This window comes from Seriola aureovittata, chromosome 12, assembly GCF_021018895.1.
Source record: "Seriola aureovittata isolate HTS-2021-v1 ecotype China chromosome 12, ASM2101889v1, whole genome shotgun sequence".
In the NCBI taxonomy this organism is placed as follows: Eukaryota; Metazoa; Chordata; class Actinopteri; order Carangiformes; family Carangidae; genus Seriola; species Seriola aureovittata.
The window spans coordinates 24,642,528-24,714,339 of NC_079375.1; the positions used below are offsets into that span (position 1 = coordinate 24,642,528).

At 39.3% G+C, this 71,812-nt stretch overlaps 5 protein-coding genes across 7 annotated transcripts in view; 3 read left to right on the forward strand and 2 right to left on the reverse strand.

Annotated features, from left to right (window-relative positions):
- Window positions 1-418, reverse strand: part of LOC130178862 (solute carrier family 12 member 7-like) — a 22,036-nt gene extending 21,618 nt beyond the window's left edge. The window contains exon 1 of one of the 2 annotated variants that reach the window (XM_056391418.1): window positions 1-418. This exon is cut by the window's left edge and continues 1,090 nt beyond it. The gene's annotated coding sequence lies outside the window, so the exon portion shown is untranslated. The other variant, XM_056391419.1, reaches the window with a different exon arrangement.
- Window positions 419-9,114: 8,696 nt separating this feature from the next.
- On the reverse strand, window positions 9,115-24,592 carry LOC130178348 (cysteine-rich secretory protein LCCL domain-containing 1-like). 2 transcript variants are annotated; one of them, XM_056390462.1, is made up of 15 exons: window positions 24,044-24,592; window positions 19,592-19,903; window positions 14,957-15,075; window positions 13,881-14,013; window positions 13,603-13,718; window positions 13,298-13,398; window positions 12,951-13,118; window positions 12,772-12,832; window positions 12,540-12,606; window positions 12,254-12,384; window positions 12,098-12,141; window positions 11,916-11,988; window positions 11,447-11,516; window positions 10,773-10,906; window positions 9,115-10,596 (listed from the first exon to the last, which is right to left on the reverse strand). In XM_056390462.1, the coding sequence occupies exons 2-15, from the start codon at window positions 19,856-19,858 to the stop codon at window positions 10,545-10,547; spliced, it is 1,536 nt and encodes a 511-aa protein (XP_056246437.1). In that variant the 5' UTR covers window positions 19,859-19,903; window positions 24,044-24,592; the 3' UTR covers window positions 9,115-10,544. The 2 variants fall into 2 exon arrangements, with proteins under 2 accessions (XP_056246437.1, XP_056246436.1); XM_056390461.1 differs by lacking the exon at window positions 24,044-24,592 and adding an exon at window positions 20,621-20,875.
- Window positions 24,593-25,172: 580 nt separating this feature from the next.
- On the forward strand, window positions 25,173-34,660 carry LOC130178560 (neuropilin and tolloid-like protein 1). The gene is made up of 10 exons (XM_056390904.1): window positions 25,173-25,356; window positions 26,037-26,102; window positions 26,988-27,122; window positions 27,215-27,463; window positions 30,656-30,697; window positions 30,828-30,955; window positions 31,386-31,614; window positions 31,821-31,934; window positions 32,044-32,188; window positions 33,278-34,660. Exons 1-10 carry the CDS (start codon window positions 25,329-25,331, stop codon window positions 33,813-33,815), a joined length of 1,674 nt encoding a protein of 557 aa, XP_056246879.1. The 5' UTR covers window positions 25,173-25,328; the 3' UTR covers window positions 33,816-34,660.
- Window positions 34,661-34,813: 153 nt separating this feature from the next.
- On the forward strand, window positions 34,814-37,031 carry atpsckmt (fATP synthase c subunit lysine N-methyltransferase). Its single transcript, XM_056390905.1, has 4 exons — window positions 34,814-35,223; window positions 35,715-35,852; window positions 36,022-36,072; window positions 36,223-37,031. Exons 1-4 carry the CDS (start codon window positions 34,954-34,956, stop codon window positions 36,442-36,444), a joined length of 681 nt encoding a protein of 226 aa, XP_056246880.1. The 5' UTR covers window positions 34,814-34,953; the 3' UTR covers window positions 36,445-37,031.
- Window positions 37,032-37,073: 42 nt separating this feature from the next.
- On the forward strand, window positions 37,074-55,706 carry LOC130178559 (E3 ubiquitin-protein ligase MARCHF6-like). Its single transcript, XM_056390903.1, has 26 exons — window positions 37,074-37,322; window positions 39,333-39,432; window positions 39,879-39,952; window positions 40,052-40,195; window positions 40,889-40,961; window positions 41,230-41,410; window positions 42,117-42,357; window positions 42,812-42,873; window positions 43,144-43,176; window positions 43,608-43,659; window positions 43,867-43,925; window positions 44,010-44,090; window positions 44,379-44,447; window positions 44,610-44,684; window positions 44,912-45,046; window positions 45,150-45,269; window positions 45,983-46,083; window positions 46,282-46,419; window positions 46,653-46,848; window positions 46,948-47,017; window positions 47,110-47,291; window positions 47,398-47,532; window positions 48,075-48,164; window positions 48,407-48,539; window positions 49,601-49,736; window positions 50,879-55,706. The coding sequence occupies exons 1-26, from the start codon at window positions 37,304-37,306 to the stop codon at window positions 50,961-50,963; spliced, it is 2,784 nt and encodes a 927-aa protein (XP_056246878.1). The 5' UTR covers window positions 37,074-37,303; the 3' UTR covers window positions 50,964-55,706.
- The last annotated feature ends 16,106 nt before the right edge of the window (window positions 55,707-71,812 follow it).

A 71,812-nucleotide genomic window follows, 5' to 3' on the forward strand; every position in this document is an offset into this window, starting at 1 on the left:
ATGATCATGCAAGGGGGAGTTCAGACATTTATCTTGATGAACTGGAAGCTTCCTTTAGAGAGGATACACAGCAGTGCAAGTAGTAGAGAAATGATGAATGTGTATTATTGAGTGTCGTCGTCAGTTAGCATTTGTTTCCTGTAGCATTTCTGTGTCACTCTTTAATATAGTGGTGTAGTGATATATAATATGACTGGACGCTGTTTGAGAATGCATTTTCTTTGTTTTTAGGATGTAACTTTAATGCAATAGAAAAGCACAGTGAAGCTTTATTTTCTTGCATCTTTCTTCTTTAGTTTAAGCTGCTTCACAGAATTGGGATATTACAGCAAATTGGTTTTCAATATGCAGCCCTGGACTCTGTAGTGAGTTTATTCAATGTAACAGATGCTTGACATAATAAAATGATTATACCTGAAGGTACCAGAAAGTATCAACAAGTGACTTTTCGGCTGCAACTTTTCTTCTCAGTGGTTAAACCTTAGTCTGATGCCATGTGTTCAAAATGATGTTATTTATTCTGCAGCCGAGACATCAATCCCCAAAAAGCAGCTCCCTGTTAAACAAATACATCATCCTCTAACCTGGCGAGCTTTTCTTGGCTTTGTTTATCTTTGCTCAATCTGCTTTTGTTAGCTTTGATTATATTTACACAGAATGGCTTTGCTAAACCATTGTCTTAGTTTAGTTTATATTATCTTACCTTAACTTGATTTAGATTATCTTCCTTTATATTACTGTATAATATAATATAATAGAAATACCCCAAATTAAATTATTTGATTATCACAAATATCTGAAGGCAATTAATGAGGGCAATTGCATGAGGCATTACCATGAATTTCTGTTTTCAAAGGGAATTTCAAAATCATGATTTGTCTTTTTTTTTTTTGGGGGGGGGGGGGTGTTAGTGAGAACTCCTGTGTCTAAACTATATGTGTGTGTGTAAAGGTGTATGCGCTCGCTTACAACACAGTAGCTTCCTTTATACGAGAATTTTGAAAAAGTGAAATGTAGTAAACGATCTCCATCTTTGAAACACAGGCTGCCCAGATGTTGTTGGCCAGATGTTGTTTTAAAAAGACTGAGTATTGTATTCATTCCCAGGCCTATATTTCAAAGCTGCTGAGCCTTGTAATAGTTTCCTATGGAACATAACATGCCATTAAAAGTAGAAATTGATAAATAGGACTGTCAGCTGGAACAGTAGTGAGAGAAAACATGGCTCATGTTTAACCTGCAGACGTTCATGATATCAGACAATCTCCCAGCCACAAAAGCCACAAAAAGAAAACTGCTGTTTGCTCAGCTTTGTTTAGGAAGTGGAGAATAATGAAGCTGTAGATATTATTTTTCCTTCTCTTTTCTTCTCACCAGCTTTGCTTTTTAACACAGAAAAAGAGCTTAAGGTTTTCACTCTTGCTAGCTTCACTTCAAGCTATTTATTTTTTCATATTTTGTGTGTGAGTGGCTCATCTTGTTATGGAGCTTAATGTGATCCAGACTTTTTAGGTTTTTAAAGAAATGATAAATGTTTTTGTTTTTTTTGTTCTCACACAGACAGTGTGGTCTGGTCGTGTAATTCCAGCAGAGGGTGCTGCAGGCTAAATATTTAAGCAACCAGCGGGGGACGAGTGCTCATAACTTTCAGCAGTGGTTCACAGCAAGGGTTAATAATGAGCAGAAGTACATATATGAGTAGGCTATAGACTTGTAACAACAACACTGTTTCCTTCATTAGTCCATACTTTGTGCTGGCCCTGACCTCTGACCTCACTATGAAATGCATGCATGCACGCTTGCTTATAGAAATCCTAGATGCCAAACCTCCACCGCCACGATGCATAAAAATGCCAAACATTTCCTCAGCGTATCGTTTGGTGTGATATCACTTGGCCCGTGACTGAACTACCACAGCTTCTCCTTCCTGGACAAAACTGCCATTTTATCCTCCTCAGATGGCTTAAGTGTGAATGTTGGGGAAAAAAAGTCAAAGCGAGAGAGGTAGAGGTGAAATCAAATCCCTTCAGCAAACAGCAAAAAGGTCAGTGCTGACGCAGACCCGGGAACAGGCTGCCCTCCCTCAAGACTATATTCTTAAGTGGCTAGATTCTATTTGTAGCATTTTCACCTGTTTACTGACTCCCCCTCTCGAAACCAGGTAGCTACGCAAACATACTGGAGGGTTTGGCCGACCTCTCATGTCATCACACGGGGGATAAATTTCAACTGCCTGCACTGTGCTGTCAGACCAAAAAAAAAAAAAAAAAAACGCAATATCTGGGCTGAGGGACTCATGTTTATCAGGGCCGGGGTGCGCTTTTTGTTCAGTCAGTTCACTGGCTTCAATTTCCTCATTTCAGAAATAATCTGATATGTGAATGCAACGTCAATGAAGTGCAGCGCTCTGCTAGATAAAGTGAGACTGCAGGTTTTTTTGTTGAGATTGCACAGCATAACTTAGAGGCTATTAAAACAAGTGTCTGCCTCCACATGCTGCTAGAAACAGCTTCAGCGCTCCTTGGCTTTTATTCCGCAAGTCTCTGAACTCTGCTGGTACGGCGGCTGAGAGAGCTCAACGCACTGCAGCTTAAGAAAACACATGCAAATAGACGAAACACAAACAACTTCAGGAAAACATCTCCATCAATTTGACGACACATGCTGCATTTACCTCACGACACAATGGAAGTGTTTCCGGGGGGACACTAAAAAGCGACGAACCCGGCTGCGACAAAGCTTTTAACTTCACCAGTCATAAATTAGCAGATGAAAAACAAATACTTCATCACTTTGATTTAGATAGTGATAGTAAGAGAGACTGAGAGAGGAAAGTCAGGGAGAGAGGGGCCACAGGTGGAGAACAACCCTGTTTCTATCGCTTCTTTTCTTCTGCTGTAGTTAGCATGCTAACCAGCTAGCCGCGGCCCGGCCCAGTTGGCTTGTCTTGTCACTTTATGATACCGTGTCACCGCAGCGTCCAGGCTGACCCGAAGACAGCACTACTCAGAGGACGTATTATAACCAATCGCTGAAGCTCTAGTCTAAGAAAAGCTGTTAATGCTAACGCTGGCTATGTAGCAATAGCAAAACTTACAAATAGCTCCTTTCACTGACACGCTGGAGAACAATTTGACTCATGCAGCCGTCTTATGTGAAAATGCTCGTGCTAAAGCAGCAGATGGTTCAAGTGCAAGAGATACTGAAAAGAGAGAAAAACTTTAAACATAAAAATCTTTCTGTCCGTGTCCAGCGGCGAAAGCTTCTTGCATTAGTTTCCTCACTGAACCTCTTTATGAGAGCATTTTTAAATATGCAGTATTTGTGAACAGTGCTGTGAAAACACCACTGTGGGCGTATAATCCTTATTTTAAAATTTTTAGCTTTTCATTTAATTATAAATTGGGTATTTTGGTCAAGTAGCACACTGTATAGCACTGAAGATCATATACAGTGCTTACATTGTCCCCATCCCTCATCTTTTTTTAGGGACATGCCCACTCTACATGCAGCAATGCCCAGAACACCCAGTAGTATTTTCATTTCTTTTCATATCCCACTTTCTCAGACTCTCTTGCCCTTTTCACGCGAGCTACACACACACACACGCACTCTCATGAAAACTGGATGTTGTTACACTATAGTGAAAAAAACAAAACAAAACAAAAACAAATTAATGAATTCCATGAATATTGAGATGGAAAATAGTGTCTTATCGTCAGGAGTGTGTACTCAGCCTGCCGTAAGCGACAGCAGGGCACCAGGCGAGCGTGGCCGGCAGTCAGACAACTATTTTTGGTGCAAGCGGAAAATTTGGACGGGGATCCTATGGTGGTGGTGGTGGGGGGGGGGGCAACAGTAGCCTAGAGGATCAGGGGGTAAGAAGAAAGTCTGTGAATCTTGTGAGACTGTGGGGAACAGTGACCCTCTGCCACACTCTGCTGGCACTGGAGGGCTGCATGCGGGCTACCAACAAAACAGGAGCGGAGGGGGAGAGGTGCCAAGGCCATAATTTGAGTTCGGGATCAGTGTGTGTGAGTGTGTGTTTTTGGTGGGTGGGAGGCGTGGAGCTCTGGTGAAGCCAAAATTCACCATCCTCAAAATGTTTTCAAGCTGCAAAAAAAAAGTTAGGCTTTAAATGTTGTATTCAATGAGTGGGGGGGGGGGGTTAGGGTGCATGTTGATGTTGATGTTTTAAGTCAGCTTTTTGAAATGAAACAGATTGGACAGACCACTCCTCTGGTATCTTACTGTCACTGAGAGGAGGAGAAAAGACAGAGGAGAAAGGTTGCTGGCAAAGTGAATGAAAGATGGAGGCAGAGGAAGTCTGTGGCTGGAAGACGGTACAATATATAAGGACTGTAAGACTCACGACCGGGGGCCGAAAAGACAGGAGGGGCAGGAGAAGCTTCTTTGAGCCGTCACCCTGCACGGGTCACAGGCCTATAGAAAGTGTTTGCTTAGAGTGGAAGCAGTGTGAATGAGTGAGTTATCTGTCTCGGATATATTTCTGTCACCTGTGAGTCCCGCGCTCGCTTTCTGGCAGAGTGGGCGCAGCGTTGGCAGTAACCTTGTTTGCTACTGGAACCTCCTGTAGGTGCAAAAACGAAAACACCTCTGGTGTTTTGGATACTAATTTAACTAAAGTAAGTATTTTTTTTTTTTAAAGTGCATAATCACAGGTGGCTCAAAATACTTTACACAGATGTAGATAATACAGTGGCAAAGGTCAAATATAACATATAGCAGAAAATAACCTGATTAAAGACCCTCCAATGAAAATCAAGTGTTTAACCTTGTTAACATCCGTGTGATGTTTTTTGTATAATACTATAATCATCAACGAGTGTTTCCACCTTGAACCGCAGTGAATCACTGACTCTTAAAAACAGATTCAGGGTTTCATACGTCACGAACCTAAAGAACAAATCCTGTCAACTTTTAGGGATGGAGGGCGGGGCTAAATAAACCTGAAACCTTGTCAGTGCAGAGAGCGAGAGTTAGCATTAGCACAACCTGCTAACACAGTGTCAGCCGCTGCCAGTTACAAGCTAACAAACAGCGTAAAGAAATAACTACGTTTACACGTTCTGAAATGTTTTTCTAGCAGCTGATTTCGGTCACAATAAACTCCTGAGTCTGAGTCTCTGATGTTTCCTCCTCTGACTGTCTTCATACTCTCGTCTCTTCCACCCGTCAACCTGGAGCAAACAGCAGGGGTCTCAAAACATGTGGTTTTTACATTTCAATTAAAAAAAAACTTTTGTATGGATTAAGAAAACGAGATATAATGTGTTTGTGTTTTTCAACCTCCATGTTGTAATTATGACGGAATAAAACAAGTATGGACGCCTGACATCAGCCAAAGACCGTCATTCATTGTAATTAAACCCACACACAGACCTGATTTTCTCATGTATATTCCTTTTAATATGTACGTATGGTATATATGGTAACAACCTTTAATTTGGTTTGTGAATAAGAGTCTTAAATAGTGTCTTTCTTCACATGGTCTGAATAAACTGGTGACTTTTTAAAACCTATATTTAGTAAAACAAACAGACTGAGTAATTCCACATAATTCTATTAGGTCACATTGACCTTGGATTAAACCAAATATGATTCTGTGACTTTGAGAAGCTTCTGTGTTGTGTCATGAGAAAGTCGAGCGAAACGGTCCGCAGATATAAATACCCCTCAACCGACAGAAAACCCAGCAATGGGGAGATGATTACCGTGTTTCGCCACCCCAAAACGCAGCTGCTAACTATGTTAAAATAATAACGACGTCTAAATGTATGAGTGGCGGAGGGCTGAGAGGAGGAAGTCCAACCACACACTCAGACACCAGCACACACACACACACACACACACACACGCCATACAGAGACATTATTTCTCATCCTGTCTGCAGTGATTGTTAGCCCACATGCACGGTGTGTGTCCGCCCGGGAGTTAACCGCCTGAGGGAGCCGGCTATAAAGCACGGAGAGTGATTGCATGATTTATATATAGAAAAAAAAAGTGCCTCACTTCTACACATCCCTGACACATGCACGACTACACACTGTGGAGGTGTGTGCATACACAAACACACATATGCACGCACACCTGTGTGTTTCAGGCACGGCCAGCTGCGTCCGAATTTCAAACATATCTCAAAAAGCCTCATAATTGCTACGTTCATTTGACGTTTCTGTATTTTTCTGACCAACACACACAATCAAAAAGGTTTTATCGCTAAAACTGGCAACACAGCAGTGTGTTGTTAGACTTACACAAATACCAGCCGCGACTATTTATTCATCGGCTATGAAAAGACTCATACTTTCCTTTACGGCTAAATGTTATGGATTAAGTGTTCTGGGCCTGTAACTAGTTTTATTTAAAGGACCATGAGATGACAGTTATGACTGTAAGTGCAAAATATAGAAGCAAAGTAGGGTGACTCAGTTTAGTTTGGTTTGAGAGCGAAACCTTTTCGGAGGCTTTTTTGGCCCTGATGCAAATTCACTGAGGCATCCGATGTATGCAGCGGCTTGCTGAGAAGTGTGGCTCACGGAGGGGGAGAGCGCGTCCTTCAACTCGGCGGGGGCCCTCTCAAAGATGCCAGGTTATACTGTGCCGAGTTCAACACATCAAGGTCAAGGAGCCAAGTTCCCCTCCTTGTCGGGGGGGCGCTGAATTCCTAGCAGTGCACCTGGGCCACTTTAAATACTGCATACTCCGCCATGTTTCGCAGAGCGCAGCGAGACATTTTGGTTGTTATGCGTTGGTTGATAATGTTTGTCTTGTATTGATCGCCCAATCCTTCAGTCTCTTGTCCGGGATCCGGGGGCGAGTATAATTCTCTGACTAGCGAGTTAGGAGAGTTAACTAGAGTTTCCTCCTGTTTGTCTGTGCATTTCCAAGTTGCCTAATTTCTTTTGTTTGAGGTTTGACTCGAGCTTTTTTTTTTAATAACATCATATCTTCCATAAGAGCAGTGGATGGAAACACACACTATCAGAAATATGTTTAATTTCTTTCGGATGGAAACCTGGTTACTGACAAAATGTTCTGTGTTCGACGGTCCTCTTCAGAAACAGACTATTTGCTTCTGTGCTCAAGACTGAACTTTCAGGTTTTTCCTCTCTGTGATTGTATTTGCATCATTTCATGCAAATTACAAAAAAAACCAAACATATTGTCTCACTCACCTAGTTGGGTTTTTATTGACCAGGTGTCTTGGCTCCGCCCAGTCACAATGAAGGTGAATAGAACTTTGTTTGTGGTCCTCGCTGTAAACAGTCCTTATAGGGACATTTTTAAAGTTGTAACGAGAATCCATCTAAGAATGAATCCAGCACACAAACGCTCGTAAAACCGTTTTATTTTTGAACAGATTAAACAAACGTGATGTAACTTGGCAGTAAGTGAACTTTAGAGGTGCTGGTCGAGTCGATTTTCATTTATTTAGTTATTTTTATACCGGAGCAACACTAGTTATTTCCCCCTCTACTTAAGTAAATCGAACAATCTCCCGGCTCCAAATTTGTATTTAATTGACAGATATTAGAGCGGTATCCATTTCTAATCTAACGCTCAGCAAGAAAGCGATTTAACACACATCTTCAAACACTTAATTATTTCTTTAGGTGAGAAACTACATTTGTGAAAACCCATGCTAAAGCCTCAGCTTCACTGTGAAGCCTGTTTCTCTGCTGCAGTGGACGGCTCGGCGAAGTGGGTGGCTATTTGTCTGACAAGATGGCGTTATGACTGACGGACTGAGCGTCATGCTGATGGAGCGTTGCCTGCCTCCACTTAATGTTTGGATACCACTGCTGTTTGACTGGCTGTTTTTCTGACTGACAGGCTGGTTTAACTGACCAGGAGGAGTTCACGGGAGTCCCGTGCCAATGGCCGCCTCTGCAACAAGGTCGTGTGAATTTTGACAGCGCTGCGATGCTCGCCTCTTTTCTCTGGGAGACCTGGCCCAAACCCAGTGAGCATATATAATGTTGGCTCATAGCTGCTTTATGTGAGATACATTCAGGAAAAAGAGGGTAACCTATCTCCTGTGACCATTGGACGGGGCCGTTCACCAATATTGGCATTTTTCAGTTGATTTTGTTGTTGATGTTTCTGTGTTCTGTCAAATATATGTCAAAACTCAAGTATTATTAATATGTTCACAATTTTTGTGTACTTCTCCGTTTAATAGGGCTAATTGTAAGTTTTCTTACCGGGAGCTTGTGGTGGTGATTGTCACGTGACAAGAGCTTCGGCCATTGTTGCGTTTACAAGACAAGAGGTTGTAATACGTCTTCAGGGCAGATCGGAGGCTACAGTGAGTCGCTATCAGAAAGTCTTGAGCTTTTGCAATAAAAGAGGTTACAATACGTCCTCTGAGCAGCGCTGCTTCTCCAGGGCAGACTGGACACCTCAGTGACTCGGTATCGGAAAGTGACAAGACAGACAGACGCGATCTTGGTGAGTAAAGGAATGAAGTTCGATGCTGAATTTGCAGCGTTTCTTCTCGACTCATTAAGTAGCTATGTAGCGATAGCAACACTTACAAAAACCTCCTTTAAAGGTTCTGCAAAGTAAAAGTGAGTGTGTCTCTGTGTGTCTGTCTTATGTTAACGTGTGCCTCCATGTACACCTTCCTATGTGTGTGTGTGTGTGTGTGTGTGTGTGTGTGTGTGACTGGTGGGGACTGGGGCTGGCGCCTCAACACATCTGTGCCCGTCCAGAGGAAGGAGCGGAAATGCATCCTGGGAAGCTGAGAGATTGAGATAAACAAAACACAAAGTTGGTCTTTGTTTATCCAGCCAGTGGCGCAGCGAGTGGGTCTGAGCCTTTTAAAAAGCAGGACTCACAGAACGGAGATTAAACTTGGTTTGCTCTTAAAAAAAAAAGAAAAAGGGGGATGTGATATAAGAGATGACAGGATCATGCTGTAACACCTTGAAGTATCACGTTGATTCATACAGTGTGCGGTAAAATATTGCTATTGCTCAGACTTCTTTATTCTCAGATTGCAAAATGTTCTGATCCTTGAGCTGAGTTTTTATTTTTGGGCATCAAATCGTACGTTGGATTGACAACTATTCATAAACATGAATAGTTTCTGTGTTAAGTTCAGTTGGTAAACTGTAATGACGTCTACTGTTTTGGCTGAACTGACTATTTTTTTGTTCCCCGTTACTTTAAGCGTGAAAAGCCAACTTGTAGATAACATCTCTTCCCTGGAGCTGAAACGGACAGATTTCTCTTCCTCTGTGTTCCCCGACGTTCCTGGAAACACCCACAACTTTCTAGGAAGAAATTTCACTTGTAAGTTTGATCCGCAGCTGAATTTGAGACATTGGTGAAATCTTTGTCCGCTCAGCGACATTCCTGCAAAAACTGAAAACAAGAGAAATGTGGTCCAACCTGTAACTGTTCTGAGACGTTAATCCTGAGCGGGAGAATATAGTTTATTGATTTTATGACACAGACTCTTTAATACAATGAGAAATAGCGAAACATTTGAATTTTTATATCCAAGTATTTTAATTATGATTCTGCCATGCACATTCCTGGCCAGCCAGGGTCCATTTATATAATCCTATAAACAAAAGCTGGGAAATGCAGCATAAAATAAAACAATATGTTACATACACAATATTTACAAACATATGAATATATTGAAATTATGATGGAATTTGTCCTTTATAAAAATTAAAATCTTGAGTGATAAATATATGTTTTGCATGCAGAAGCTGTTTCACCACCTTCTATTTTTTTTTGCTTGTTTGAATTGTGGCTTTTAGTGTTAGAAATATAAATGAAAAAGGCAACGGTAGCAAGCATTTCATATACATGCATAGTGTTCAGCATTATTTACAACATTATTATGTACAGAAATATACAATCTGTATTTGACTGCCTGCTTTGTTGCTTATGCTGTGTGTTACCACGGTGACGAAAAGGGAGGATATAGGGAGGCACAGACCAGACTAAACAGGAGTTAAATTCATAAAATAAAATATTTCTCCTTGCGTGAATGGCCTGATTTATCTTAAAATCTATTCAAAAATGTTTTTAAAAAAAGTATGCACAAGCACAAAAGCATGATTTAATAAACTATACACAAACTATTAGGACATTAAACAAACCCACATTGGGCAGGCAGCTGGAGTGGTGCTAAATCTGGTGGCGTACAGTATATTCAAGTGTTTTAAGTGTTAGAAAACATGATGTCATGATATCATGTCAGCAAAGGTAGCCCCAATGTGATTATTATGGTCAGCTATGGACAGACGTAAGGCGAGAGGCATCCAAGATCATCGCTCACCAAACATCCCTTGCTAAGCTATTCTTGGAATCACGACCAAACTTCAAAAGGGAAGCCTTAATATCAAAGTCGCGTTGCGCTCTCGGTGTCAAGAGGCTGAGCAGCTGAATTATTTACTGTAGGAATGAATGTAATTACAGATCGTGAGATGATAATGAGTGGGTCTGCTGGATGTGAAGTGGCCATGTTTGACGGTGCTCTGCCCCTCGAGAGCGGTTTTTCAGATGACTGCAAACACTCTGAAGGCTTTCCCTCCCGTTGGGTTCACGAGGCTGGAAGAAGAGGAGAGACGTGGGACGTGTCGGGGTTATTATTATTTTTTACAGCAATGACACATTTTGATATAAATATGTATTTGAATTCCACCGACCAAGGTAATCACAGACGGGAATTCAACTCATCAATTTAATACACACATAATCATTCTTGTAAATATTTTTAATCATACCTCTCTGAAGTGATGCCGTTCTGGTAACTGCCACTGTACTGCCTCCTTTTGTCCACCGGCATCACGTCCAGGTAACCCCCGGACTCATTCTGGATCACTCCAGCGTGAATGGCCGCTCTGCAGATACTGGATTTCTGGATGAAACGGAGGCTACAGTGAGTCGCTAATGGAGAGTGACGAGACGGGTCAGGGCTAGCTGGTTAGCATGCTAACTTCAGTAGAAGAAAAGATGAGCGAGAGAGACAGGAGTTCACACTGGTGTTTGCTTTCCACAGCTGGAGATGCAAACGTTGGCTATGTAGCAATAGCAAAACTAACAAATAGCTCCTTCAAGCTAATGCCTTTTAGATGAAAATGCACAGGTGTCCGCGTTTCAGGACCCTGGTATTTCCCATGTTGGCTGACTGGTTTGGGACTGAGTCATAATTAGTGTTATTAGTTACACCGGTCCTTTTCCTGCAACTACAAGTCAAAATGTCTGAAAAAGGACGTGTAGGCCAGTAAAAATAAAAAGTTAATTAAGGTGATAGTTCAGGTTATTTGACGTGGGGGTGAAGGAGGTAGATATGTATGTATGGGCACTTAAATGGAAGCAAGCCATCACTACTGGTGTTAATTACACCTGTGCTTTACTTATTTAATGATCAGTTCATGACAACGATGCAGAAACTCACGTCTGAGTAAAACTTCGTCCCGATGACTCGGGCTCGACCGTCACGCAAACAGTTCCTGGGACAATACAACCTGACGACAAAAACAGAGCTCAGGTCAGGTCGGCAGATATGTTCAGTGCAGACTCAGGAATTAAAATATGTTTGATCTGCATGATATTGATATGAAGTCAGATTTTCAGAGCATGTCTGATGTCTTGGATATAAACATTTTTATAAAGGCCCTCCTTCCTGCTTTGCTACCTATAACTTTACACGGCAAATCTGAAAATCTGACAATGCAAACGTTCCTTCACCGATGATGCTGAAAGGTTAGCAGGATAACTGAGAGTATCTTAGCTGACTCTTGCTATAAGCTAGTGTTGCTGCTTTACATTGACGAGGTCATTGTCTCAGCCACTGCGGTTTCATTTAAAACACTGAGATGTTTTCAGTCGACACAAGAGCTCCGGCCGTTGCAGCAGAACGTTACCTGGGACAGTGTCGCAGAGGTTTCTTGAAGGGGCAGAAAATGGCCACGGTGGTATCGCATCTTACGGCCTTGACTGGGAGGAGAAAAAGAAAAGCACAGCAAAATGACCCCACAGAGTTTCCGTACGTGGTTAACATCACATTTGTATCTGTTATAGTAAGAACTGATCGTCTGCGTCTTACCAGGCACCGACTCTACTTTGAAGGAATTTGCACTTCTGTTTTTCCTGTGAAATTAATTGTGCATCATTAGTTGAACACCACACACCCCTAATAAAGGGAGTCACTACGCTGTATATCTAGACTGGATTAAAACTAAACACAAAGACTGCTTCATACCCAATTGACTGAATACCATTCTTGTATGATTTGGTGAATTGTTGCTTCCTGCCCAGCCTGGTCACGTCCAGCCATCCTCCATCGTTGTCAATAACACCAGAGTGTAACGCAGCTCCACACACACTGGATTGCTGCAGTGAAGACATCAGTTGATACGTATGTAAAAACGTAAGTACACACATTCTGTCGCCATAACATTTACAGTAGCTTATTTTCTAGGCTCTCGTTGTCCTGTAGGATATCATATAATATGATAAACACAGAGCTGTTGTTAGTGATTATTTACCATGTCATAATGTCCAGTCCCAACCACTTTTCCAGCCCTGTCAAGGCAGCCGGGCGGACACTCGTATCTACAGGCAGAAACAACAATGATGTAAAGTATAAAGTTTTTTTTCTGGAAATGATCATTTATCTGATGCTGCACGACAAATATTACTTGCATGTGCTGTAAAATAATTTACATCGATTATTTGATGTTCATCAGTTGCAGTGTCGGTCTGCTCATCAGCATTTACCTGTTACAGGTTGTTCCCTTGCATTGATCCCTCAGTTTAGTGTCACACTCGACCTGTTGACCTGAAATAACAAACAAGAGCTTTTTACAAATAATGTGCTAATGCTAATAATGCTAATAATGTTACACATGCTTAATCGTCCCATTCGGAGATAGTAGCATCACGGGAGCGCTGCTTACACATCTGCTCTGTGCTGACAGCCTGGTTTCTGTCCAGGTTGTCATTGGGGGAGGGGTCTGGCGACTGGGCCCTGGGCTGGGGCTCTCTGTCCCTCACTGGTTCGGGTTCAGGTTCAATGTAGTTGGTCTCCTCGATCTCAGGAGGAGGACGTCTGTCCACACCCCCATCTGGAAACGTGGACACCACGTTAGCTTCACGTTATGACCAAAACTTTTAAGAGAACCGAACAGAACGTGGGGCAAACCCGTTCTCTTCGATTAACACCACGAGTATCTCTCGTCATTTTGTCAAGGTGCAAAGGAAAATGCTAAGGAGCTGAAGACCTCAAGTCTCCACCCAAACTCACCTTTGTAGCAGAGGTTGTCCCTGCAGCCTCCTGCGTAGCTGGCTGGACAGGCGGAGCAGGGCGTCCCATATTTATATGGAGCATGACCCCACCAGTTCCCCCTGAAATCACAATCGCATCCTCATTTTTGTTTTGTGACCAAGAAAAACTTCTGTGTTGTGGAGGCTGAATCCTGATGCTTTGGTTTTTAACAGGTTGCTTCAGAAATCTCACAAAGAATCGATAAGTCTGAAATGTGTATGTTTGGTGAATGATTTAATCGATGATCTAATCTTTGACATCTCTTGAAACAAGTCCAGACTTACGGAGGAGAGTAGTTGCAGACCAGATACACAGCTTTGGCCCAGATCATTCCCCACACGTTCATGTTGTAACACACGTTGATGGCGCAACCAATACGATTACTAGTAGCCCAAACCAGCTGGAATTGAAATACACAAACAAAGTGAAGCATCCAGTCGTCCTCTCACATTGAACACGAGGCATGATTTTAGTATGTGGAAATACACATTATACCTGAGTGCAACACAGTTCCACCATTTTTTTTAACCTTAAACACATGTAAATATAAAAGCCTTTTTACCTGAGTGTAGTGAGTGCATACAGGTCCAGAACACCTGAAGGGGCAGTGAGGGTTACACTCCTGGGAGTAGGGGTAGCTGTAGTATCTCACCTCATCATACCAGGCCTGGACGTGGTATGTTGGCGGACGGTCCCTAAAGTGACAGAGAAAGTGTTGTAATCTCTGTATATCTCTATATCTTTTAATTATGTCACCACATAAATCATGATATAATACATATACTGAAGACATGGCATGACATAAATGCGGTTACATCTAATTTGTTGGTTGATTTCTTCCTATAAGGAATTAACTGTCACAATAATATAATGGTAGCCAGTGCATGTGGCTTTAAATTACAGATATGGGGTCCTATTTTCACGGCGGCGCAACGACCTCTGAAGCTGCACAGCGTGGTAATTTCCCAGCCCTGAAATTCCCTTTGTGCATCTGTGTGATATCCAGGTGCAAAGCGCGGAGGGTGCGGGGTGCACAGGTGTAAACCCGTGGGAGGTTCATTCAAATGAGGCAGCACAAAGTGAGCTGTTGGCGTCTTAGACTTGTAACCGAGAACAGACGTCTGTTCCTGGCACAGCGTCAGTCTGCTGCCACTTTGCTGATTTTATCAACAGGACCGAACTAAATACTAAAAAACATGGAGCTAATGCTCAGCAATGACGGAATAATGCTCAGAATGTAAATAACCCATTTTAACTAATCACTCCCCAGACAGCAGAGGCATTTAAATTAACATTATATAAAGGTTTCTTGTTTTAAAGCAGGACTGTCAGTAAATCAGTCTGCAGACTCTATCTGCTGCAAACAGCTGCAAAAAGCTCCTCCTTCAGTTCTTATTATCTGGGTCCGAGCCACTAACTTTGAATTGATAGATTCACCCCACAAATTTTAATCAATCATTAACAACGATAGTGGAAGCAACTAATAAAAAAATCATATTTAAACCATATTTATTCAACAACCACAAACTGTTAACATTTAAACAAAGAACAACGCCTCAGCTGTGATGTTAGGAAAAATAAAAACATATTTCATAAACATATATTCTCCACTCCACTGTAATATTTGTAGATACACACCTGCCCCAGTGCGCTCCGAGGTTTTGGCCAATCTGTGTCAACATGTGGCTCGGTCCATGTTCCCATCGGCAGGTATGTGCCCAGTGCTCTGCGCTCCTCTCCAACTCATAATCCCATACCTGGGGAGCACACACACACACACACACACACACACACACACACACACACACACACACACGGGATCTTGGTTAAAAAGTTATTTGGCTCAGGAAGCTCTGAAGGTTTGTTTTTCTCTGTGACTCCAGGTCCAGAGCAGCTTTGTCTCTTAACAGATGTTTGCAGACCTGAAACTCCACTCCTGATCACCCTCCTGATTTAAGTGGCCACTTACCATAGTTGTGGCTTTAATTACTACTCATTACATTTTTTTTTTTTTTTTTTTAACAGATATCTCTTCATTCCCTTTGAAGAAACTAAATTCCATTGAAACTAATCTGAAACATACTTGGAGACCTGAAAGATGAAGCTGCTCTTTACCTTAAAGCGCTGTGGTTGTGTGCATGCCTCTCGCAAATTTAACACAGTGTAGTCAAAACTAGGCCTCTCCTATTAAACACACACACTCTCTCTCTTCCACACAGACACGTATATGAGAGCGAAGGGGGAAACACAGAGGTATCACCACCACCGCAGCAACTTGCAGCTTTGTGCTACTATTCTGTGTGGTTGTTTGATAGCTTGTTTCCAGTAAGTTTTGGTCTCATAAAACAAGCAAGAGAAGAAGAAGAAGAAGAAGGAAAAAAAGAAGCAAAAAGCAAAACAGAGAGTCTCTGTTTGGAGGCTTGATGCCATCCTTACCGTAGAAACACGACCAAACTGAACTCAATTTAAGTGAAAATAGCTGAAAACTATTCACACACCTCTTTGTTTTGGACAAAGCAGAAACGTGGGCTTAAGACTGAGCAATCCAAACGTTACGGCAGAGTAAACTTACTGCCGGGGGAGGTAGAAGAATAGGCGCAGTGTGCTCTGCTGTTGGCGTACTGTTTAGTTGCATTACGGCTATCACACGTCAAAACTAATGGGATAATGCTCAAGTGTGGCGTTGTAACGGCTCCGATCGACCACCATAATGCGTTCCATATGCTCGGTAAGGCCGACACACTGTGTTTAGTGTTTGCGCTGTTGCCCATTCACCGTGGTGCTGCTTACTCTTCAGGCCTGGTTGGAGACGTGATATTTTGACTCCTTAGTTCGGCCACAATCCAGCTGTGACTTGAGATACCGACACTGAGGCCCTGCCATGTGATACCGCATTTTTGCTGTAGTTTTTAGGTGGAATTTTCCACGTTTAATTATTCTCCGCTCGTTTGGCCTCAGTTGAAGGATAGGGTTGAACCAGTTCTGATACCATCGGGCGATGGAAAAAGGAAACTGTCCTCACCAGATAAATGAAAAGGGGCCAGTCGATGAAAAACTCAAAGCAGCCGAAACATGCTCGAATTCGTCCGTTGTGTCGGTTTCAGTTTAAGTGAACAGGAAATGGGGAAGAACAATTGCAGGACATAAGAGTGATGTGACCTTTACTGGGCGTTCGGACCAAACATACAAACATAGAATAATGCAAGGGGCTTGTGGGCAACAGATCAAAGAATTTCAGGACTTATCAAATATCAAAAACTGCCCAGCAGATTATGGATCTATAAATCACTTCATCCTCCATCTCAGCTGTCTAACATCTGCTGGCGTTACGTGTGCGTTGCGGCTGCGTCACTGCTACTGCCGGATCTATCTTTCTACATAGCTCCTCGAATGTTGGATTTCTTTCGTTATAAATTATTAGCTGGTTTATTTTTGAGATAAAATGTCACTGTCTCTACATGCAGCTGCTAAAATTGTTAAAAAAAAATAAATCGTATTTATATTTATTTATATGATGTCAATATGACATCAACAGGTCTTTTCTCTGTCTAACTGTGTAAATAAATAATCCAGATGCCAAATCTCTAGATCACGTGACGCAGCCACGAGGCGCGTGCTCCGTCAACATGGCCGCCGAAATGAAAACCAAGACCAAGATGTTAGAAAGTAATCCATCAAGAATGAGTGCTTGCACATATTTGCCTGGCGAAACGTGAAAAGTGCGACTTTGACACTGCGTTTCTTCTTTTGTCTTCTCGTCTCAAAAGTCAGTGTTGATCTCTATGAACTATGAAGATGATCTCACCAATGACTCAGGACTCGTTATGTTTCAAACAAAGTGTTTGATTGTCTTTTGTGACGTAGAAAAGGGAGGGGGAGCTGTCTCTGACGATTTCTGCAACTTTCCGAAAGTGACAATTCGTCGAGCACTTCTTACTTGACGACAAAGTACAAACAGAAACACAGAGAAAAGGTGAGCGGAGGTGAGAAAGTGTACAGGCACTGAACTGTTCGTCCATGCTTCCCCTTCTTTCTTTTTTTTTTTCATTTGTTCAGTACAAACAGTGCGAGAAGCAACCCACAGCGGATACCAGTGATCTCTGCCAGCTCATTATTCTCCCCGTGTTCTTGTTATTCTTCACCCTCAATTATCCCGCAGAGGGGAAGATGGACTGCCCACCAGCCTTTGGAGGGAGGTCACGGTAACAACTACCAATCTGCTTTTGCATTCCAAAGAGCATTAAGTTCCCCAAATACAGACCTTGTTCCAGCCATCTCCATCTGCCAGCGACCACCAGAGCTAAGTGCGAGATGTGCATTCGTACAGCAGTGGATTTAAGACGTGTTCTCAATGTAGTAGAAAACAAGTAGCCATTGTTTTTGAAATTCAAAGCACGCAAAATCGGTTCACATAAACGCTCGTAATTCGTATTCAATACAGCGTAGAAAGTGGTTGCGATTATGGGAGTCTCTGTTTCTCAGGAAAGGATCTGCTGGGCATGAAATGACGTGCTCTAGATTAACGGACGCAACAGTGCTCTACAGGCATTTGCTGAATGGCTTTTGTGTGAAATCAGGGAGTCAGAGCTGCAGTGAGGTGCAGCCCCTTCGGCCTCTCCAGATCCTGCAATCTGAAAACCAAATACTTGGCCCTCATCAGTCCCCTGCCTCACCACATCATTATCATCAGTAATAGTATCCCTCGCTAAAGAAACACTGGATTAGTGTACATAACATACATTTACACTACTGTGCCCCGCACTTCAAACGACAGGGGCTTGACATGTTTGAAATAGATTCACCGCTACGGCACCCGAAATGAGATGCATGGAGGATCAAATAAAAGATAACATGGACCTCGGCCAGGGTTTGAGTGAGCTGCGACGGATGGGGAGAGAGGAGGAGAAAGGAGAGAGGGAAAGAGAGAGAGAGAGAGAGAGAGAGAAAAGAGTCAGCAGGAGGAGAAATGGAGTGATATAGTAAGGAGACACTGGGCAGGAAGGGAGGGAGGGAGGGCAGGGTGGTTGAGGTAGAGGGCAGGACAACACTGTGGGGGTGAAAGCTGGATCTGGGCCAGGGTCAGCGAGGCCGGGCAAGTAGGAGGCAGGAGGCAGGAGCGAGTCTTTCCTTCCCTACTCTGCTGTCTTTAGTTGACAGAGCTACATGAGAGGGCTTTGGCCTGGGTCACTTGATATGAACCCCTGCCGGATCTATTCTATTGATATATGTATGCAGGAAGTCACAATGACACACTCTCCTGATCTTAATTATAAATATATATATATATATATATATATATATATATATATATGACCCCATCACCAATGTCTGTATATAAAGATGGACGACGCATCTCCACTTCCTCTCTCTGCCCAAAATATAAGAGCACTGCCGTCTTGCACTGGTGATGTTATCTGGTGATGTCATTTGGAGTTTGCGCAGTAGTGACCCAATCGTGACGCAATCACAGCTGCCAATCAGGACGTTAAACTCCCGTTTTATAACATCAAATAATTAATTAAAACCAAACTTATCAGATAGATTAACACTTGAATCTTTCATCAGCATGATAAGATTTACCAAAAAGGACAGAAACGATGGCGTACGCTTTGATGTTGCTAACATAGAGAGGGGGCGGGGTTTATGACCTATACTGCAGCCAGCCACCAGAGGGCACTCAAGGTGTTTTGTCATGTCGTCCATCTTTATATTCATTCTGTGTGTGTGCTCTTTGCATTATCTATATGCAGCTGGTATAAAATATATCACGCAAATTTACCACTCAAAATTCATATTGTGGGTCTCTTTATTTTTAGCTGATGGCCATGGACTTTTGTCAGAGGGCTAGCTGATTAAGCTAACGCTAGCTCTATTATTTGGTGAAAAACGCTGTCTCTGGTTGATTTTTTATTTTTTTTTTATTCCGAATTACTTTATTTTATATTTTATAAATGACATTGTGCTAACAGGCTAAAGTTCCCTGGCAAAAAAAAGTTAGCATGCTCACCATGTAGCAAACGTGGAAACAAAGAAACAGCATTGTTCCCGTACTGCAGTTACAGCCAGTAAGTCACAGGAATGACACAGGAAGATGGAATAATATTGTTCTAACATAACCCTGTGTGGATGCTTGGCTAACATACTTGGACTGAACAAAGTGTGACGCCATAATGAGTAACACTGATGCATAAACCTCCCCAAATCCAGTAAAGAGCAGGAAAGATAGCTGCTACTGTGAGTTTAAACTCCGATAGAAGTGTCCGCAGCACTTACCATGTACTCCATGTTGGAGGCAGGAGGGTGGACCTGGCCACGCAGCTTGTTGTGCAGGTCCAGAATGAGGTGCATGTCGCCCTCACTGATGGCCCTCTTCCCTCTCGGCCTTGCCCTCCACCACTCCTCATCCTTGTCCCTGTACCTGTCCAGGATGGACTCCAGGCGTGTGGAGTTGGTGAGGACCATGGCCAGGACGGTCTGGGTCAGGCACAGGAACAAGCTCGCCGCTCTGACCCAGCCCAGGAAAGGAAGAGGACTCTTCATGACGAGGGAAAATACTGCTGCAGAATGAAGGGAGCTTTTTGTTGCCTGCAGAACAGAGAACGCATGTTGAGTTAGAAAAGCTCGAGTTTTAAATTCCTGCTTTATTACTTCAGACTGCACGAGAAAACAAAGCTTGCATGCATCTATTTTAGTTCTTTTCATTAAAAGCAAATCCCAGCTAAACATTTACATGAGTGCACATTAATCTTCTCCCTTCTTAGCAAGCTTACCTACATTACAGCATCTTTAAAATAAAAAAAGGCGGCTTCAATCTGTCTCAGTGTAATAATGCTGTAATCATGGAGGGACTTCACTTCAAACAGTTAAGTCTAACAGCTCTCAGCAGCCCGAGTGCATCCGCAGGTCACCGCATCACTACACACAGTAGGACTAGTGTAAACTCAGTTTTCACACGTTATGTTGCAGAGCGTGATATTCAGTGCGCATGCGTGAGTTACTGTACTGTATGTACCTACATGCGCTGCAGGGAGGCTTGCAGCATTTTAATTTCTATTTTAAAAAAAAGACATGAACACTGAGATTTTCTTTTTAATGATTCCTTCAGTAACTAAAATACTTTTAAATATATATATATATATATATATTTTTTTTTTTTTTACACTAAAACTATAGAAAAAGTCACATAACAGACAATATTGTAAAATATTTTAGTGACAAAACAAAAGCTGCTAGAAACTACATGCAAACACACACACACACACACACTCCTAAGTGACATAATAAAGTATGGTGCAAGTTCACCTTTAGATTCCGCCAAAACTGATCAAAAATATCTCCCAGGTGAAATATTCCAGATGCCAAAACCTCTTCAGTTTATTGCAGAGCGATCGATGTCCAATTAATTCCATCTATCACACATAATGAGTGCAGGCAGTCGGCTCTCCTTCACACTGTACATCCGCTCTGGGAGACAGAGAGCTCAGAAATGTCTATAGGTACCTGTTGAATTCCTCAGGTCCCACAGTGCGCTGCTGGCTGCGTGGGACTGCTGCTCATTTTGCGCTTATATGCCAAATTTACGCTTAGCAACGCGCAACGCGGCGGACCACGCCTCCACAAATTCACCCCCCCACCACCACCACCACCTTCCCACCCCCACCCAGAGCAACACACGCACAGGCCGGCAGGGATCTGTTGGCACTCCAGGGTTGATCTATTCAAGGAGGCACCTGAACGCACCAAGAAGTGACGTGAAGGTAAACTTGTGGGTGTTATGAGAGCAGTGTTGCACTTTTTCGCTGTTTCCAGGTTTCTTGTTTGACAGGAAAACGAGGTGTTGGTATTTTAAAATAGGCCACAGTCTTAAGTCTTTACAGGTTAAGGGTCCAAGGAGCTAAGAGACCATATGTGCATGGAATGGATTAAAATGAATGATGTGATTAATGTGCTTGCAAAATCAATAGAAAGACAGCCAATATATAGTAATAATTATTTGCACTCTTGGCACAAATGCATCAAACATCCCATTTATGAGCATCTGTGAGTGTGAGTGGTGTCTTCCTGAACTTGTCTGAGATCACGTCAGGTTTTTTATTACTGCACGTGTGAATGGCAGCAGCAGCAGCAGCAGCAGCAGCAGCAGCAGCAGCAGCCATCAGGGTGGCCAGCACTCCCCTGCAACACGACCACAAAGCACTGATTCATCTGCCTTTGCATACACTAGAACAGTTGTGAAAGGTTGTGGGTTGGATTTGTGTGTCTGTATATGTGTGTGCGTGTGTGTCTGTGTGTGTGTGTGTGTGTGCATGTTCTCTCTCTCTCTCTCTCTCTCTCTCTCTCTCTCTCTGCTCTTTTCTGACTGTCCATCAGAACAAATAAGAAACTTTCTTTTAAACTGTCATTGAGGTAAAAAAGACAAAATGAAGGGACATATATAGAATATATAAAACACTGCAAATAAAAGCTATAAAGAAAAACTCCAAAAAACATGAATGAACCTGGGCCACAGCATAAGACATGCAAACAGGCTGAAGTGGAGACATGAGTGAAAATGACGCACAGTCTGCACCACAGTTAAGTCTCGCTTTCATGTAGGGACTCGTGCATAAGTGTGTTTACGTGTATTTAACCTGCTCTCACAGTCACTCATTAGTTAGCACTTCTTCCTCACCATGCCTTTATGAATGACTTTATGTAAATGTTGTTTACATCTCTATATGTAGCTCTGTGTGATTCATTTAGATTTAAAAATGTTTATCAGGATTTCCCAGAGTGCGAGATGACATCTTTAAAATTCTTGTTTTGTCTGATGATTTTTCTGTTGATCATCTAATCAATTCATCAGTTTTATTTTAACCTTATATTTTAACTATCACCTTTCAATAGCAGTGGCACATTTCCTTACATATTTCCATTTGTATATAATAGTATATGGACATACTTTTATATCTTTATATTTTATCTTTATCTTTATAATCTTACTTCTTATTATTTGCTGTTACATTTCCGTTCCTGAGGGAGAAACTGTAACGTAAAATAATTTCCCCCTGCTGATCAATACTTCATCAACTTTAGTTATAACAGTCTCCAGTTTCAATCCTTATTCCACTTATGTTAGTTTTAATTGATCATTAGTGATTAGTGTGCAGGCTTCATACACTCCTACAGTAAAATATGAGTCATATATTTTCAACTTCACTGATGATGGAAAACGATATTTGTTCTCTTCTTCAAGCAGGTGCTGCCCCCTGTTGGACACAGCAGACGGTTTCAGTCACACAACTTCAGCCAAAAGCAGCCGTCCACGCATCAATGTGAGTGATCAGTAGAAAGACAGAAACTCAACATTAAAACCTTTTTCAAATGAACTGCAGGACTGTTGTATTAGACTGCAGCTAGGTGTTCTTAATAAACTGCAAACTGAGTGTGAAACAGAAGTAAGTTATGATGTTTGTATTAACTTTTGTCTTATTGTATTTTGTGTCAAAACTGATTGAGATGCAGCAGCTGATGCAGGATTTGGAAAAGGAGGAGGTGGAGGAGGAGGAGAGGAGGAGGAAGAGGAGGAGGAGAGGAGAAGGAGGAGGAAGAGGAGGAGAGGAGGAGGAGGAAGAGGAGGAGGAGGAGGAGGAGAGGAGAAGGAGGAGGAAGAGGAAGAGGTGGAGGAGGAGAGGAGGAGGAGGAGGAAAGGAGAGGAGGAGGAGGAGGAGAGGAGGAGGAGGAGGAAGAGGAGGAGGAGGAGGAGGAAGAGGAGGAGGAGAGGAGAAGGAGGAGGAAGAGGAAGAGGAAGAGGTGGAGGAGGAGAGGAGGAGGAAGAGGAGGAGGAGAGGAGAGGAGGAGGAAGAGGAAGAGGAAGAGGAGGAGGAGAGGAGGAGGAGGAGGAAGAGGAGGAGGAGGAGGAAGAGGAGGAGGAGGAGGAGGAGGAGGAGAAGGAGGAGGAAGAAGAAGAGGAAGAGGTGGAGGAGGAGAGGAGGAGGAGGAGGAGAGGAGAGGAGGAGGAAGAGGAAGAGGAGGAGGAGGAGGAGGAGGAGGAAACTTCAACAACAAGTATGACATTGATGACACTTTCTTTTCCCTCCACAGACGGTTAAAACTAAAGGAAATCCAGCTGAAACTAAAGCTGACGCAGCTCGTGTCAGCGACAAGTTTGTTTTGTTTTTTTTTGCATCGTCTTCCAATAAAAATACAGACAGACATTTCATGCACAAGTAGACGCACCATAATCTACACCAACATATAGATATTAAGTGACTTATTTCCATCCACACACGCATGCGGACATATAGGAATGTACTATGTGTGTGTATGATGTATATGTCAATATACACTTCAAAAGTTGCTACTTTAATGTCAGACAATGACTCAATAAATGTCAGTATAAATAACAAAATAATAAATAAAATCTTAGGTTTCTATTAGTAATTAAAAAGTAATAATACAGAAATTTACAGAGCACTTAGTTCTTCATTCTATCATTCACAATCATGTGATTAACAGCATGAAATAGCATTAATCATTTATAAACAATTTGAATTATTTTCTGAAAAATAAAATATTTGGATATTACGTTTTAACCAGGTTGTACAGCTGGACTGTTTTAAGGCGGAAATGAAAAGGTGGAATCACCCGAGGCTGGTGCTCCACACTCCTGGAGAGGAGACAGAGGTATAAGTGTTGAAATGTGTGATTTAGTTTAATTTGATTTTAAAATAAAATGTACGTTACCAATAAATGAAGATATCACAGCGGTCAGTTGGACGCTGGGACCGTTTTCATCTTCAAAAGCTGCAACATCTGATGAGTTCGACAGATCTGATGGGAGGATTTTTGGCTGATGTGCAAAAATCTGACAACCACACCCAAGAAGCTTTTGAGAGCCAGACAGGTGGAATGAACCAGAGACCCGGCTGCGTCTTGTTGCCCATGGTTAGACGTCACGTCCCTCCCTCTCTTTGCAGCTGGGAGTAATGCTGCCGATTCAATGATTGCTCAAAGAGACGATTTGGACCTGAGGGCAAATACGCTTGGAAAACAGGAAGCAAGCGAGAAAGAAATACTGTGGCAGGAAGTGATCTGTCATATGGTTTTGACTGTCCTGTTTTTCTGATTTGTTTTTTATTTTCAGTTACTCTCTGTCCTTTTGTGAGAAACACTGTCATAACTCTGCTGCATCTATCTGGGTGTAATTTTGAATTTCAGTGGTTTTAAAGTTTGGAAAAGGACTGATGTGTCAATTACATTCACCCTCGATCCCGTCTCCACAAGGTGAGACTGTGACTGTGTCATGTATGTCGGTCTGCACCTGCTTCAAGACAGTTTTACACATTTTAATGTGGGAAAAGTCACACATTTTAACTTTAAAGTATATTTTTCTGATTCATTTGTGTTGTTGTAAGTAACATTTTGAATGCAGGTATTTTACCCGTAAAAAAGAAAGTAAATAATCACAAGTGGATGAGACTCAGTGTGTTCTTCATTTATATTTCACAGAGAATATCAGGTGAATAAATGAATAACAGCCTCGAAAATGTATTGATGTAATTTAACTGCAGCTGTGATGATGATGCTGAGTGTTTTAGGCACCTAAACACACACACACACACACACACACACACACACACACACACACACACGTGCACGCGCACTTTCGCAGCGGGCGCAGCTCCGTCAATGACCGTATATCTTGTGAGAGGATTAACGGCCTAAAGGTGGAGCCACAAACTGAAGGTTGGTGGCGGACGGGAGTGTAGTAATCCTCCGAGCTGTCGGGGAGACAGAGAGAGAGAGGGAGGGAGGGAGAGAGAGAGAGAGAGAGGGAGAGAGAGAGAGAGAGAGAGGGAGGGATGAGGGAGGGAAATGTCAACTCTTTGCTCTCAGGATTCATTTTGTTGTTGTTGTTGTTGTTGTGAGGAGCTGAACAAAAAAACCCTCTCCTCTCACAATGGGACGCGGGAACTGACGGACACGACAGTTTGATGGAGACAGAGCGGCTCATCCTCAGGAAACAGACATGGTGCACAAACTTCTGCTGCCCATCGGTAAGTTTACAACTGTAATCATGTTTCATAACCAGCTGTGAGGAAGAGGAGGAGGAGGAGGAGGAGGAGGAGGAGGAGGAGGAGGAGGAGGAACAGCTCAGTGTTTTAAAGATGCTTCTCTTTTCACTGTTTTTGTTTTTAATGTGAACACATGATCTTTCTCTTCTCTTCTCTTCTTCTCTTCTCTTCTTCTTCTTCTCTTCTCTTCTTCTCTTCTTCTCTTCTCTTCTCTTCTTCTCTTCTCTTCTCTTCTTCTCTTCTCTTCTCTTCTCTTCTTCTCTTCTCTTCTTCTTCTCTTCTCTTCTTTTCTTCTTCTCTTCTTCTCTTCTCTTCTCTTCTTCTCTTCTCTTCTTCTCTTCTCTTCTCTTCTTCTCTTCTTCTCTTCTTCTCTTCTCTTCTCTTCTTCTCTTCTCTTCTTCTCTTCTCTTCTCTTCTTCTCTTCTCTTCTCTTCTTCTCTTCTCTTCTCCTCTTCTTCTCTTCTCTTCTTCTCTTCTCTTCTCTTCTCTTCTCTTCTCTTCTCTTCTTCTTCTCTTCTTCTCTTCTCTTCTTCTTCTCTTCTTCTTCTCTTCTTCTTCTCTTCTCCTCTTCTTCTCTTCTCTTCTTCTCTTCTCTTCTCTTCTCTTCTCTTCTCTTCTCTTCTCTTCTTCTCTTCTCTTCTTCTCTTCTCTTCTTCTCTCAGCTTTAGCAGCAAGCCTCATGTCACCTCAGCTGTCCGATGCCACAACTACCAAAAAAAAAGCTCAAGGTATCACCCCCCCCCTCCATTTACATATGACATATACATGTATGTCCCTGTATCAAGAGTGATGTTGCTATATGTCACCTATAAGGTGTAAGATATAACATAACATAACATATGAACTATCCACAGTAAATGTACATATATTAAAAAATATCTAAATAATGAATTTCTATATATGGTATAACATGTTGTGATATGTTGCTTTTATATAAGCAAGTTTATTAAAACAACATATTTATGAAAATTCTATGTTTTTCTTATTAATTTTAAACATACATCTTTACATTTACATATATAATATTAATATATATTGAAAGGCTTTGGGGTGGATATATATTTATGCAACATGTTATAGGCATACATACATAAACATACATATTTGTAAGGGCTGAAAGTATCAATGTTTGAAATTGTTCCCATTTCTAATAAGTTTTACATAAGTTTTACATTTTATATGTAGAGTATATTTCATGTCTGGAAATCCAACATATGTACATATATTACATTTGCGTCTGGGACGTCTGGAGTTACGGTTCATTCCTCACTGGTGGTTTTGGCTTTAGGTATTTTTTGTGTTACAGTTAGTTCAGACTCATACTTCTAATTTGACAGTCTGATTTAGGGCTGAACGATTCATTTAAATATTATCAAAATTGCAATAAGTGCATGTCTAATCCAAAGTACTATTGTTCAGTGACGTATTGAATCACATCAGACCCTCCGGACATCGTCCTCTCACCTCAGCCAAATCTCACAAATCCAGAAAATGAGATCGGGTGTTGACAGCCCTCTAATGTCTCACTCACTGGAGAATTACAGCCGATCCTTCCTCTTCAACCCTTCCGTCCGCCTGAACATCTGTCCCGTCACTTTTCTACCTGTTTCCAGTGAAGAACAACTCAGGTGTGACCCCAGCTGGGTTGTGTGGCGCCTGGGTGAAGGAGCCCCAAGGAGGGTATTTCACCTCGCCCAACTACCCTGAGAAATACCCTCCTGAGAGGGAATGTGTCTACATTATAGAAGGTGAGACTTTCATCTTTTTCTCATCTCATGTCATTCTTTTTAATGTTGATTTAATAATCTGACCTGTTTCCGACCTCTCTTCCTCCTGGCAGCCTCTCCTCGACAGTGCATCGACTTGTTCTTCGATGACAGGTACTCCATCGAGCCGTCCTGGGAGTGTAAGTTTGACCACATCGAGGTCCGCGACGGGCCCTTTGGTTTCTCCCCCATCATCGGCCGCTACTGTGGGCAGGAAAGCCCTGCGTACGTCCGCTCCAGTGGGAGGTACCTGTACATCAAGTTCGTGGCTGACGGTGAGCTGGAGGCCATCGGCTTCTCTGCCCGGTACAACTTCACACAAGGTGAGACCAAACCGTCTATTCTGAACTTCTTAAACTTAGTTCTGTCTCAGTGTTGGACGGGTCCAGTTGCCGTTAATGCTGTTCAAAAATGAATCAGATGTCTGTGAATAATGTGACAAACCACCCGACTCTCCAAGTTTGAAGTCCAATGGACGAGCGGTTGTGGAGAAAAATGGAAATACAGACAGAGAGAGATGAATGTTGGACTTTTTCATCTCAGCGTCTGTACTGCTGCGGTGTTTCAAACAGATCCGCCGACTAAATACCAGCATATGTCCGGTTAATTACACCTGTTTTTATTTAAGAATATCACCTTTAATGAAGCTCTGAACTCTGTGATAAACACATTTCATTAACTTCTTCACAATAAAAGCGTCCTGCTGCTTAGACCAGTGGGAAGCTTTTAATGTGAAGCAGCAACAACAGTAAAGGTTTGTTACTGCTCCAATATGGAAACCAGTTAACTAATGCTGATATGTGAAAGCATTAAGATGTAACTGGGGGGGGGGCGTCTCTGTGTTAAAATGCTTTCAAATGATAAAATAATGTTAAAATAATAAGTGAAAATCATTCTCAGTGGTCGTGTTCATGGCTTGTGATTTGGTCTGTACGTCTACAACATATGAAATCTTACACTACGTGTTTGTCGTGTACTAATGGATAAAATAATGTGGGACACTTAATTAAAAGGAAGTTAAATTCTGCATATCAGCTATAGGTTGTGATTCTTATAGCAGCTGCTGCTCTGTCTGGCTGAGGGGTGGAGGTGGAGGCGGGGGTGGTGGGGTGTGTGTTTAGGGTATTACTACATCTCTAAGCCTTCAACTCCTTTCCTTGGCGCTCTCTCTCCTAATCCACCACCCTGTTGTGAGTTTGACATTGTTGGCTGCTGCACGTCTCTTACACACTCGCTCCCTTTCTCTGGCTCATTTATCTGCTCAAACAGTCAAGCTGCTCTGTGACGACACACACACACACACACACTTACACACACACGTTGTCACGGCTGGTGGTACAAACAAACGCACATTAACACACCTTCGCACCCACGGCAGACACTTGTGTTTCCCGGTGCCACGACGTAATACACACTCGGATGAGATCGATACCGCGGGAGAATCCTGTTATCTGTCGTTTGCATTAAGGATGTGGGTCATTGCACAATACGCTGCGACGCCAAGCAGTCGCATATTGCATCTTTAATAGCGGCGTGGTTGCATGCTGCTGGGAATGTTTCTCTCATTTCCATTTGTAGTGCAGGCACACCAGCTGCAGCCGACAAGGGAAGAGGAAGGAGAGCATTTCTTCCAACACACACACACACACACACACACACACACACACACACACACACACACACACACACACGAGCACTTGTTTCCTCTCACACACAAGAGTTAATGAAAGCTTGTCTTCAGGGGAATTCAGCTTGTCATCACTGAGCCGCAGTAGCAGCTTAAGGGAGTCCGAGGCAGAGGCTTTATTAACAGCAGATTTTATAAGCCACCTACACTGACGAGGGCCAAAGATTAATCTGCATCCCCCTGTCCGTCCATCTATCCATCCATCCATCCATCCATCCATCCATCCATCCGTCCGTCCGTCCATCCATCCATCCATCCATCCATCCATCCATCCATCCATCCATCCATCCATCCATCTATCCATCCATCCATCCATCCATCCATCCATCCATCCATCTATCCATCAATCCATCCATCCATCCATCCATCCATCCATCCATCCATCCATCTATCCATCCATCCATCCATCCATCCATCCATCCATCCATCCATCCATCCATCCATCCATCCATCCTGCCATCTTCTTTCTGTCTTTCTTCCTTCTTCTTCTTAACATGATTTAGCCTCTGTACGTTATGTTTTTTTTTTTCTGTGTATTTTTTATTCCTCAAGGGATTGTTCCAGTTTCAGACTCCTCTGTGACTGTGAGTCTCACACACACTCGTTTAAGTTGCTGGAGGGCGGAAGTTGTTTGTCTGAGCTTGTCAGTTTGTTTTGTTGTTTTTTTACACACAGAACTTTTGAATTATTTCATACAATTTTACAGTTCAGTCACTTACAGTGTTAACAACCTACTAAGCATATTTAAGCATTTATATTTGTCTCTGGGAATGCATTGTTGCAACACACACACACACATACACACACACACACACACACACACACACACACACACAGTATGAATGTGAATAATCTGTTCCGAGCCTGAAGCAGAAACGGGTAAGGAGGAACATGAGAGGATTAATAAGAGTCCTTGTTGATTTGATTTGAGGCTCAGTTGAGTCCATCACCTGCTCGTCTTACATCACACCTGCTCAGCAATGTGCCGCATTCCCAGTTATAAATATATTGTTCATGTGCTATACGACCCTATTTGGTATTCCATTGATTTTCACTGACGTGTGGATTTGTCCTTTACAGATATATATATATATATATATAGGAAAAAGAAAAAAAAACCTTCCAAGAGAATTTAGAAAAACAAAAAGATATGACATTTTTATCACTAGGTTGTCGTTGCTGTTGGAACCTAATCTGTCTCCGAACTAAGCCGGTATATCGGGATTTATAATCCACCTAGCAAGTAGATTCATCAGCACAAAGGTTTAGAACACAATATCTCTTTCCTTTCTGAGGCCAAGTGTGTGTGTGTGTGTGTGTGTGTGTGTGTGTGTGTGTGTGTGTTTGTGTTCTTTTTTTGATGAAGGGCATCAGGGTTTCAGGAGAGTTTGAATGAGGGCAGAGGAAATGTGCTGCTACGTAGATTATGTAAGGCTAGGCCAGCTGTTTTGTTTTTCTTTCTTTGTTTTTTTAATTTTGCAATATGTCTTTAAATATTGTTATTTTCATTGTGTGGTATTTATTTATTTATTTTTCTTGTACTTAACCCAGAAATCTATGGTCAGAGATTTTGTATTTATCTCGACCCTTTTCCCTCAACAAAATGAATGTTACTGTGCAACCAGAGAAAAAAGTATCTGTGCAAATACATTTTCTCACCAATTTTTACGCATGTTAAAAAATATCTCTTTCAACAGTTTGACTTGTTTTTTCATACAGTGTATGTAGAGAATAAATTTGAAAATGTTTTATTTTAAATTCTGGGCCCTAATTGTGGAAAGACTTGGAGTAAATGTTACTTAGATAATTCATTATGTTCTGCTTTTAGATCCCGAGTTCCAAGAGCTTGGAGCGCTGCCAGCTCTGCCATGTGAGTATTCAACTTGTGTCTTTGCGTCCTCTTTAAATATCGCCCAAACTCTTTCCACAGTTTCACAGCTGGTGAAATTTCATGGTCTTAAAAAACGAGTATAACTTTAACACAAAAATCTTCTCCACAGATTGTGAGTTTGAGCTGAGCGGTCCGGAGGGCTTCGTGGAGTCGGCGCAGATAGCCAGGGAGGGGCAGGCGCTGCAGACTGAAGCTGTGGACTGCAGGTGGTACATCAGGGCTCCACCAAGAGCGAAGGTCTGGAGATGTCAAACAGTTTTTGGTATTGTTGCGTGGTCGTGGTCTTACTTGTAACTGCTCGTCAGTTCTGGTTGGCAGCATCCAAACATATTTCCAAACAACTTAGTCGAACGGTCAAACGCCATTATGCCATTCTCACAACAGCCTCACAGAACCGTAGCTAACACTTAGCTAAAGCGCTCATGAAAGTATAAAAACATACAGTCATTTAATCAGTACTTTTCACATTTATTTTTTTTATGGAAAAGTCTCAATTTTACAATCAGTTTAAACGCAGTAAAAACTCAAGGGGTTTCTGTGCCTCTTGAGAACAGTAGGCTAATGCTATCAAGTGTGATTTATCGCCTACCTACGTTTTTACAACTTTCTACTCAAAAATGGGCGAGTGTCAGAACGTTTAAGACGTTTTAAGCTTTTTGATCCCCAGATCTACATGCGTTTTATGGAGTACGAGATGCACAACTCGAATGAGTGCAAGCGTAACTTTGTCGCCATCTACGACGGCAGCAGTTCAGTCGAGCACCTGAAGAATAAGTTCTGCTCCACGGTGGCCAACGACGTGATGCTGGCGTCCTCTGTGGGCGTGGTGAGGCTGTGGGCGGACGAGGGAAGCAGGAAGAGCAGATTCAAGATCCTCTTCACAACCTTCCACGAACGTGAGCGAATCTCTTCCAGTGTTGTCCCTTTCACCATGATTCAGGAAGTGCTCATGTTGGGGCCGTGTGGTGTTTACATGAAGAATGAACATCAGTGAACAAGGATAAAATATTACAGGATAGAATGAGGAGCGACAGAGTTTGTTTGGATTTATTTTCAGTATATCCTTAAAACATTTAAAAGACTCTTTCCTTTTGTTTTTCAGCTCCATGTGAAGATGACACTTTCTTTTGCCACAGCAACATGTGCATCAACCAGACGCTGGTCTGCAACGGCATCCAGAACTGCGTTTACCCCTGGGATGAGAATCACTGCAAAGGTAGCCTCACACGCAGGCTGAGAAACACTCACCTGCAGCTACATGATGTGTTTGAAACACATACAGTAGCTGTAGTTGAACCATAACTCATTTTTATCTCTCTGACTAGAGAAGAGGAAAGCCAGCATCCTGGACACGCTGGATCACACCAACCTCACCATCATCGGAGTAACCTGTGGCCTGGTTCTCATCTTGCTCGTCATCTCTGTCATCATCCAGATCAAACAGCCTCGCAAGAAATTCATCATCCGTAGGTGAGATCTTTGACATTAAACACAGTCAAGAGGCAGGTAAACGGCACATTGTGACAGCAAGGTGGCATATGTGGGCGGAAAACGTACAGAAGCTCTTAGGACCGGATCTAACCAGCAGCTATGGAGGGAAAGTTTATTATAAATGAATCATTAGCAGTGTCATCAATATATGGTGTGGGCCATAACACTATATCCACCAGGATTTGTGTTTGCATTTAATAAGTTCCAAGTGTGGGGAAAAATGTCTCCAGGAGTCAACAGAGCAAAGCAAAGGTCAATATTTTATTACAAACACTGCCTCTTGCTTAAAGCTGCACTAACCAATATTTGTATTGAGACAATGGATCAAATGACTCAGTGTAATGTGAAAGGCGTCGCAATCACTGACGAACCCACGGAGAATTATCACCAACTTTCAGCTCATTGTTTTAGTTTTTCAACCTGCAAACTTCCCTCTCATCATCCTGGTTTGAACACTATCAGCTCAGCACAGTTAGTGAGAGATCCACACGGAGCTGGAGGGAGAGTCAGTGTTGGACTTACATTCATCAAGGGGCCTGAAACACAGCTCCAAGTAAATGCTAATGTTGCTCCATGTCTGCTGGATGTGTAAATAAGCAACTATCACTAAGTTCATTGTAAAAACTTCATATGGTATGTCAGTGTTTTTTAACTTGTTCTACTGCCCCCGAGTGGCAGGAAACCATTAAAGCAGCTTCATATATATTTAACTGCTAAAATCTTCTGTTGCCAGTGTAACTAATTTCTTTGGGTAAACGCAACTCCAACCTTAATCATGATATCTGTAACTAAATGTCGGTTTGTCAGATTATAATTGTGCAGTAAGGAAAGTCAAATCTGCACGAATCGCAGGCCTGCAGGTTCAAACTGCACGTTAATAACAACACACAAGAAATGCTTTATGGGAATATTTTGTTGTTGTTGTTGTTGTTGTTGTTGGAACTTGCAGTCATAGATGACATGTTCTGTACATATGTGTCACAGTTACATACATCCATGATTCCTTTGGGGTTTAAAAGCAGAAATACAACTTTCCTGAACGTCGTCTTTTCCTCTACGTGTCCCCAGAGACGACTTTGACCCTGCGCTCCTCCACCCTGGTTTCGAGCCTCCTCATTACGAGCTCTGCACTCTGCGCCGCACCCCGTCTGGTGACCTGACTGACGCCGCCATGGCCGAGGACTTCGAGAAGTTCCACAAGCTCCGCCGCTCCTCGAGCAAATGTATTCGCGACCACCACTGTGGCTCTCAGCAGGGGAGCGTGCACGGGAGTGTCCACGGCAGCCGCAGCAACCTAAGCACGAGGGAAACCAACATTGTCGGTGACGGGGGGGCTCTTGTGCCTCCATTGCCGCCAGCGATGGTGGGGCAACAGTCGCCGCGCCTCTCCTACCACACCACCCCGGCGGGTCGACGGAGCATCCTGGTGATGAAGCACAGCTACTCTCAGGACGGAGCAGAGAGGTACAGGCCGGAGGAGGAGGATGATTTGATGATGGATGATGGTCCCACCACCAGCCAGCGCCACATGCACCACCATCAGATCCACCATGGCATGTCAGGGCTGGATCACACTGTCCACCGTACACTGTCTAATGACTTCTAACGTAAGGCAACATGGAAATAGAGGAAATGGTAAAATAATCAAGGACTGCATTGATGAAGGGGATAAATAGGAGGGATCATGGTGAATTGATTGAAACAGCAGCAGAGATAATCACCTTAATTCTTTATGTGCACAGGTGTTTCTTGGCCTCATGTTTCACGTTAAAACAGATTATTACATTGTATGAACCAGGAATAGAGTGGGTGGAGCTTGAGAAACTTATAATGGAAAATACCCTCAGCCAAAGAATTTAGGAGCATCGCTATGGTAACGTGACTAGCACTGGAGTACTCTCATATTTAACAGGAATGGATCAAAGAAGGATTTATATGCACACACACACACACAGACACACACACACACACAGATATTTCCCGCCCTTTCTCATACATCAGTTATTTTTTTCCTTTTCTGTTCCTTGTGTATCTTGAAGTTTTAACTCCGGGGTAGAATACGACGACGTACGACTGCATCATATTTATCATTATTTTGTAAATGAATGATGCGTTTGCATTGTTTCCTGTATGTTTGGATGTTATTTCATTTAAATAAGTCTTTGTGTTGAGCACTGGTCCAGAATCAAATAGGAAAACACTGAACGAGATTAAGGACAGCAGATAATGAAATAATGAAATAATTGAAACTTAGATTTTCTGTTGCCATGCAAATAGTTGCATTATTTAATTATTTGTTTTTTCTTGTTCGGGAGTATTTACTTATGTCTATTTATGTGTATCAATTTTTTATTTATTCGTTTTTTTGGGGGGCTGATTTCTTTTTGTTGTGTCTATTTATTTATTTCATTAAATATTTTCCTTTATCCATTATCTTTCATGACATTTAATGCCTGAGTGTGTGCATTTATTTTACGTTTTACATAGTTTTATTTTAGTTGTAGTTTTAGTTTTAGTTTATTTAGTCACCGACGAGGGAAAGAAGGAAGAGCGGAACCGTCGTTAGCTAATCTTTCATGTCATCCAGTCGGACTTGTTTCAGCGTTGCACAGGTCATCTGTCAGAACGCAGGGGCGCTAGATCAACGGGGCTTTTTCTATGTGGTTTGTTTATCATTTGTTTAGCGCGTTTGACGGAGCATAATGAGCTTGTTTGAATAGTTTGAATAAAGAAAACAAAGCGTCATGTCACAACAGGAGCTTTTCCTGGACTCGGCGCCGAGCGGCGCGAAGGAGAGCAGGGGCAGAAGCCGACTCGGGCTCATCGTCACCGGGGTGATGGGAGGGTCGCTGGTCGCCCTGTACGCGGTGGCCGCCCCTTTTGTTGCCCCTGCCCTGAGAAAAATCTGCCTCCCGTTTGTCCCAGCGACCACAGCTCAGGTGGAGAATGTCCTCAACGTGCTGCGGGCCAGATCAGGGAGCCTGGTGGACATTGGGAGTGGAGATGGGAGGATAGTAAGTGTGTCGAGGGGATTAAAAATGTCTGCGAAAGACTGAGTACAATTCAGGTCCAGTATTGCTGTTCTGACCTCTGACCTCCTCTAGGAACAATAAAGTTGCACTGTTTCACTGTTACTGAACTGCTATTAAAAAGTCAGCGTCTCTGTTGTGCTAGAATTAATGATATTGCAGAAGCATTAGGGATCCTGTTGCTCTTTGTCACTTTATTTGAACATCTTTTCTATTTCTATCATTTCTATACATCTTATTCATCTCACCTCTAGTTGAAAAGGCATTTTCTTGTCTTATGTTATTAACAACAACATAACAAGCCATATCATATTCATGCATTAAAAAAAAAAAAAAAAAGAAGCATCACTTAACACAAATTCAAACTTAAGTAACAGAAAACCTAAGTGGGGGAAACATCCAACCGCTGCTACAGTTGCTATAGATACATAGCTGCTGATAAATAGCATTTCCCTTTGTCTTCCTTCCTCTTGAAGGTGATTGCAGCAGCCAAGCATGGGTTCAAGGCGTCGGGCTTTGAGCTGAACCCCTGGCTGGTGTGGTATTCTCGCTACAAGGCCTGGAGAGAGGGAGTCCATTGCTCCACCTCCTTCCACATCTCTGACTTGTGGAAGGTCAGATATACCTGATTACTATAATAAAGTGTGGAGGATAGTGTTCTGGAAATCACCTGTGACTCAGTCTTTGGGAACTTGTCTTTTTCTTGTTACAGACATCAGGTATTACAATGAAAACAGTGTCTTTTCACTGTGTCATGCCCATTATTTCTGATTCTTTTGCCAGGTCAGTTTTGCTCAGTACTCCAATGTTGTCATTTTTGGAGTCCCTCAAATGGTGAGTTTTTATATTTGTCCTACAGCAGTTTAATTTTAATTATTGTATTTTAATAGTTAATTAATTATACTTTCTTGGTGAGAAATTGTACCATTTGTACCCAAAATATTACCAACATGATATCCTAATTGTTTCCGTCTGTATCTGCAGATGGACCAGCTGGAGCTGAAGCTGGCGAGGGAGTTGCCAAGTACAGCCAAGGTGGTGGCCTGCCGCTTCCCCTTCCCTACCTGGGTCCCTGAAGAGACAGCTGGGGAGGGCATAGACACTGTATGGGTGTACGATGCCGAGACGTTTAAATCACAGCTGCAACAACGAATGACAAGAAAGACAATGCCAGAACAAGAGGACACGCCAGATATACACACATAAGTGCAAAAACTCAGATTTTATTAAGTCGTCATCAGGCTTTGTAATCCTTTGATTAACTGTTTTTTCTGTTTTTTTTTTTTTTTTAATCCATGCAATTTCTACTCCGGGATAGACTGATAAAAGACTGAAGCTCTTCTTTAAAATCCTCTTTTCATCAGTGTCTAAGGTAGATAAGATTTAACAGAAAAAAGTTGGAAACTTGCAAACTCATGCTGAAAGTGAGCTGATCAATCAGTCTGTATTTGACACTCGTGATGCTCAACACCAGACAAGGGATCAAAGAGATTGCAAATGGTGATGACTTGAGAAAAGTCCTTCCTGGGAAAAGTGGTACTGGCCATGGATGATTGCATTGCATCACTTGATTGTGTCAAGGAAGTTGCAGTGCATTTTGCTGTTTATACTATGTATGAAATCACTTTATCATTTCTTGACAGAAAAAGATTTTTTTGCCAAGAGGCTGGTAAATGTAACAGGCTTGTCTGATAGGAGATTGTTCACCACAGTATTTTGAACAGGAAACTACTGCTCTGTGTCCTGTTTTTATGTTTGTGTATTTATTAATAAATACAACATGAACTCCTCAAGCTGACTGGTTTCTCTTTGGTGCCATCTAGTGGTGAAAACACCGCACAATCACATGTTGCATTGAGAATGTCCTGACCGCCTGCTGATGTAGTATGAATTGAAAATGCTTTTGTTTAAAATTTGCAGATCTAACGGTCACGTCAAAGATAATCGGAGCTTGAACTAAACACTAACTTCAAATGTTCACAAGTAGAGAGTTAGCGGTTCTGCCTTGATACTGACTGACTATCCTGACTACTGTGGAGCAGGGCTGCTTTAGCAGCCAGTCAAGATGGACACCGCTGAGGAAGGTAGCTAATATTAAAACCTTATTGCCCTAATTGTTAGTGTTAACTAGTAAAACCGCTTATACTAACAATGTCTGTATCAGATCTGAACATGTTCGTAACTTCTCTCACTGACAGCGTCCGCTTTTACATTTTCTTGGACTCTGACCAAGGTTCACCAGAATTAAAGAAACCGTTAGCCAATTAGCGTTAGCTGGCTTGCTAACTAGCATTAGCTCACGTCCTTTAGCTATCAGCCGTTGTAAATAAAAAAAGCAACGCGAGGTTTCTGTTGTCTTGCTTTCATAAACACTATTACGTCTACCTTTAAGTGAGCTGTGTAACTTCCAAAGACGGACATGTCACATTAGAAGCATACGTAACCAAGCTAATTATCTAGTTACAAGCTAGTGTTGAATAAGTTTAACGCAATCGTTTTCAGAAACATTACGTTGAGTATAAATAACTAGCTAACGTTACGTTGACCGGTCAGTCCTGCCAGTTGATGAGGCTTGTTTACTGCGTTACAGCGAGTTATAACAAAGACAAAATATCGTTAATGAGAATAGCGTCTTTAACATACTCTCTACTCTTGTTATTGACATTATTACTCGGACTAGCGTTAATGTAACGTTAGACAACTGCCCCAACACATGTTTCTCTGAGCGCTGTTTATGCTGCGGGAAAGAAACTGGCCTTTAGCTTAGTGTTCAGGTGTCTCAATTTGTGATATTCTTGTTAATATTTTGAATGTAGCAGAAAGTTTATATATGAAGTCAGTCACCAATAAGTACTCTGGGTATCCTAACTGTTATTCTCTTGTATCCTGGGCTAATTATAGTTATTTTTGGTCATCCAGTGACAGGTAATCCAAAGATTACAGTTTGTCATACAGGCAGAATATGACCTGTTCTGTTCTGCACACAGGAGACACATACTCCTGCGAAATCAAATGTGCCACAATTAGAAATTTGGAAAAATCTCAAAGTGTTAATGTTTTGCAGGAAGCCTGCATGTTGTTTTCATTTTTCACCATTCAGCATTATATTTAAGGTGTGTCAGGAGTGTGGATCAACCTGACCTGTTGATGAAATGTTTAGAAAAGCAAAGTGCCAAGTTAAAAGAAATACCATGGCTTCAGAAAGTATTCCTCTCACTTTTTGCATACTTGTAAATTTAATTTTAAATGAATAAACTTCACTCAATAATCCATAATGACAAAGTGAAAACATGCTTTTAGAAGACTTTTCACATTTTTTAGGAGGAAGATGACCAAGAACCCAACAGTAATTTTAACAGAGCTTCAGAAGTCTTTTGTAGAGATGGGACAACCTGCCAGAAGGATGACCATCTCTGCATCATGCTATTTGGGTTCTTCTGAGTGGCAGGGACAGGGAGATGGGTCAGTATTGAGGGAAGGATGAATGCAGCCAAATACAGAAAGGTCCTTGAGGAAAACTTGATCCAGAGTGCACGTGACCCAAAAAGTGGGGCGACGGTTCACCTTTTGGCATGACAATGGCCCAAAAGCACTCAGCTAAGACAACAGTAGTGTGGCTTCAGGACAAGCCTCTGACTGCCCATGAGTGGCCAGCTGAAGCCCAGACTTAAACCCCACAGAACATCTGTGCAGAGACCTGAAGATGGCAGTTTACAGACGCTTCACATACAGTCTGACAGAGCCTGAGAGGATCTGCCAGGAAGAATGGGATAAACTGCTCAAATCCAGATCTGCAAAGCTTGTAGAGACTTTCCCAAGAAGACTCAAAGCTGTAGCTGCTGCCTAAGAGGCTTCTACAAAGTATTGAATTGAGAGTCTGAATACTAACAGATATTTCAGTTTTTAATTTTTAATAAATTTGCGAAATTCTATAAACATGTTTTAACTTTGTCATTTTGAGTTATTGAGTGCAGACCGAATCTAAAACACAATAAAATGTGTAAAAAGAGAAAAGGTCTGAATACTTTCTGAAGCCACGGTTTATCCTGAAATTATATTTTGCTAAGTTATGTTATTGTGTGCCCACTGTGCAGCGGACATCTGCAGGGTCTGTCGGTCGGAGGGGACCCAGGACAAGCCGCTCTACCACCCCTGTGTCTGCACGGGCAGCATCAAGTTCATCCATCAGGAATGGTATGTTCAATGGCCAAGTTGTTATAATGTAAAATATGTTTGGTTGCATTATTTTCTCCAGCCTTCCCCTTTAGAAATCTAGCTTTATGGTTAAAGTTAGGATGGCACCTGTCTATCTCCTCAGTGTGTTTGCTTTCACAGATGTTGAAATGTTTTGGAAAGAGTCATGAGGGGATGTTAGAAACGAACAGGGATTGTAAAGAAGAGATTCCTTTACATCAATGTCACTGAATATAGTTTAAATAATTACACACCTGACAAACAGTATCAACAGTTAGACACAAACTGAAAGGGAAAATATTTTTGGAAAAGGAAGCATTCACTTTTCAGTTGTGATCATGGAAAAGTTGTGTGATTTTACTGCAGGGCCAAAGTGCAAGTGATGTAAAGTTTCTATAGGATAAAAAAAAGGGGGAATCTCACACGTTGTCTGTTTGTTTCCGCAGCTTACTGCAGTGGCTGAAACACAGCAGAAAAGAATACTGTGAATTATGCAAACATAGATTTGCATTTACACCAAGTAAGTTGTTTTTTTTCTTCATATTAAGTATGTATGAAATTGTTACGAGCTCCTCTAAGTAACTAATTATCAGTATCTCACTTCCTGTCTTTTTGTCAGTCTACTCTCCAGACATGCCATCTCGCTTGCCTGTCCAGGACATCTTTGCGGGGCTGGTCACCAGTATTGGAACAGCCATTAGATACTGGTTCCACTACACGCTGGTGGCCTTCGCCTGGCTCGGCGTGGTGCCTCTCACAGCATGTAAGTCCCATCATTCCATTGTAATAACCAAACAAAAGGAGATTTAATCAGCAGTTTTCCTATTGTTACCGCATATTGTATTCATTCCCCAACGTCCAACAGAGTTTAGGCAAAAACGAAAGAGAAATTGAATGTTCAGCGGTATTTTACATGTTTAAAAGAACTTGAGCTCAATATAACAAATAAATAAGATCATTCATCCTAGTGCGCAACAACAAATTAACTCACATGTTTTAAGCCGCAAATGACTGCTATTACTCAAGTGGAACTAAGCTTTCATTGTGCTTACTGGCCAAGAATATTGTTCGCCAACCTTTTCAGTTGTTAAGGGATGCAGTGTTTCAACGTTCAGTAGTTCAACATAGTCTGAAATAAACTTTTGAGCTCACCTGCTTAAAAAAAAAAAAAAAAAACTTGGACTTGCCTGAAAAATGTCTTCCAGTAAAAATAAATTCACTTTTAAATAAAGTATAACAACTCAATCTGTATCTTGTATCTCAGGCACTATGATTCACTTGTGCTGTAAATAAATGCTTTAATTCAGCTTGACGTCTAGTAATATTCCCATGAAAGTTACAGATTTGAAGCGTAGTTTTTAGCTCAGCTTTAGTTTCACACCTGTTGTCGGTTGAAGAAAACGTTCTCACAATGTTGTTGTTGACGTAACCGTTTCCTATGTTGCTTTCCTGACAGGTCGTATCTACAAGTGTTTATTTACCGGCTCTGTGAGCTCTCTCCTTACCCTGCCATTAGATATGCTTTCAACGTAAGTTTGTTTCTGGTTTTCTTCTCTCTCACTGTTCCTATATATCGCAGGTCTTTGTTTTCTCTGTATCTTATTCACCGGAGTTGTCTAAATAAATCCACAAATATAGTTAATGTCTGTTTGATGATTATAGGCTGGTTATTCATATTAGCTCCTTCTGACTGTCTTTCACCTTTTTCCTTCCCTTTATTCAGCTGTGTATTAAAGTTATGTTTGAAATTATTGTAAAAATATAGTAAATCCATGTGTGTGTCCTCTGTTCTCGCAGACAAAACCTGCTTGCAGACTGTCTCCAGGGTTGTTTTGTGGTCACTTGCACGCTGTGCGCCTTCATCAGCCTGGTGTGGCTCAGAGAGCAGATTGTCCACGGTGGCGCTCCTCAGTGGTTAGAGCAGAATCAACCGCCTTTGGTTCCCAACCAGCCCAACGGCCCTGCACCAGCTAATGACGTGAGCTCACTTTATGCTAAACACAACTAGGCTCCTTTTTCTAGCTGCACATAGAGCAGCACAGGTAGCGTATTGGACCACCGGTGCACTCTGGCACAGTTGGCACATTGACAGGTTCATATCTGTAAAAGATAAGCTAATTGAGTCTATAATTTTACTACTACAGAGTTTACTTAAGGCATTCAATTTTAGTTTGATTAATGACTCTTCAGGTTTATTTAAAATTAGACTATTTTATTATCACACGAAGTTTGATTAAAAGCCACTTTTTTGAATTAGTTGAAAAATAATTAAAGCAAGTTTAACTGTCTCCTGCACTTTGCCAGTTTTCTGTGCGAGGTCACATTTGTTTTTTTTTGCCTGCGTGCTTTGGCCAGCATTTCATCTGAGGGAAAACTTCAGGACTGTTAAGTTTTCTGATAGAGAATGTGCTCGCCAAGCTAGCGATCACATTTGTCTGTGTTTTCACCAAATTAGTAAAGCAGTGTTCGCCAGATAATGTCACTCTTCTGCTGTTATTAGTAAGAAGCAATGCGCTGTAGGAAGAAGTGACTGGCTGTTGCTGATGGGTTTTTTATTTCCCATGTTGTAACCGTCAAGCTGTCCTTGATAACTGCCAAATCCAAAACTGAGTACGGTTAATGAGCAAATAAGAGCTCAAATATTACCTCATGTAACTAACTAGTCGCTCATTATGATTGCGCAGGTTCCAGGTGGTAACGCCGCAGCCAACGGCCAGGCGGCTGCAGACGCCGCAGCAGCCCAGCACCCTGCAGACCCCGCGGCAGACGGCCTGGCTCCTGCCCACCCACACGAAGCTGGCGACCAGGGAGACGAGGCGGAACTTGATGATGACGAAGATGACGACGGGGAGGAAGACGAGGAGGAGGAGGAGGACGAGGAAGGCAGGGAAGAGGATGCTGCTGATGCCAATAATGGAGGACAAGGTCAGTGTGAACATAAGTTTTTAACAACTTTTAAAATAGTGGTTTTCGAGCTCTTTACGTATCATTCTGAAAGTGGTAATCGTGAAGGTTTTCATTTAGATAAGTGTCTTTTAAATGACTCTCTATTGCCAAATGACGCAGCATTATATAGAAGTCCTCGCAGTTTGCCGTTTTTATGAACTGAGTGTCTGAAGTGACTCACTCGCAAAATCACAAGGGACAAGAGTGACTAACACAAAGTTATTGACGTCTGTGAGACACTTATTGAAATGAAAATCTTCATGATTGCCACTTTAAAGATTGAGTACTTTGCAAAGCTTTTTTCATGAACTTGTGTTTTCATTCTTCTATAATGGTTTGCATGAACTTTAAGGAGCAGCAACCCTACGTGGTGACGGAGCTACGGAGGAATGTCGTAGGTGTTCTTACTGTTTTTCGATTCTCCTTTTTGCAGAAGATTTGAACTGGAACGCTCTGGAGTGGGACCGTGCAGCAGAGGAACTGACCTGGGAAAGGGTGGGAACCTTTTTCTGTATGTTTCCTGCCCCATTAAGGGCTGTGATGTAGCCGGGACATGAAACTAAAAAAGCAAAGTGTGAGGAGGGGGGCAGGTAGTTGGCAGAAACATCTCTCTGAGTTCTTGTTGTTTGTGAGTGACCTTCTTCTTCGTGTTACTAGGAAGTTTTAAATGTATTAACAGCAGCAGAGTCTATCGTAAAACCAGTCGTACATGTTGAGTTAGATGAATCATAAGGGATGATTGACACTGTCCTCTTTATGTCTCAGATGCTGGGGCTGGATGGCTCTCTAGTTTTCTTGGTAAGTGCACACTCTTTCTCCTGGAGTCTGCATTAAAGGCTGTTCTGCTATATTTCAACCTGGTGTATTTCCCATTAATGTGACCCTCTGGGTCGAGCTGACTTTGAACTCATCACCTCCATCGTAGAGAGTCACGGAAACGAGGACTTGTGCAAAACAATATTCATTGGCTCAAGTTGCACAAGCCTCTTGCAGCTTTCCAAGTAAACGTGGGAACACCTGCACACCTGCTTACTCCTGCACTTATCCAATCAGCCGATCATGTGGCAGCAGCTCAGTGCATAAAATTACAAGAAACACGCCAGGCTGGATGGAATTATTATGTGATGATGTAATAAATCCATAATCTTCACTGCAACTGTAGCTAGACGTTGTGTAATATGTGTGTGTGTGTGTGTGTGTGTGTGTGTGTGTGTGTGTGTCTTCTGTAGGAACATGTCTTCTGGGTGGTGTCTCTCAACACACTCTTCATCCTCGTCTTTGGTAAGTTAAACCTGTGACGTAGTGATGACGTACACACAGTCGTTATCTTTGAGAGATGATCAAGCTTTCTGTATATTATAATTCCAGGGGTTTACGCTTATTTAAGAAGTTTATTTTCACTGTAGTTCAGCGATGGAAAGACACTTGGTGTAATAACGCTCCACCACACTGTCAGTTCCACCCTGACCTCCCTGTATTTCCCTTCAGCTTTCTGTCCGTATCACATCGGCCATTTCTCAGTGGTTGGCCTGGGCTTTGAAGACCATGTAAGTGCACAGCAATGCATGAGGAAACACTTTATATTTTCCATGCAGTGATTGAATTTATGTGATATTATATTTTGTTTGCAGGTCAAAGCTTCACACTTTGACGGGCTCATCACCACCATCCTGGGCTACATCCTCCTGGCCGGAGCTCTCATGGTCTGCCACGTATCCTCTGCATTGATCAAGTTACCGCACATGTATGAAATTACCCACAGTATGTCTTGATACGTAGTGGTTCACTGTGGTTGTGTTTCAGCTGTTCCAGAGTAATTTGTGGTTTGTTTTTGGTTTGTTTCGTGCACAAATATATTTCCCAAATCAAGGCCACCACTTTGTTCTTAATGAAAATGTAAGTTGTTTATATGTTAGAAATGCTAAATTGATAAGTTAAAACACAGACTGGGTATTATTGATCTCACAGTTTGTGTCGGTCCTTAACTGTGCCTCCTTTAGGCGCTGGCTTCATTAGTGAAGTTCCAGCGGTCCAGACGCCTCCTGGGCGTCTGCTACATCGTTGTCAAGGTAAATTAAGAGACACACGACTGGAGTGTTTCCCAAAATCTATCTCGTGTTTGTTTTTATCAGACTGTCGACACTCCGCTGAAACTGTAATTAGCAAAAATTATGGTTACAGAAACAAATTTTGAAAATGGAAACTAAATGGGATTTGTATTTTTGTCACAGGTGTCCCTGCTGGTCGTCATGGAGATAGGCTTGTTCCCACTGATTTGTGGTTGGTGGCTCGACATTTGCTCGCTGGTAAGACTATTATGCAGAGTATACTCAACTGATCCTGTTGATACAGTCTAACCAAACAGATTAAATGCACTGCACACAGATTTGATGAACATTCAGTTCGGAGAAGAAATACAAAAATCTCAGTATCTACATTCATCGAACCAAATCCTAAAAATGAGATTTTTAAGGAAGTTTTTGTCATTAGTGTTAAAACACAAACAAAAAGCCTGTCCCTTTGTTCATCGCAGGAGATGTTTGATGCCACCCTGAAGGACAGGGAGCAGAGCTTTGACTCCGCCCCTGGTACCACCATGTTCCTCCACTGGCTGGTCGGCATGGTCTACGTCTTCTACTTTGCCTCTTTCATCCTTCTGCTCAGAGAGGTAACGTTGAGGACCCCAGCCAGTCACAATCACATACTGTGCTCTCACAAACCACTCATAATACTCCCAAATGTCCAACCTGTGGATGTGTGTTTGTGCACAGGTGCTCCGGCCAGGTGTGCTCTGGTTCCTGAGGAACCTGAACGATCCAGACTTCAACCCAGTCCAAGAGATGATCCACCTGCCCATCTACAGACACCTGCGGAGGTTTATTCTCTCTGTGGTCAGTCAAGCTTCCTCCTCTTCTGCTTTCCATCGAGCCTGATCTTCAGATTCACCGTTGTCGTCTTAAGTAACACAGATTTTGTTGAGATAAAGAATAGTCAAGTGGAGAGAGAGAAAATGAAAAATATCTAGAATCATAAAAACAGTCTAGATGTGCATATAAACTGCAGAAGCATATTTTGGGGCTATAAATGGTCAGCTCACCTAAATTTACAAAAAATCAGGTTTTAGAAATATCCATCTTTGAGATTTCTGTCTCCATCCCAGCACAATGGAGGTGATGAAATTTAATTTGTGCTGCTCAAAGCGCTGAAAAATGATCTTTTAAAAATTAAATTGGCAATAAAAGTGAGAGAAACTGGATCCCATTTCAAACTGTGGATATCCACATGAACTGATTTCTTTGGAACGACTTTCCATTCGAGGAATAATCTGTAAATATATTTGACGGTTTGTTTGTGGCTTACGCAGCATAATGAAATACTTCTATAAAGACGTTATATATAATATGAGTGAACTGACCCTTTGACCAAATGAGTCTCTCACAATAAAACATGGGGAATATTGATCTTGATTATTGATGATTATTACCGAAGTTGAATCTACTGCACATTGTTTGAAAATGCGCATTGAAATGTATATTGTAACTTTGTGTATTGCACTTTAAAATCTTGTGTGTGTGTGTGTGTGTGTGTGTGTGTGTATTTCCAGGTGGTGTTTGGTTCCATCGTTTTGCTGATGCTTTGGCTTCCTATTAGAATCATTAAACTGCTCTTCCCAACCTTCCTTCCCTACAACGTCATGCTCTACAGGTACATGACAGCACATCAAACTGACGTTCAAATTCTGTCTGTGTGTGGAAGTTAGAGGTGATATAGTCTGTTCAAACATACACCAACATAAGATGCCGCCAGAGAACCAGAGCTGCCATTTCTAATGCCTCGGATGGTTCATTATAAACTGAATTGTGTGAATTGTGTCAAGCTGTGGTTTACTTGCTGTCACTGCAGCGATGCCCCAGTTAGCGAGCTGTCGTTGGAGCTGCTGTTGCTTCAGGTCGTGCTGCCGGCGTTGTTGGAGCAGGGTCACACTCGGCAGTGGCTCAAACGGCTCGTCCACGCCTGGACATTCACAGCGGGATACATGCTGTGAGCTTCACACACACACACACACACACATACACACACACACACACACACACACACACACACACACACTCTGCGATTTTATTTGTAAAAGGAACAGCGTTATCTTTGTAAAATTAGCGCAGTGTTCATATGACGTGGCGAGAAGAACCTCAAATCATAATTGTCTCTCTGTGTCTTATTACAATGAATGTGAAGTGACATAATGATAAAGTAAAAAAATAATTGCCCCACAGTGACCTTCACTCTTACCTGCTCGGGGACCACGAAGACGACGACAACCAACCAAACAACAATCCTCCCGGTCGCCATAACAACAACCGGATCCCCGGGCTGGGGGAGGGGCTTCACGCCGCCCATCAGGCTATCCTGCAGCAGGGCGGTCCGGTGGGTTTCCAGCCGTACCACCGGCCTGTCAACTTTCCCCTCAAGGTGACCGACGGCGTTCTGGTCCTTCGTGTCATATTGTCACTGTGCTGCTGTTAATATTTCTGATTCTTCTAAATCTCTCGTGTGTGTTTGCTTGTTCAGATCGTTCTGTTGGTCGTCTTCATGTGTGTGACGCTGCTGCTGGCCAGTCTGATCTGCCTCACGCTGCCAGGTAAGTTGTGGCCCGCAAGCAGGTGCTGCTCCGCTCTCGCTCGTTCCTCCCGACCTCCGCTCTTACCCGTCCTCCTCTTCCTCCTCTCCCAGTGTTCGTGGGTCGCTGGCTCATGTCTTTCTGGATGGGCAGCGCCATGGTTCACGAGCTGTACACAGCGGCCAGCGGTCTATACGTCTGCTGGCTGTCCATCCGAGCCGCCACCGTGCTGCTGTCCTGGATGCCACAGGGCCGGACTGTCATCCTGATCAAAGTCCAGGAGTGGACGCTCATGGTAACGCGGATGTCCCTGTAGTCTTCCGGCCAAAGCCAAAAATGAAGCCCGTACTGTGATATGTGATAAACTGCTGTGTTTTGATTGGCTGACCTGTTGAAAACAGATCCTGAAGACCGTCGTGGTGGCCGTCCTGTTGGCCGGGGTGATACCTCTGCTGTTGGGTCTGCTGTTTGAGCTGATCATCGTCGCTCCTCTCAGAGTCCCACTGGACCAGACACCACTCTTCTATCCCTGGCAGGTAGGACCATGGACTGTGTGTGTGTGTGTGTGTGTGTGTGTGTGTGTGTGTGTGTGTGTGTGTGTGTGTGTGTGTGTGTGTGTGTGTGTGTGTGTGTAATCATAAATTGGAGTATTTTGCTGCATGTGTTGTCAGTAGAACTGGGTATCAAACCTTGATACTGTTTTGGTGCCGACTAATTAGTGAAAACCCAAACGTCCGATGTCAAGTCAGTGAGTTTTAGAATGTTTTATTTTTCTTGTTGATGCTGTTTGTGGTTAGAAGACATTTAACATCTGAGACCTTTGGCTTGTTTCTTTAAATGAAATAAACTGTTGAGTAGAGAAACACAACATCATTAACGGATCATTAACAGAAAGTTAGGTGAGGAAAAACAACTGCTTTGCTTTATCACAAAACTCACGTCTAATGACACTAATGTCTCAAGGACACAAAAAGTAGGTTTTGCAGAAACCTGATGCTGATACTAAACGGTTGCTGATGTTTTGAGACACGCCCGTCGCTGTGTCTCGGTTGTTAATTGGCTGACGTCTGTGTGGCAGGACTGGGCGCTCGGCGTGCTCCACGCTAAAATCATCGCCGCCATCACGCTGATGGGGCCTCAGTGGTGGCTCAAAACCGTCATCGAGCAGGTCAGTGACACATCTCTTGACCTCATAGGATCACTGTCATTAAATACATTGTGAAAGTAAGGAAGTATATATGTTTATGATCCAAGTACAGTGAAACATATTTGTCACATAGGAGCATATTCAGATAACTCATCCACATTTTCTCGGGGGGTGGTTCGTTACGAAGGACAGAAAGCTGCTACTGGAATGTGAAATAATGAAGTGAAATAAAGCAGTCGGTGTCTTCCCTCTCGCTGCTGTAGGTGTATGCCAACGGAATCCGAAACATCGACCTCTATTTCATCTTGCGAAGGCTGGCTGCTCCAGTCATCTGCGTCCTGCTGCTGTCTCTCTGTGTGCCCTACACCATCTCTAAAGGAATTACACCTCTGCTAGGTAAGTCTTCATGCATGGTTATGTGTCTGGGGTGAGCGAGGATTTTCCTGGAACCTTAACACACCTTAACAAGCATCGGTTTTCAATGAAGTGGAGGAAAAGAGGACGGATTCACCTCTCCTCCTTTTTCCCTCTTGTCCCCTTTCACTTCTCCAGTTTTCTCAGCCATCAGCTCAGCACCCATCAGAGGGTCAAGGAAAAGCCTAATGAAGAATAATACCTCTCGGTTTTTATTTTCCCGACTCAAGGATTTTAATATTCATTAGAGTGATGCTGACACACCAGAAAAAAACAGCATTTGTTTGACTTTGCAAATAATACTTATCTCCATTTGTTGTATTTTAGCTGCAGGTTTTTACCCCCGACAACAGCTTCCTTTCCAAAATGCAATATCTCTTCTATTATCTACAAAATCCATTATGAGTTCTTTATACTTTGTGAACTGCTTGATTTCGAGTTGCAACAAGCGATGATTTAAAGGAGCTATTTGCAAGTTTTGCTATTGCTATGTAGCCGCCGCCGTTATGTTGTTTTGCAAATGGACTAAATTAGAGACTGTAGCAGATGAGACTCAGACAGAGGTAACAGACACTCAGATATCATCAGGCCACAGCACAGCATACTAATTTGGATACAGGGCTCATCTGAGGAGTGCTTTTTATGCAGAGCCTACCCAAGGCACCAATTTCACTTTGTTTTTGATGCTGACTCGAGCAACACTTGCATTTAAACAACTAGTCAATTAAGATTTTCCAGCCCCCTGTGGAAACGAGGATTTCAGTCATTGTGCAAGTCAACTTGCAACTGATTGTTTTTGTCTTTGATTCGCTTTGCTCCCTCAACTCTGCTCTCTCTACTGTCCCGTTAAATTAAAGTTATTAGCTTTCTGTCGTCCTCTTGCTGCCTCCCCGTCCACTGGTTGTCTGTCAGTTCCTAGAGACGGGACATCACAGTCACGCACTCAGTAAGAGGAGTTATTGTTCCAGTGTTTATTCCGTTTTCTCTTTCCTCCCTTCACCTCCTCCTCCCCTCCATCCCTCCCTCCCTCCCTCCCTCCGCAGGTGTGCAGCCAGAGATGCAGACGCTGGTGGAGAGGAGGATCTATCCGTTCCTGCTGATGGTGGTCATACTGTTGGCCATTCTGTCCTTCCAGATACGACAGTTCAAGCGCTTATACGAACACATCAAAAATGACAAGTCAGTGCATCACTAAACTCCTTCTAACTAACACAAGCAGGCAGTTTATTTTTATTCTACTTTTTTAAAAGATGCCAAATAATCTCCAAAATTACTGTTGTGAAATTTTGTGTTATTTCATTTCTAAACAAAAACGTCTATAATGTTACGACCTGTAGCCTAAACAGTTGATCTATTGAGAGTCAGCTTTCCAGTCAGCTATTAACTGCAGTTGGTAGGGGAATGCTACTGACGTACTAAATAGAAAGAGCTGGTAGTAATATACATAGATAAAATCCCCTGCAGTGGTTGAGTCTGAGTTTATCTTGCAACATATATTGTCATATAGTGAGTTTTGAGGAAAATCACTTATTTAGGAAGATACAAGATACAAATCAAGATGCAGTGATTCATCACACTGACGCAGAAACTATATACAAATAAATCTAAAATGGAGCAGTCCTCGCTCCAGCTCCATTGTTTGGTGTTTTAACCACTGGGAAAGTGCAGGATATGTTCTGTGATGAACATGGATTTCAAGCAGGACGAAGCCAAAGGAGAGTCTCCAGTGGTGCATGGGACAGTTGAAGGGGGAGGCAAAGACACTGCGTGACCTGAATCTGAGCCAAAGTCGTGCTCCTTCTCTGAGTCACGGCTCGAGTCGAGTCTTAACACGGACATTAAAACGCGTGTTGGTATCGCTGAGTGTGACTTGCACTTCTAGAGGATATCGTTAACTCTGATGTCCATCGTGAATAAATATCCATAAATCCATTTAGGAAAGAGACGCTCCAGAAGTTGCCTGAGAATCATTTCCTTCAGTGTAAAAGTGATCTGGTGATAGTTGTCTGTACACCCATGGCTACTGTGCATATTTGTTCCTGAATAGGCCTGTTTATTGGCGTTAACATGTTCCCATCTATCAGCAAAAACATTTGTCACACTGAGCTTCATAAATCCAATTTAGTTTTCTCTGTCGTCCATCCTGAGATATTAAAGGAAAAGCTATTTTGATGATAATAATATAGCGAAACGTCTGACGGTTGACCATGATGCACATAATTTACCTTTAACCGGCACAATGCAAAAAGAATGACACATGAACATGGAGTACTACAAACTACCGAATTGCTGAAACTGTTTTTTCCTGATTCTCTTCCCAGATACTTAGTTGGACAGAGACTTGTGAATTACGAACGCAAGACGGGCAGGAGCACGTCCACCTCCTCCTACAGCACCTCCTCGTAGACCTGACCCTGGCTGTGGGATCAGTGGAGCTGACTCACTCTGCGCAGCACTGGGGAGCTAACACCGGCTCCTGTGGTGAAACCTTTTTGTTTCCTCTCTGCTCGGCTGTCAACTTCACACACAATCTATAAACATTTGACTGCACGCTGGTTATTCTTATTCACCGACATCTACTGCAATCACAGGGTCGGAGACGAGGGCCTCGAGGAGTGAAAACAAAAGAGTCTCGACTCAATTTCTGAACCAGGTTGTTATCCAACCTGTAAAAACCTGCCAGTGCGACAGAACAACAACTCTTCTGGCTGGTCGTCCTGTCTAATGTGTTTTTGTCTTCACCGCAGCTGACATTTAAATTGTAAAGGTTTGAGATGAAGTCGGGTCAGTTGAGCATAGCTTTTACCTCAGATTGTGCTTGTGTTGAATTGAATATTGTTTTGGTCACACTGAGCGTCTCTTACGGGACATTTTCTGAACTGCAGGGGAGATATTTGAACTATAATGAGGACGCCTTTAGTGGTTCTGTTCCAACGGTAGATTTGTCTCTAAAGGCGCCCGTCATCAGATTGAGGTCGTCAGTGACGAGGAGGGACATACATGATGTAGCAATGTGATTGTATATTTTTAGATGTTTTTATTAGATGTGTTTTCATTGAGTCTTTCTTTTTTTTCTTTTTTTACATTTCTGGAGTGAGCTGTTAGATAATCCTTTGAGGATTTCTTTGAACTTAACATTTTAGAAAAAGAAGAAGATAGTGACATTTTAGACAGGCTTCTGCTTAAGATGTTCTCCTGTGAATTGCCAAACAGTCGTGGCGGAGTACTACCCTCCTGAGCTTTCCGTTGGTTACGGACACTTTAAAACACTCAAATCCACCTTCAGGAGGGGAGTTTATTCACCTGAAAACAGCCCATAAAAAAAACTGGAAAAGCGGCGATTCAGAAATTCAGAATGTGCTTGTGTAAAACTCTGAATATTTTATAGAAATATTTATTCTCGAAGAATTTTTAAAGCCAATTTTGTGCCAAACTGGTCGTCAGTGGCTTGTAGTGCTGCTAATCAGCTGTTCAGACTCTTACCTGTCTCTTACCAACTCTAAATGACAAAACACTGAATTGAATCATTTGAACAAAGTGTCTCATCTGACTGAAATGCAGGGTTTCCTCCAGGAAGTGGATGTGGCTGCTGTTTACGTTTTTGTGTTCATACATTCTAAAAAGTTATTTTTTGTTTGTTTTTTTTGTTAGTTTTTTTGCTGTCGCCTGCAAAGCTCAATCAGTCAGGTCGTGATGACAGTGTAACAGTTGCCTACCTAAATACATGGCCTTCGTAGTGTGATCAAACGTATCCTTCTAAATTATCACTGTATTAGAATGGGTTGCACCACTCAAACTAATTCTCGTGAATTGTTATGTAAAAATTAGCATAACTGCCATGTGTGAACTGTTGCGTAGCTACAGCTAATTAATACTAACTCTGAAACTCATATTTTTTTCCTTGTATGCAGTTTTAAATGAAACAAAGTCAAATTAAACATAGATTGACCCCAAAACTGTTTTTAGCAGTTGTGCTAAAGCTACGCCACAGTGACTTCCTTCTTACACAGCTGATTGAAAGTTACTGTTAAGCTGATTAAAGTGAGTTTTAAAAAAAGAGTGGTAAAAAATCAAAGTTTTTAGTGCGGGTCAAGCACCCAGAATACTGGTTCCTACATTTCCCATAATGCAATGTTTTTAATTAGAGCCTCCCTGCCTGTTGAACATAATTTTTAACTTGTAGTGCAGACTCTGATTTTTGAGCCTCACTCTGACATCATAAGGGTAATCATCATATATTCTGCCCCTTTAAAGCAATAAACAGGCAGCAAGAAAACAAAAATTATTTTTAAAAAAACAAAAAAAAGGAAACAAAATGAGTGCCAACATGTTGCATGTGTGAAGTTTTTAAAATGTAAAATCACGTGTTGACAGAAAACATCTACCCCGACACAAACACTCGTCCTCCGCAGTTTAGATACTTAAATCTCTTCACATCATTTAAATGACTGAACACCAGCGCAGCTTCGACCCCGTGTGGTTCTGTGTAGTTTAGTGTCAGAAAACTTTCCCCTCTCTGGTCGCAGCAGTTTAGTTTCTCTCCGGCGTGGATACACCAGTTCACACTCAGACTCCTGTGTGAATCTGTGTCTGTTCTTGTTACTGAACTGAAACATTTCCTCACATTTCAGTCTTCAGTCAGATCTGACTCTGTTTGTCGTCTGTGAGTTTGTGAGCCAGTGACCCCGCTGTCTGTTCTTCTTCTTCCTCCTCTTCTTCTTCTTCTCCCCCTGTGAATCAGCACGTTGATGTGATTATATTATTGAATTTCCTGCTCTGCTCTTTAAAGGAGGCTTTTTACGTTTCAATTAATTCAACGCCACTCAAAAGGTTACGTTTCACATATGAAGAGTAAATGCTGCACGTGGCGGACAGGAGTTTAGTTAGGTCAGTTGTGGAGACGCGGGGACATCAAGAGGTGAAACACTCTTGTGATGTCGGTACTGATGCTGGCACTGACAAGACTCTGCTTCTGGATCCAACAGGATTCTCCTTCTTTGATCCCTGACTGACTGTCGTGTGGCTCCATGTGGGAGCTGAGGAGGTAGTTGCACCCTGAGACACTCACTTTCATCTGGTTTTCTTCTTTCTTTTTTAACTTTTTTTTTGTAAGCAGTGAGTTTGCTAGTTCTGGCTTTTGTATCTTCAGGTCTTTCTAAGGATAAGAAGTAGCAGGGTAGCACGAGGAACTCTTATCGGCCATGAGTGCGGGTTCCTGTCTCAGCTCACTGTGGTGATGGAGAGATGGGAGATGCATTGTCCTATCGTTTGTTTGTGTCGGCTCTTGACCGCCTCCTCTTATTTCTCTTCTCTCGAAACATCTCAGACCAGGTTCCCCTCAAATGTCTTGCAGTTATGTTGCAGGGAGGAATTACACAATCTTCCCCTTACAGACGAAAGGCTGAATTTATGAGCAATAAAACAAACTCCTCCTCGGTTTAATTATGTTTGTGGTTTTGCAGCTACAGCTTTATCTGGTCTGGTAAGACCAGTAGCTAAGAGGCTAAAGTGAGCAAACTTCAGTTTGATGTTGTTGTGTCACTGACATTATTACTAAGACAGGAGACTTGTTCGTTGTTATGCACTCGGTGTCCCATTCATTTAATTCTCAGTTAGATTGACTACTCATGTCTTTAAAGCTGCTGGGAGGTTTTGGAAATGAAAGGATATGTCATGTGCCATTAACCTGTAATTTCCACTTCTGGCCACAGACTTACAGGTTTGATACTGACTCTGGTGATTGACCTGATATTCTAAGAGTAAACGCCCACCTGAACTGACTCTGTTGCAGCGTCAGTCACAAACGTATTAACAAAATATCCACAAGTTGTAATTTAAACATTCAGTAAATATGTTGTTTACAAATCAACAAGCTTTCAGGATTACAATAAACAAGAACAGCAAAAAATGTTCCAAACACATTTTGTGAATATGTTTGTGATTCGTTTGTTGAGGTTTAGGTGAGAACATTGCTACCACTGTCATACCTGTATGCTGAATATTAGACCAGAGCCAGGAGATGGTTAGCTTAGCTTAGCATAAAAACTGGAACAGGGGAAACAGCTACCCTGGCTCTGTCCGTAGGTTAAAGTTGTTTTCTGGTTTTATATGTACAAAAAAACTAATTGTATAAACATCAGTCTGTAGTTTCACACGGGGTTATATACTGGAACTGTTTCTTGGCTGGGTGCAGTGACTCTCCGCTGATTGTCTGGCAACCTCAAGATACGACGACGTGTTCTCATGTAACTCTCGGCAGAGCGGATCGTACATATCGGACATATTTCCCAAAATGCGGTGATGATGTAAAAGCCTCCAGGTGTTCGCGCTCGCTACAGAACAAAACCACTACGGTTAAAGTACGTTTGAACCTCTGAAAAAACTAGAAGCTGTTAGAATATTTATGACTGAAACAGGTCCTGTTCTTTAAAATTGCTTCTTGTTGCCAGTGAAAACTGAATCACATTCTGTGATGGGGAGATTTTAGATGTTCTTTTGTTTTTTTTCTTTTTAACAGTCATAGAGGGATTAAGGTGTTTTGTTTTTTTTGTCATTCAAATGTTTTTATGTGCTGCACTTTATTACACAGTTTGCAATCATTTCACAATCCATTGTAACACAGTCAACATCGGCGGGTTAGTGTGTTTTTATTTTCCCCTCACTGAGACTGAGAGATGTCAATATTTCACTGTGGTGACTGCACAATGGGTTTTACTTACAAGATGAATTCAAGTCGAGCATTTGTTTGTTTTTTTGACACTGCATTTGTGTTAGAAGTGTTTTTTTGGAGTTTGGTAAATATAAACTGCTTTTCTATTGATATGGATTGTGAATAACATTAACTCTAGTGCTGACAGCTGTAGTGCTGCTGTGTGGAATGCTCACATCATATATATATATATATATTGATATATATATATATATATATTGATATATGATATATGATGCTATGAAGTGACCTTTTAGTATCTTCTTGAACTCAGCTGGACACTTCCAATTTTGGTCTTGAATTTCAATTTCTAGAAGCAAATGATTTATATTTTTATATGTGCAAAAAGCAGTGGCATGTACTGTAACATAAAGTTATACTTTAAGGTCTATTAATTGTTGGTTCAGTAATATGAAACAATAATAAATCGTTGAAATGAATTCTTTGAGTGCTGTTTCTTAACAATATGGTTTTCAAACAAATGTCGTTCATGTTTGTGTATTTTTGGCTTACAGCTGTGGTTGGAGGAAAAAAATCCTGCATCACAATCTTTTTTTTTTCCAGACCTTTCTCTAATGTTTAATTTTTTTTCTGTGATAATTACTGAATAATTTAACGTCCGCACAAATTAAAAATAAACATGCATTTGTATCTCATATGTGCGTTTCTTGGTAACGTCTTATTCAGGCAGAAGTACGTCACTTGTTTGTGAAGGAGCCGTTTGTGGGGGGACCCGTAAGCTTCTGAATAAAGGGATAGCAGAGAAAATCTGCCTCTCTACACGTCTACAGCTGCAGATCTCAGCTCTCTGTCTTACGACGATTAACCACAATTTCCTCTAAAATAAGTTGAAACTGACTAAATTAATTGGCATTCACTATTCTCTGTTCCATACGCAGTAGAACAGACGTGATGCTTTTGAGTTTTTGATATAACATTTGTAATAAATATAACAAATGAAAATGACATGGACAAAAGTATTGGGACCCTGAACCTAATATTTTGTAGCACAGTTTCCTGCATGTTTCTTCTGCTCTCAGTTCAGTCCTGAATGTTCAATCGTTATTATTAAAATAAAAAGTGCATTATTTGGCCTCCATGTTGTTATGGGGTTGGATGTGGGCCACCAAGATTCTTTTGATTTCTATAGCAGATTCAGTGACTGAACAGACTGAGTGTAGACACTCCCTCCCCTATTTCAAGATCTGAAGCTAGAAGCTAGAAACTGATCACCTTTATTTATATTTAATGTGTTTCTGTGTCATTTAAAGCAGCCCGGCTCTGAATTGGGGTAATGTCTGGCGGTGCGGGAAAGCGTAACTCTAGGAAACAGGATGTGGGGTTATTCCTGCTGAATCCAATTACTCTTCAGCTAATGCACAGTCTTAACAGTTTTGGAAGCCAAGTACAGATTAGGAGCATATGCATCTGAAACAAGATTTCTGCTGTCAAGCTAAATCTGATTTTTCCAACCTGTGGTTCATTTTTCACAAGCACAATGAGATCAACCTTTTCATAGCAGTCAAATCATGGAGTAAGTGCCTGTGATGTGTCCCTCCTTAAGGATCTCTGAGGAGATTAGTGCTGTGTCACAAAGGGTTTTGTTCCTTCCTTTACTCTATTGTAAAACCAGACTTCAGAGGAAAAACAAGTGTAAATTCTACACTGTATTTCTCAAGCACAGATTACTACTTTGCATAAGAAATTTCAGACCTGGATCAAAGAGAATTTAAATAATTATTTTACCGCCTTAAAAGCACCAGTGAAGTGCCGTTTATTACACAGAATGGTGTAATGTGTTTCAGGAAGGGCAGGATTTAACAGCTAGAGATTAGTGTTTCTGCTTTTGAAAACATGTTGGCTCAGTGGAGAGCTACGTCCTCATGTGGCAAACCTTACCTGTTCAAGACAGCCGGAAAAAAACAAACACTTGGAATGAATTCCAAACTGTCTGACACAGATGCTTGGGTTGATGCTTAAGTCATGACGATATGAACTACATGTATGAACTGATCACAGGAATTCAAAACTACTGTGGTAAATCTCAACATTTTGGATGAATGCAAGTTACATGTTTGGACACAAATACAGCAGGGTTTGAATTATGGGCTATTAGGGGGGGGTGACCCCGACTGATTACTTTGACCACCCCAGTAAGGTTAAAACAACAGTTATGGATGAACGCTAATGTTAGCTACCTTCTAACTATAGCTGTTAGCTAATGTTAGCTAGTGTGCCCTTTCATTTCCAATATTGGCTTGTCATTTCAATAGAAAATGTCAAATATAATCTTATTTTACCAAACACTGGTGCTCAGTCATGAGCAGTGATCAGAGATATGGTTTGATATCAAAATAAAGTTTATTATTTATTTGTTGTGGTGGTTTAATTAGTATTTTACCCATTTATAATAGGTACGCTCTTTCTCAGGAATTTACCTGTTGTTTCTCAGCATTTTACCTGCTGGGTAACTGAACAAAATACATGTGTGCCAAACACCTCAGTTCACTGAAGCATGTGCCTGCGCTGTACTGGGTTCCCTGATTGTCGCTGTACACTCTGAAAAATAGGATGTGGAAATTGAAATGTTAAAAACAACTGAGTAATTATGATATTTGAAGTAGCTAATTACAAGTGGTCGGTTTTAAAAATATAGGAGACAGAAAAGACTGACAGAAAATGTCAAAACATTGTCCAATATTAAAAATAAGACTACATCCACAGCCGCACGAGATGCTCTGAGGCTGTACTTGGGCATGGTCGTACTTTCAGCTAACTTTTAAAATGTTTTCACCATATTCACCATCTCAGTTTAGGGTTTAGCATGCTAATATATGTATATGTATATAGTCAGAGGATTAACAAAGATCTAGGAACATGAGTAACAATTTCATGGCAGTCCATCTCGCATCACTACAGGAAGTAGTGAAGAAGAAGAAGTCAAGTCAGAAGATGACCAAAGTCAGTAGTATCCTCTGGAGAACATTAATGTCTGTGCAAAGTTTGATGTAAATCTGTCTAATAATTTTTATGATATTTTATTCTGGACCAACATGTAAGATGTGGGACTAACAGAGTAAACATTTTTTTTAATACTATGACATTTTTATGCCTTACTGTGCTATTATGTTTTTTGCCTTACTATACCATGATGTTATATGCCTTACTATACTATGACATTTTTATAACTTTTTTTGACTTACTATACTATGATGTTTTATGGCTTACTATACTGTGACTTTTTATGCCTTACTATACAATGTCATTTTTATGACTTTTTATGCCTTTCTATACAATGACGTTTTTATGACTTTTTATGCCTTACTTTAGTATGTCATTTTTATGACTTTTTATAACTTACTATACTATGACTTTTAATGCCTTACTATACTATCACGTTTTATGACGTTTTTATGACTTACTATACTATGATTTTTTATTACTTTTTATGCCTTACTATACTGACTTTTTAGGCCTTACTATACTATGTCTTTTTTATGACTTTTTACACATTACTATTCAATGACTTTTTATGCCTTACTATACTATGACTTTTTTATGACTTTTCATGCCTTACTATACTATGACTTTTTTATGACTTTTCATGCCTTACTATACTATGACTTTTTTATAACTTTTTGTGCCTTACTTTACAATGACTTTTTATGCCTTACTACACTATGACTTTTCATGCCTTACTATACTATGACTTTTTTATGACTTTTTATGCCTTACTATACTATGACTTTTTTTATGACTTTTTATGCCTTACTATAATATGACTTTTTATGCCTTACTATACTATGACTTTTCGATGACTTTTTATGCCTTACTATACGGTGACTTTTTTATGACTTTTTATGCCTTACTGTACTATGACTTTTCATGCCTTACTATAGTGTGACGTTTTTATGACTTTTTATGCCTTACTATACTGTGACTTTTTTATGACTTTTTATGCCTTACTGTACTATGACTTTTTATGCCTTACTATACTATGACTTTTCACGCCTTACTATACTAAGGCTTTTTTATGACTTTTTATGCCTTACTATACTATGACTTTTTTATGACTTTTTATGCCTTACTATACGATGACTTTTTATGGCTTACTATACTATGACATTTTTATGACTTTTTATGCCTTACTATACTGTGACGTTTTTCTGACTTTTTATGCCTTACTATACTATGACTTTTTATGCCTTACTATACTATGACTTTTCATGCCTTACTTTACTATGACTTTTTTATGACTTTTTATGCCTTACTATACTATGACTTTTTATGCCCTACTATACTATGACTTTTCATCCCTTACTATACTATGACATTTTTATGACTTTTCATGCCTTACTATACTATGACTTTTTATGCCCTACTATACTATGACTTTTCATCCCTTACTATACTATGACATTTTTATGACTTTTCATGCCTTACTATACTATGAGTTTTCATGCCTTACTATACTATGACTTTTTTATGACTTTTTATGCCTTACTATACTATGACTTTTTTATGACTTTTTATGCCTTACTATACTATGACTTTTTTATGACTTTTCATGTCTTACTATACTACGACTTTTTTATGACTTTTTATGCCTTATTATACTATGACTTTTCATGCCTTACTATACTATGATGTTTTATGCCTTACTATACTATGACCTTTTTATAACTTTTTGTGCCTTACTTTACAATGACTTTTCATGCCTTACTATACTATGACTTTTTTATGACTTTTTATGCCTTGTTATACTATGACTTTTCATGCCTTACTATAGTGTGACGTTTTTATGACTTTTTATGCCTCACTATACTATGACTTTTCACGCCTTACTTTACTATGACTTTTTTATGACTTTTTATGCCTTACTATACTATGACTTTTTATGCCTTACTATACTATGACTTTTCATCCCTTACTACACTATGACATTTTTATGACTTTTCATACCTTACTATACTATGAGTTTTCATGCCTTACTATACTATGATGTTTTATGCCTTACTATACTATGACCTTTTTATAACTTTTTGTGCCTTACTTTACAATGACTTTTCACGCCTTACTATAGTGTGACGTTTTTATGACTTTTTATGCCTTACTATACTGTGACTTTTTTATGACTTTTCATGTCTTACTATACTACGACTTTTTTATGACTTTTTATGCCTTATTATACTATGACTTTTCATGCCTTACTATAGTGTGACGTTTTTATGACTTTTTATGCCTCACTATACTATGACTTTTCACGCCTTACTATAGTGTGACGTTTTTATGACTTTTTATGCCTTACTATATTATGACTTTTCATGCCTTACTATAATATGACTTTTATATGACTTTTTATGCCTTACTATACTGTGACTTTTTTATGACTTTTCATGTCTTACTATACTACGACTTTTTTATGACTTTTTATGCCTTACTACACTATGACTTTTAATGCCTTACTATACTATGAATTTTTTATGACTTTTTATGCCTTACTATACTGTGACCATTTTATGACATTTTATGCCTTACTATACTATAACTTTTCATGCCTTACTATACTATGACTTTTTTATGACTTTTTATGCCTTACTATACTATGACTTTTTAATGACTTTTTATGCCTTACTATACTATGACTTTTTTATGACTTTTTATGCCTTACTATACTATGACTTTTTAATGACTTTTTATGCCTTACTATACTATGACTTTTTTATGACTTTTTATGCCTTACTATACTATGACTTTTCATCCCTTACTATACTATGACTTTTCATACCTTACTTTACTATGGCTTTTTTATGACTTTTTATGCCTTACTATACTATGACTTTTTATGCCCTACTATACTATGACTTTTCATCCCTTACTATACTATGACATTTTTATGACTTTTCATGCCTTACTATACTGAGTTTTCATGCCTTACTATACTATGACTTTTTTATGACTTTTTATGCCTTACTATACTGTGACTTTTTTATGACTTTTTATGCCTTACTATACTATGACTTTTTATGCCTTACTATACTGTGACTTTTTTATGACTTTTTATGCCTTACTATACTATGACTTTTCATCCCTTACTATACTATGACATTTTTATGACTTTTCATGCCTTACTATGCTATGAGTTTTCATGCCTTACTATACTATGACTTTTTTATGACTTTTTATGCCTTACTATACTGTGACTTTTTTATGACTTTTTATGCCTTACTATACTATGACTTTTTATGCCTTACTATACTGTGACTTTTTTATGACTTTTCATGTCTTACTATACTACGACTTTTTTATGACTTTTTATGCCTTACTATACTATGACTTTTTAATGACTTTTTATGCCTTACTATACTATGACTTTTTTATGACTTTTTATGCCTTACTATACTATGACTTTTCATCCCTTACTATACTATGACTTTTCATACCTTACTTTACTATGGCTTTTTTATGACTTTTTATGCCTTACTATACTATGACTTTTTATGCCCTACTATACTATGACTTTTCATCCCTTACTATACTATGACTTTTTTATGACTTTTCATGCCTTACTATACTGAGTTTTCATGCCTTACTATACTATGACTTTTTTATGACTTTTTATGCCTTACTATACTGTGACTTTTTTATGACTTTTTATGCCTTACTATACTATGACTTTTTATGCCTTACTATACTGTGACTTTTTTATGACTTTTTATGCCTTACTATACTGTGACTTTTTTATGACTTTTTATGCCTTACTATACTATGACTTTTTTATGACTTTTTATGCCTTACTATACTATGACTTTTCATGCCTTACTATACTATGACTTTTTTATGACTTTTTATGCCTTACTATACTGTGACTTTTTTATGACTTTTTATGCCTTACTATACTATGACTTTTTATGCCTTACTAAACTATGACTTTTTTATGACTTTTTATGCCTTACTATACTATGACTTTTTTATGACTTTTTATGCCTTACTATACTATGACTTTTTAATGACTTTTTTATGACTTACTATACTATGACTTTTTTATGACTTTTTATGCCTTACTATACTATGACTTTTCATGCCTTACTATACTATGACTTTTCATGCCTTACTATTACTATGACTTTTTTATGACTTTTTATGCCTTACTATATTATGACTTTTTTATGACTTTTTATGCCTTACTATACTATGACTTTTCATCCTTTACTATACTATGACATTTTTATGACTTTTCATGCCTTACTATACTGAGTTTTCATGCCTTACTATACTATGACTTTTTTATGACTTTTTATGCCTTACTATACTATGACTTTTTTATGACTTTTTATGCCTTACTATACTATGACTTTTTATGCCTTACTATACTGTGACTTTTTTATGACTTTTTATGCCCTAATATACTATGACTTTTCATCCCTTACTATACTATGACATTTTTATGACTTTTTATGCCTTACTATACTATGACTTTTCATGCCTTACTATACTATGACTTTTTTATGACTTTTTATGCCTTACTATACTGTGACTTTTTTATGACTTTTTATGCCTTACTATACTATGACTTTTCATGCCTTACTATACTATGACTTTTTTATGACTTTTTATGCCTTACTATACTGTGACTTTTTTATGACTTTTTATGCCTTACTATACTATGACTTTTTTATGACTTTTTATGCCTTACTATACTATGACTTTTCATGCCTTACTATACTATGACTTTTCATGCCTTACTATACTATGACTTTTTTATGACTTTTTATGCCTTACTATACTATGACTTTTTTATGACTTTTTATGCCTTACTATACTATGACTTTTTATGCCTTACTAAACTATGACTTTTTTATGACTTTTTATGCCTTACTATACTATGACTTTTCATCCCTTACTAAACTATGACATTTTTATGACTTTTCATGCCTTACTATACTATGACTTTTTTATGACTTTTTATGCCTTACTATACTATGACTTTTCATGCCTTACTATACTATGACTTTTCATGGCTTACTATACTATGACTTTTCAATGACTTTTTATGCCTTACTATACTGTGAGTTTTTTATGACTTTTTATGCCTTACTATACTATGACTTTTCATGCCTTACTATACTATGACTTTTTTATGACTTTTTATGCCGTACTATACTATGACTTTTTTATGACTTTTTATGCCTTACTATACTATGACTTTTTTATGACTTTTTATGCCTTACTATACTATGACTTTTTTATGACTTTTTATGCCTTATTATACTATGACTTTTCATCCCTTACTATACTATGACTTTTCATGCCTTACTTTACTATGACTTTTTTATGACTTTTTATGCCTTACTATACTATGACTTTTTATGCCTTACTATACTATGACTTTTCATCCCTTACTATACTATGACATTTTTATGACTTTTCATGCCTTACTATACTATGAGTTTTCATGCCTTACTATACTATGACTTTTTTATGACTTTTTATGCCTTACTATACTATGACTTTTTTATGACTTTTTATGCCTTACTATACTATGACTTTTTTATGACTTTTCATGTCTTACTATACTACGACTTTTTTATGACTTTTTATGCCTTATTATACTATGACTTTTCACGCCTTACTATACTAAGACTTTTTTATGACTTTTTATGCCTTACTATACTATGACTTTTTTATGACTTTTTATGCCTTATTATACTATGACTTTTCATGCCTTACTATACTATGACATTTTTATGACTTTTCATCTCTTACTAAATTATGACATTTTTATGACTTTTTATACCTTACTATACTATGACTTTTCATGCCTTACTATACTATGGCTTTTCATGCCTTACTATACTATGACTTTTTTATGACTTTTTATGCCTTACTATACTATGACTTTTTTATGACTTTTTATGCCTTACTATACTTTGACTTTTTTATGACTTTTTATGCCTTACTATACTATGACTTTTCATGCCTTACTATACTATGACTTTTTTATGACTCTTTATGCCTTACTATACTATGACTTTTTTATGACTTTTTATGCCTTACTATACTATGACTTTTTTATGCCTTACTATACTATGAGTTTTCATGCCTTACTATACTATGACTTTTTTATGACTTTTTATGCCCTACTATACTATGACTTTTTAATGACTTTTTATGTCTTACTATACTATGACTTTTTATGCCTTACTATACTATAACTTTTTTATGACTTTTCATGCCTTACTATACTATGAGTTTTCATGCCTTACTATACTATGACTTTTTTATGACTTTTTATGCCTTACTATACTGTGACTTTTTTATGACTTTTTATGCCTTACTATACTATGACTTTTCACGCCTTACTATACTAAGACTTTTTTATGACTTTTCATGCCTTACTATACTATGACTTTTTTATGACTTTTTATGCCTCACTATACTGTGACCATTTTATGACTTTTTATGCCTTACTATACTATGACTTTTCATGCCTTACTATACTATGACTTTTTTATGACTTTTAATGCCTTACTATACTATGACTTTTTTATGACTTTTTATGCCTTACTATACTGTGACTTTTTATGCCTTACTATACTATGACTTTTTATGCCTTACTATACTATGTCTTTTTAATGACTTTTTATGCCTTACTATACTATGACTTTTCATGCCTTACTATACTATGACTTTTTATGCCTTACTATACTATGACTTTTTTATGACTTTTTATGCCTCACTATACTGTGACCATTTTATGACTTTTTATGCCTTACTATACTATGACTTTTCATGCCTTACTATACTATGACTTTTTTATGACTTTTCATGCCTTACTATACTATGACTTTTCAATGACTTTTTATGCCTTACTATACTGTGAGTTTTTTATGACTTTTTATGCCTTACTATACTATGACTTTTCATGCCTTACTATACTATGTCTTTTTAATGACTTTTTATGCCTTACTATACTATGTCGTTTCATGCCTTACTATAGTGTGACGTTTTTATGACTTTTTATGCCTTACTATACTATGACTTTTTTTTATGACTTTTTATGCCTTACTATACTATGACTTTTCATCCCTTACTATACTATGACATTTTTATGACTTTTTATGCCTTACTATACTATGACTTTTTATGTCTGACTGTACTATGACTTTTTTATGACTTGTTATGCCTTACTATACTATGACTTTTCATCCCTTACTATACTATGACATTTTTATGACTTTTTATGGCTTACTATACTGTGACGTTTTCATGACTTTTTATGCCTTACTATACTGTGACTTTTTTATGACTTTTAATGCCTTACTATACTACGACTTTTTTATGACTTTTTATGCCTTACTATACTATGACTTTTCATGCCTTACTATACTATGACATTTTTATGACTTCTCATCCCTTACTAAATTATGACATTTTTATGACTTTTTATGCCTTACTATACTATGACTTTTCATGCCTTACTTTACTAGGGCTTTTCATGCCTTACTATACTATGACTTTTTTTATGACTTTTCATGCCTTACTATACTATGACTTTTTTATGACTCTTTATGCCTTACTATACTATGACGTTTTTCATGAATTTTTATGCCTTACTATACTATGACTTTTCATCCCTTACTAAACTATGACATTTTTATGACTTTTTATGCATTACTATACTATGACTTTTTTATGACTTTTTATGCCTTACTACACTATGACTTTTTATGACTTTTTATGCCTTACTATACTATGACTTTTTATGCCTTATTATACTATGACTTTTCGATGACTTTTTATGCCTTACTATACGGTGACTTTTTTATGACTTTTTATGCCTTACTATACTATGACTTTTTTATGACTTTTCATGCCTTATTATACTATGACTTTTCATCCATTACTATACTATGACATTTTTATGACTTTTTATGGCTTACTATACTGTGACGTTTTTATGACTTTTTATGCCTTACTATACTATGACTTTTTATGCCTTACTATACTAAGACTTTTTTATGACTTTTAATGCCTTACTATACTATGACATTTTTATGACTTTTTATGCCTTACTATACTGTGACCATTTTATGACTTTTTATGCCTTACTATACTATGACTTTTCACGCCTTACTATACTAAGACTTTTTTATTACTTTTTATGCCTTACTATACTATGACTTTTTTATGACTTTTTATGCCTTACTATACTATGACTTTTCATGCCTTACTATACTATGACATTTTTATGACTTTTCATCTCTTACTAAATTATGACTTTTTTATGACTTTTTATGCCTTACTATACTATGACTTTTTTATGACTTTTTATGCCTTACTATACTATGGCTTTTCATGCCTTACTATACTATGACTTTTTTATGACTTTTAATGCCTTACTATACTATGACTTTTTTATGACTTTTTATGCCTTACTATACTATGACTTTTTTATGACTTTTTATGCCTTACTATACTATGACTTTTCATGCCTTACTATACTATGACTTTTTTATGACTTTTTTGCCTTACTATACTATGACGTTTTCATGAATTTTTATGCCTTACTATACTATGACTTTTTATGCCTTACTATACTATGAGTTTTCATGCCTTACTATACTATGACTTTTTTATGACTTTTTATGCCCTACTATACTATGACTTTTTAATGACTTTTTATGTCTTACTATACTATGACTTTTTATGCCTTACTATACTATAACTTTTTTATGACTTTTCATGCCTTACTATACTATGAGTTTTCATGCCTTACTATACTTAGACTTTTTTATGACTTTTTATGCCTTACTATACTGTGACTTTTTTATGACTTTTTATGCCTTACTATACTATGACTTTTCACGCCTTACTATACTAAGACTTTTTTATGACTTTTCATGCCTTACTATACTATGACTTTTTTATGACTTTTTATGCCTCACTATACTGTGACCATTTTATGACTTTTTATGCCTTACTATACTATGACTTTTCATGCCTTACTATACTATGACTTTTTTATGACTTTTAATGCCTTACTATACTATGACTTTTTTATGACTTTTTATGCCTTACTATACTGTGACTTTTTATGCCTTACTATACTATGACTTTTTATGCCTTACTATACTATGTCTTTTTAATGACTTTTTATGCCTTACTATACTATGACTTTTCATGCCTTACTATACTATGACTTTTTATGCCTTACTATACTATGACTTTTTTATGACTTTTTATGCCTCACTATACTGTGACCATTTTATGACTTTTTATGCCTTACTATACTATGACTTTTCATGCCTTACTATACTATGACTTTTTTATGACTTTTCATGCCTTACTATACTATGACATTTTTATGACTTTTTATGGCTTACTATACTGTGACGTTTTTATGACTTTTTATGCCTTACTATACTATGACTTTTTATGCCTTACTATACTTAGACTTTTTTATGACTTTTTATGCCTTACTATACTTAGACTTTTTTATGACTTTTTAAGACTTACTATACTATGACTTTTTATGTCTGACTGTACTATGACTTTTTTATGACTTTTTATGCCTTACTATACTGTGACTTTTTATGCCTTACTATACTAAGACTTTTTATGCCTTACTATACTATGACTTTTCACGCCTTACTATACTAAGACTTTTTTATTACTTTTTATGCCTTACTATACTATGACTTTTTTATGACTTTTTATGCCTTACTATACTATGACTTTTCATGCCTTACTATACTATGACATTTTTATGACTTTTCATCTCTTACTAAATTATGACATTTTTATGACTTTTTATGCCTTACTATACTATGACTTTTCATGCCTTACTATACTATGGCTTTTCATGCCTTACTATACTATGACTTTTTTTATGACTTTTTATGCCTTACTATACTATGACTTTTTTATAACTTTTTATGCCTTACTATACTATGACTTTTTTATGACTTTTTATGCCTTACTATACTATGACTTTTCATGCCTTACTATACTATGACTTTTTTATGACTTTTTATGCCTTACTATACTATGACGTTTTTCATGAATTTTTATGCCTTACTATACTATGACTTTTTATGCCTTACTATACTATGACTTTTCATGCCTTACTATACTATGACTTTTTTTGACTTTTTATGCCTTACTATACTATGACTTTTTAATGACTTTTTTATGTCTTACTATACTATGACTTTTTATGCCTTACTATACTATAACTTTTTTATGACTTTTCATGCCTTACTTACTATGACTTTTCATGCCTTACTTTACTATGACATTTTTATGACTTTTTATGCCTTACTATACTGTGACTTTTTTATGACTTTTTATGCCTTACTATACTATGACTTTTCATGCCTTACTATACTAAGACTTTTTTATGACTTTTAATGCCTTACTATACTATGACTTTTTTATGACTTTTTATGCCTCACTATACTGTGACCATTTTATGACTTTTTATGCCTTACTATACTATGACTTTTCATGCCTTACTATACTATGACTTTTTTATGACTTTTAATGCCTTACTATACTATGACTTTTTTATGACTTTTTATGCCTTACTATACTGTGACTTTTTATGCCTTACTATACTATGACTTTTTATGCCTTACTATACTAAGACTTTTTTATGACTTTTAATGACTTACTATACTATGACTTTTTTATGTCTTTTTATGCCTCACTATACTGTGACCATTTTATGACTTTTTATGCCTTACTATACTATGACTTTTCATGCCTTACTATACTATGGCTTTTCATGCCTTACTATACTATGACTTTTTTATGACTTTTTATGCCTTACTATACTATGACTTTTTTATAACTTTTTATGCCTTACTATACTATGACTTTTTTATGACTTTTTATGCCTTACTATACTATGACTTTTCATGCCTTACTATACTATGACTTTTTTATGACTCTTTATGCCTTACTATACTATGACGTTTTTCATGAATTTTTATGCCTTACTATACTATGACTTTTTATGCCTTACTATACTATGAGTTTTCATGCCTTACTATACTATGACTTTTTTATGACTTTTTATGCCCTACTATACTATGACTTTTTAATGACTTTTTATGTCTTACTATACTATGACTTTTTATGCCTTACTATACTATAACTTTTTTATGACTTTTCATGCCTTACTATACTATGAGTTTTCATGCCTTACTATACTATGACTTTTTTATGACTTTTTATGCCTTACTATACTGTGACTTTTTTATGTCTTTTTATGCCTCACTATACTGTGACCATTTTATGACTTTTTATGCCTTATTATACTATGACTTTTCATCCATTACTATACTATGACATTTTTATGACTTTTTATGGCTTACTATACTGTGACGTTTTTATGACTTTTTATGCCTTACTATACTATGACTTTTTATGCCTTACTATACTAAGACTTTTTTATGACTTTTAATGCCTTACTATACTATGACTTTTTTATGACTTTTTATGCCTCACTATACTGTGACCATTTTATGACTTTTTATGCCTTACTATACTATGACTTTTCATGCCTTACTTTACTATGACATTTTTATTACTTTTTATGCCTTACTATACTATGACTTTTCATGCCTTACTATACTATGACTTTTCATGCCTTACTTTACTATGACATTTTTATTACTTTTTATGCCTTACTATACTATGACTTTTCATGCCTTACTATACTATGACTTTTTTATGACTTTTTATGCCTTACTATACTATGACTTTTTATACCTTACTATACTATGACTTTTCATGCCTTACTATACTATGACTTTTTTATGACTTTTTATGCCTTACTATACTATGACTTTTCACGCCTTACTATACTTAGACTTTTTTATGACTTTTTATGACTTACTATACTATGACTTTTTATGTCTGACTGTACTATGACTTTTTTATGACTTGTTAAGCCTTACTATACTATGACTTTTCATCCCTTACTATACTATGACATTTTTATGACTTTTTATGCCTTACTATACTGTGACGTTTCTATGACTTTTTATGCCTTACCATACTATGACTTTTTTATTACTTTTATGCCTTACTATACTATGACATTTTCATGAATTTTTATGCCTTACTATACTATGACTTTTTATACCTCACTATACTATGACTTTTCATGCCTTACTATACTGTGACTTTTCACGCCTTACTATACTAAGACTTTTTTATGACTTTTTATGCCTTACTATACTATGACATTTTTATGACTTTTTATGCCTTACTATACTGTGACCATTTTATGACTTTTTATGCCTTACTATACTATGACTTTTCATGCCTTACTATACTATGACTTTTTTATGACTTTTTATGCCTTACTATACTATGACTTTTCATGCCTTACTATACTATGACTTTTTATGCCTTACTATACTATGACTTTTCATCCCTTACTATACTATGACATTTTTATGACTTTTTATGCCTTACTATACTATGACTTTTCATCCCTTACTATACTATGACATTTTTATGACTTTTTATGCCTTACTATACTATGACTTTTTTATGACTTTTTATGCCTTACTATACTATGACTTTTCATCCCTTACTATACTATGACTTTTCATGCCTTACTTTACTATGACATTTTTATTACTTTTTATGCCTTACTATACTATGACTTTTCATGCTTTACTATACTATGACTTTTTTATGACTTTTTATGCCTTACTATACTGTGTCTTTTTTATGACTTTTTATGCCTTACTATACTATGACTTTTCATCCCTTACTTTAGTATGTCAATTTTATGACTTTTTATGCCTTACTATACTATGACTTTTTCATGACTTTTTATGCCTTACTATACTATGTCGTTTTTATGACTTTTTATGACTTACTATACTATGACGTTTTTATTACTTTTTATGCCTTACTATACTATGATGTTTCATGCCTTACTATGCTATGACGTTTTTATGACTTTTTATGCCTTACTATATTATGACGTTTTTATGCCTTGCTATACTGTGATGTTTTATGGCTTACTACACTATGACGTTCTCATGACTTTTCATGCGTTACTATACTATGACTTTTTTATGACTTTTTATGCCTTACTATACTGTGTCTTTTTTATGACTTTTTATGCCTTACTATACTATGACTTTTCATCCCTTACTTTAGTATGTCAATTTTATGACTCTTTATGCCTTACTATACTATGACTTTTTCATGACTTTTTATGCCTTACTATACTATGTCGTTTTTATGACTTTTTATGACTTACTATACTATGACGTTTTTATTACTTTTTATGCCTTACTATACTATGATGTTTCATGCCTTACTATGCTATGATTTTTTATGACTTTTCATGCCTTACTATATTATGACGTTTTTATGCCTTGCTATACTGTGATGTTTTATGGCTTACTACACTATGACGTTCTCATGACTTTTCATGCGTTACTATACTATGACTTTTTATGCCTTACTTTAAAATGACTTTTTATGCCTTACTATACTATGACTTTCCATGCCT

Bases quoted from the DNA above. Each gene is read 5' to 3' on its own strand.
- LOC130178348 (XM_056390462.1), bottom strand. From the start codon at position 19,858: ATGAAGAGTCCTCTTCCTTTCCTGGGCTGGGTCAGAGCGGCGAGCTTG. The intron at 13,119-13,297 runs GTGAGTTTGGGT...CCACGTTTCCAG, and splicing joins GGACAACCTCTGCTACAAAG to ATGGGGGTGTGGACAGACGT. The intron at 12,385-12,539 runs GTAAATAATCAC...TCTTCACTGCAG, and splicing joins GGACTGGACATTATGACATG to CAATCCAGTGTGTGTGGAGC.
- LOC130178560 (XM_056390904.1), top strand. From the start codon at position 25,329: ATGGTGCACAAACTTCTGCTGCCCATCG. The intron at 25,357-26,036 runs GTAAGTTTACAA...TTCTTCTCTCAG, and splicing joins CAAACTTCTGCTGCCCATCG to CTTTAGCAGCAAGCCTCATG. The intron at 30,956-31,385 runs GTCTGGAGATGT...TTTGATCCCCAG, and splicing joins GGGCTCCACCAAGAGCGAAG to ATCTACATGCGTTTTATGGA.
- atpsckmt (XM_056390905.1), top strand. From the start codon at position 34,954: ATGTCACAACAGGAGCTTTTCCTGGACTCGGCGCCGAGCGGCGCGAAG. The intron at 35,224-35,714 runs GTAAGTGTGTCG...TTCCTCTTGAAG, and splicing joins GGAGTGGAGATGGGAGGATA to GTGATTGCAGCAGCCAAGCA. The intron at 35,853-36,021 runs GTCAGATATACC...TTCTTTTGCCAG, and splicing joins ACATCTCTGACTTGTGGAAG to GTCAGTTTTGCTCAGTACTC.
- LOC130178559 (XM_056390903.1), top strand. The intron at 40,962-41,229 runs GTAAGTTTGTTT...CTGTTCTCGCAG, and splicing joins CCATTAGATATGCTTTCAAC to ACAAAACCTGCTTGCAGACT. The intron at 47,018-47,109 runs GTAAGTTGTGGC...CTCCTCTCCCAG, and splicing joins GATCTGCCTCACGCTGCCAG to TGTTCGTGGGTCGCTGGCTC.